At 46.4% G+C, this 72,089-nt stretch overlaps 2 long non-coding RNA genes across 4 annotated transcripts; both read left to right on the top strand.

Moving 5' to 3' along the window:
- The first annotated feature begins 20,271 nt into the window (after positions 1-20,271).
- LOC109498113 lies at positions 20,272-31,046 on the top strand. 3 transcript variants are annotated; one of them, XR_002741082.2, is made up of 5 exons: positions 20,272-20,370; positions 20,451-20,536; positions 28,014-28,576; positions 29,478-29,937; positions 30,647-31,046. It is a non-coding gene; the product is annotated as an uncharacterized LOC109498113 (long non-coding RNA). The 3 variants fall into 3 exon arrangements; XR_006595454.1 differs by having other exon boundaries at positions 20,296-20,536; positions 29,478-29,654; positions 29,738-29,937; XR_002741081.2 differs by having other exon boundaries at positions 20,296-20,536.
- A 4,333-nt stretch (positions 31,047-35,379) lies between these two features.
- Positions 35,380-56,099, top strand: LOC109498112. The gene is made up of 3 exons (XR_002154712.3): positions 35,380-35,795; positions 54,920-55,458; positions 55,980-56,099. It is a non-coding gene; the product is annotated as an uncharacterized LOC109498112 (long non-coding RNA).
- The last annotated feature ends 15,990 nt before the right edge of the window (positions 56,100-72,089 follow it).

Genomic DNA, 72,089 nt, shown 5'->3' with positions numbered 1-72,089 from the left:
AAGTTACCAATATCAGGAATGAAATTGGGGATCACTACAGACCCTGAAGACATCAAAAGGATAGTAAGGGAGCGTTACAACTCTACACACACACATTTATAACAACTTAGATAAAATGGAAAGATTCCTCAAACACCCCAATTCACCCGATATGAGGCAATTTGAATAGCCCTATAACTATGAAGGATATTGAGTTTGTAATGTAAACTCTTCCAAAATCTGTAGACCCAGATGGTTTCACTGGAGAATTCTACCAAATGTTAACAAACAAACAAACAAACACAAATTCCGCACAATCTCTTCTAGGAAACACCAGAGGGAAAAAACACTTCCCAACTCATTTTATGAAACCCATCTTATTCTGATACCCAAACTGGAAAAAGACATTATAGAAGTGAGGGAGAGAAAGAGAGAGAGAGAGAAAAGAAGAAGAAGGAGGAGGAGGAGGAGGGGGAGGAGGCAAAGAAGGCAACAGATAAAAACTTCAACAAAATACTAGTTTATAGAATTTATAATATATAAAAAGAATTATATATACCATGATCAAGTGGAATTTATTCCAAGGATGGAAGGCAGTGTTAACATTTGAAAATCAATTAATTTAATTCATCAAATTAACGGGCTGAAGAACAAAGCCTTTTGATACAAAAAAAGAATTTGACAAAATCCAACACCTATTCAGGATAAAAAATCCTTAGAAAACTAGAAATAAAGTGAAATTTCCTCAGCTTGATAAAGAATATCTAGCTGGTTGCCTGGGTGGCTCAGTCAGTTAAGTGTTCGACTTTGGTTCAGGTCATGATCTCTTGGTTGGTGGGTTTGAGCCCTGCATCCACCGAGCTCTGTGCTGAGAGCTCAGAGCCTGGAGCCTGCTTTGGATGCTGTGTCTCCCTCTTTCTCTGGCTCCCCCCACCCTCCGCTCTGTCTCTCTCTCAAAAATAAATAAACATTAAAAAAGCTTTTTTGTAGGGGCACCTGGACGGCTCAGTCGGTTGGGTGTCCGAGTTTGGCTCAGGTCATGATCTCGCAGTCCGTGAGTTGGAGCCCTGCATCGGGCTCTGTGCTACCAGCTCAGAGCCTGGAGTCTGCTTCGGATTCTGTCTCCTTTCTCTGCTCCTCCCTGCTCATACTCTGTCTCTGTCTCTCTCTCAAAAATAAATAAACATTAAAAAAAATTAAAAAAAATTTTTTAAATAAAAAAAAGAATATCTAGAAAAAACCTAGAGCTGATATTGTCAGTGGAGAAAGATTGTGTTTCTCCTAAGACCAAAAAGAAGGCAAGAATGCCCTCTCTCACCACTGCTATTTGAGATACTACTGGAACTTCTAAACAGTGCAACAAGGCAAATAAAGGAAATAAAAAGCATACAGATCAAAAAGGAAGAAAAAAATTATTGGCAGATGACATGATTGTCTCTATAGGAAATTCTAAGAAAACTTCAAGGAAACAAACAAACAAATAAACAAAAAACTCCTAAAACTAGGAGTTTGGCAAGGTTTCAGTTTATATGAATATACAAATATCAGTTGTATTTCTTTTTTTTTTTTAAGTTTTTTTTTTTTTCAACGTTTATTTATTTTTGGGACAGAGAGAGACAGAGCATGAACGGGGGAGGGGCAGAGGGAGAGGGAGACACAGAATCGGAAACAGGCTCCAGGCTCTGAGCTGTCAGCACAGAGCCCAACGCGGGGCTCGAACTCACGGACCGTGAGATCGTGACCTGGCTGAAGTCAGACGCTTAACCGACTGCGCCACCCAGGCGCCCCTGTATTTCTTTATCCTAGCAATAAACCTGTGAAAACCAAAATAAAAAATAATGACAGTACCAAATGCCTGCGAGGATGTGGAAAAGCTGGATCTTTCATACATTAAGAGTGTAATGTAAAATGGCAGAGCCTCTCTAGAAGCTTCTTTAGGCCAACGAGAGTATTACATTCAATTTGAACTACACACATGACATTCTTTATGAATATTTTAAGCCTTTTAAAATTAGTTAAGCCAAAGTTTAGTGCTTAAATGCCTAGATATGGAAATAAAGTTTAGTAGATAATTGCATCGTTTACTTTCAGTGGGAATTTAACTCAAATCATCCAGATATTTGACAAATATTTATGGAACTTCTTCTGTGTTTAGGCGTATTCTAGGTCCCGAAATTAAATGGTGAACAAATATATCCTAAGGCTTTTCACAAAGGCGACATTTGGGACAGCTGAGCCTAGCCTTGGAATAAGCATTAATTATAACCACTCAAATATCTTGAATTTGTACATTTATATCTATTTATATTTAACATATTTATATCTATTTATATTTATATCTATTTATATTTAACATGTTTGAAATTTAAACCGAGAGATGTTTTAAAAAAATTAATTCATTTAAGATGACCTGTTCCATGTTCGTATTACATAAATATTTTTACAAAAACTAAATATATTTTTCAAAACAGAAGTATTTAGTTGGAAGAATGGCATTGTTCTCCACTTTTTGCAATGTCTGGCTTAACAGAAGACAGATTCTCATATCTGATTTTATATTTTGTCTGTTGTGATATGTTGTTTGGTGGAAGTGAATAAAGAAAATCTGGGCTCACCTGGGTATTTAGTTGGAAAAGACAGGAGTATTTTATCAGCCTTTCACATAATTGTGGATAATATGCTCTGATTCTACATGAAAACTTGACCAGTGTCAGTGTGTTAAGATTAGCTGCAGTCTGGAAGCGGAAACCATATTAATGAGCTTTTTGTTTATTACAGTAAAACCCATTGGTCTTTCTTGCACTTTGAATAGATCTTTTAGTCACGCATGATTTCTAACTTCAAGTGTTGGCCATTTAGAAAACTACCAGTTCATGAGTCTAAAAATAATATCAAAAAATGATAATCACGCCATATAAATTTTGTTTATTTATTTATTTATTTATTTATTTATTTATTTATTTATTTTAGAGATAAAGAATGGGGGAGAAATCAGAGGGCAGAGAGGAGAGAGAGAGAGAGAGAGAGAGGGAGAGAGAATCCCAAGCAGGCTCCACACTCAGCATGGAGCCTGATGTAAGGCTCAATCCCACAACCCTGGAATCATGACCTGAGCTGAAATCAAGAGTAGGACCCTCAACCAACTGAGCCACCTAGGTGCCCTGATAATCACACCATATAAAAATCACATTTGCTAATATCGCCTCTGAGCTCATCAGAAAAGTTCTTAATTGCAGGCTGCCAAGCTTGTGGTCATGGGTACAAGCTTTGTAAACAGTCCAGTTTTTGCTTGAAATTTAAATTTTTATTATTGGCAACAAATGCTGTCAATAGTATTCCTTGAATTGACATGTTCATTCCGTGCATTTTCAAGAAAATGCCAAAGGCTCAGTGTGAACCATAGTTTGTTGGATATTCTTTCAGGTAAACTTGGTGTTTCTGAAAAAGTGGTTAGTTCAGCTTGTAACTCACACAATCTCACAAATGCTGTTTCCTTGGGACAACTGTCTTGCTTTGACAGGCAGCAGGAGTGACTGTTGTGCAATTCCCATTCAATCACAGAGTGTCAAAAAGAAGCATGTTCAGGGACATCTGCGTGATCAGTTGGTTAAGTGTCTGACTCTTGATCTCAGCTCTGGTCTTGATCCCAGGGTTTATTGTCTTTAAATTTTTAACATTTATTTATTTTTTATTTAGTTATCTTTTTCATTTTTTATGTTTTTTAAAAAAATAAAATTCATTGTCAAATTGGTTTCCATACAACACGCAGTGCTCATCCCAACATGTGACCTCCTCCGTGCCCATCAACATTTATTTATTTTCGAGCGAGACAGAATGCAAGCAGGGGAGGGGCAAAGAAAGAGGGAAACAAAGAATCTGAAGCAGGCTCCAGGCTCTGAGCTGTCCTCACAGAGCCTGACTCAGGGCTCAAACTCATGAACCGCGAAATCATGACCTGAACCAAAGTTGGATGCTTAATTGACTGAGCCACCAGGTGCCCAGGTGCCCCAGGGTTTATTTCTTTAAATACATAAATAAGTAAATAAATAAAATTTTAAAAAAGAAGCATGTTCAAGAACTCATATTCTATAGTTAATAATTTTTACTGAGTTAATGGGGACACTTTCAAGTGAACCTGTGCTTTCCTGCAAGTGCAAACGGAACAAGTGACTACAAGTGAAGAATAGAATAAGCTCTGGTATAGATGAACACAGCTGCTTTAATTTGTGCTAAGGCACCAGCAGTTTTAACTCCCCGCTTCTTTGCAATCCCATTTTAATATTATTACAAAAACTGCTTTGACCTCGAAGACTCCTCGAAAGAGTCATGGGGATCCTCATGGACCTGCAAACCACACTTTGATAACAGATGTTCTGGGGCAAAAGAGGAGCAGCGGATTGGGTAGATGTTAGGACATTTCCATCTTCATCTGGGCTATTCTTTCAAACCTGAATCAATTCACTGGAAAGCATACAGTGAAGGCCTAGGTGGCCAGTTGAGACACTGAAGAATGAGTGTCTGTACCTTCACAGAACTTACATGTTTAGGGAGGGAATCAAGGCCATATACAGAATGAGCAAATTGCAAAGACCCCAAGTTCCTGCCCTCTCCTTCAAAGCGTATTTCTTACATCACACAATGTACCGACTTACTTTCTTGCCTTATCGTCTTTGCCGATGCTACACGTGTCAAACATGGTCCTGTTAATGAGACCTTTTCTGATCCTGGCTCAGATTTCAAGGTCCGTTGGGGATCTCTGAAACTGCAGTGCCATGGTTTGAATCCTTTAGTACCGACTGACCTCAGCAACAGAGCCAACAAGCTCAAGTTCAGACAGTTACAAGCCTTGTCCGTGATCTGGAGGAAAACCTACCATGTTCCCATGAGCATTACCAGCCTGAAATAAGATACCAGAACTCTCAGGCATCAGCTTTATTTTTATTAACATAAAATAACAGAGTGTGCTTTTTCCTATGACTCTGATTTATTTTTGTTTGAGGCTAGGGATTATACCAACCTGCGTGTTTTTACCACAGTATAAATCGGTACAGTGTAAGCTAGTGGGTAAAAACGCAAGCCTGTCATCAGACTAGTTTGAGATCTGATTTAAGCTTCGTCTCACACCAGTTGTGAGCATTTGGACAAATTACCTAATCTTCTTGAGTCTCAGTTTTATTCATTGGTAAATGGGGATAATGATACTTGACCCCTAAATTTGTTATGATATAATTTGTTAAGTGATGTAATTCATGTAATATCGGGGAGCCTGGGTGGCTCCGTCGGTTGGGTGACCGACTTCGGCTCAGGTCATGATCTCACGGTTTGTGGGTTCGAGCCCCGCGTCGGGCTCTGTGCTGACAGCTCAGAGCCTGGAGCCTGCTTCTGATTCTGTGTCTCCCTCTCCTTCTGCCCCTCCCCTACTCATGCTCTGTTTCTCTCTGTCTCAGAAATAAATAAACATTTAAAAAATTAAAAAAAAATAATTCATTTAATATCATCACACACACCACTTCATGAGAGAGATTTTTCTGGCCCAGGTAGGAATTACTTTTAATCAATTATTATGATAGATGTAGCTCTCTACTCACCTTCTTCAGGTTTTGGACTTACACATGGACTTCCGTAATTAATATGTTCTCAACTCACTATTTGATGAATACCTGCCATGTACTCAGCTCTGTGCCAGGCATTTTGGGAAATCAAACAAATTAAACAGAGCTGTGATCTTAAAGAACAAGTATCTACCACAGGAGACAGAATGTATAGAGATGCCATGAAACCATTTATAGACTATTAAAAGTTGAAGAAGAGCTTAGAGGGCACCTATTACAACCTTCTTGCCAATGAAGAAAGTAATTGATTATGGAAGACAAATGAATAATAGACTGACACCAAGCTGGATGGATATCACCAGCAGAGTGCCAATAATAGCTAATATAACACTGGTTGAATCCTTATTATAAGTTGGGCATTGTGCTTAGTTTCTTTGCATGAATTATTTACTTAATCCTCGTACTAGTATCACTACTTTTCCAGAAGGAGAAACTGAAGCTCTGAGAAGTGAATACACATTGAGAACACGTATCGTAAAACAGAACAGCACTAGATAATATTGTCTGCTATTCAATGTTTTCTAAGATCATCTCATACTGGACATTAGTCTACCTACTCTTATGGGTTCATGCTCCTTTCCTACTCATCCTTGCTTCCTTCACTTATATTTTAAATATAATCCAATCAGAGATTTTCTTTTGCTGCCCCATTGGCTTTTTCACATGCCTCCATGTTTCTCTTAACTGACCTTCCTCATGATCTTAAGCTTTAATGTGGTGGTGGTGTCTTTGGTATTGTACCTGTTTCAAGTGCAAAAGTTACGTCCATTCATTGGTCACATTGTGACTCTTGGTGCACATGTGCAACCCTGAGAATGATGCCCGTTCCTCTTCCCAACATTTGCTCCTGAGGATTGCCTCACCTTCGTGTAACAGAGCATTTGTCACCTCCTTTTCTCCACAGAATAACATCTTAGAGTTTCCTGTAGGCATTTCTTTTCCTGCTCAAATTCCAGTTTGGATTTCAGTTGACAGGTTCGTAGGTCTCTTGACCAAAGCACTGGTACTAGAGAGGAAGAGGTCAGCAATGAAAAGAAAAGCACAATTGCACGGATACTTCGTATGAAAAATGCATCAGCAAAATCCTAGATAATTTTCATTGCTTGGGGGTTGGATAAAACCATCCTAGAGCATAGAAACTGAACAAATTAAGAATTTCAGGTAATGAGAATGTGACGTATGTGCTAATAAAAGCCATGCCCACCGATCTCTTGCCAGTGTGTTGGAACAAGGGTCTCCTCTTCTCTGAGAGGCTGTTTTCTTGCTGAGTTCATTTTGCCATTTAGTCTCTAATAAGTATCTTTGAGACAATTCTGATATTTAAAAAAAAAACCCACTTTGTTTCTTATCATACAGAGGAAGTAGAATGTCTACGTTTTCGCTTTCTCATAAGATCGGGAAAGGAAGGGTCTTAAAGAACCAACAAAGAACGTTTTTCTTCTTTTGCAAGTTATGCAGGAACATTTCTATGATAGTTGCGGTACTTATGTTAGCATCTGAAATCGTGATGCCAGTTCAGCAATGACTGCAATCCAGTGGGAATAGCGTGGAGTGTTGACCTTGGAGAAGAGCCAGAGTGAGGCATGGGTGGAAGAAAAGTACACCCAAATCCTTTGTACCTTCCCATGTGAATGTGGCAATGATGTGGCTTTGGGAACATTAAAGTAATTTATTGACATTGATGCTGGCTGTAGATATTGAAGAACAAAGTGAGAAAAACCCCCAAAGTTTGATTTAGTTTAATAAAAGTAAGGTTAATTTTACTTATATACACTCTTTACTTCTTATGTATCTACTTCAGGCAGAAGAGTAACAATCAGCACTAGACACATGTCCCGCTAATGCTTTTGTAATCTCATTTGACTACATTAGGAGGATGACCGCATGTTCTAGGTTTTCCAAGAGCGATTCAGTTCCAAATGTTTGGTCCGTTTGTCTCAAACAATAATTAAAACCTCTCATTGAAGAAGTTCTATAATTGGAGAAGTTCTCGAAGTAGTCCACAAAATCCAACACTAACCCCTAATATCACTGAATTACAGAGCTGGTTGCAAATCCATTATGGCGTCAGGAGGGCGAAGGCCGGTGTGAAGAAAGATAGTTTTCGTGCAAGACTGACCCTAAATGACATTGGAAACAGGGACTGTTTGGGTGTGTTCTCGGCATTTGAAGCCAGAGCTGTGGGTACCTTGCCCAGATCCCCTTTACTGGTCAGAGTGCCCACCCCACACTGCTATGAGCACTGGCTGCAGAAGGCTCACAGCTGCCCCCTTCTCCTGACAATTGCCCTTGGTCATTGGGAGCTGTCTGTTCCTGAAACACCTGGGAGATTTTGCCCTCCCTCAGGGTGGCCTTCCGCCAGTGACTGATTGATACTGAGTCCAAAGTCTGGGCTTCTTGCCACAGGGGCAACAACTCTGTGATGCCATTCATACTCCAGACAGTTCCATGGGATCAGAGGGTAGACGTCAGCTGAACCTGCAACTTACTGATCCCTCTCCTGCTTATCTTTTTCTTTACCTTACATCTTTTTTTTTTCTTTTCATGCCTATTTCTGGGTATTTTTCCCCCCTGGCCTCTCTTCTAATTTATTATTCTCTCCTCAGCTGTATCCAATTTGGCTGTTAAATTCAGTCATTAAATTCTAGCTATTGATTTTGGTTATTGTTGTGTTTTTTATTCTAGGATTTACCTTCATTCTCTTTTAATAGTTTCCATTTTTTCTGCTGAAATTCTCAATCCTGTTTTCATCCACAAGTACTAGGTTAGGTTATTTATTTACTTATTTATTTAGTAAAATTGTGTTAAAGTCCATGCCTGATAATGCTCAAATCTGGAGCCCCTATAGGCCTATTTCCATTATCTGTTGTTCCTCTTGGTTTCTGTTGTTTCTCATATACCTGGTAATTTTTTGCTTGTGTGCCAGATATTTGATTTGTAAAATTGTAAAAATAAGCCAAAGCCCAGGATGGTGCTACCTTTTTCCAGAGATTTTTTATTACCTTCTGTCAGGCATTTAAAAATCTGGGATGCTGGGGCGCCTGGGTGGCGCAGTCGGTTAAGTGTCCGACTTCAGCCAGGTCACGATCTCGTGGTCCGTGAGTTCAAGCCCCGCGTGGGGCTCTGGGCTGAAGGCTCAGGGCCTGGAGCTTGTTTCCGATTCTGTGTCTCCCTCTCTCTCTGCCCCTCCCCCGTTCATGCTCTGTCTCTCTCTGTCCCAAAAATAAATAAATGTTGAAAAAAAAATTAAAAATCTGGGATGCTTGTCCAATTTCAGGGTCTGAGATGGGTTGGAGTTATCTGATACCCTACAAGGGCCCGTCTACATTTGTTTCACCTTTATTCATAGGTTATAACCTAAAGTGAGGAGAATTCACCAGCAGCAATAACCCTCTTGCTGCCTGCCAAGCCCCAGACTCCAAGGACTATCCTCTTAACTTTGATGAGAGGCTGTTAAAATACCCATTCAGTTTCTCAGCTATCCCGTTAGGGATGGGTCAACAATATTAGGAAAACAGCAACTCCCAGACCTACCCTCTTGAGTTTCTTTTATTCCTGTCTTTCTGGCCCATAATTCTTTATTGTCTCGTTAGCTTCCCAATGCCTACAAATAGATGGTTTTTAATATTTTGTCCCTCCAAACTCCCCGGTAGGGAGAACAAGGTTGTGGTTCTGTTGACATATTCCAGAATCTCATTGTTGTAATATCTTCTCCAGAGCCATGGCTGGTTTGACTCAGTCATCTTTGATTGAACCACTGTGTCTGACTCTTTGACCGTATATGAGTGCGGCATGCAAAATTAGGTCTACACACAAGAGACTGTGAATCTGTGGGGATCGTGCCTGAACGAAATGAAAAGCTTCACAACTTACAACTTTCCCCCATTTCCTTAAGTTCTACATACATCTCATTTAAAAATTTTTTTTCAATTTTTTTTTTATTTTTTTTATTTTTTATTTATTTTGGGACAGAGAGAGACAGAGCATGAATGGGGGAGGGGCAGAGAGAGAGGGAGACACAGAATCAGAAACAGGCTCCAGGCTCTGAGCTGTCAGCACAGAGCCCGACACGGGGCTCGAACTCACGGACCGTGAGATCATGACCTGAGCCGAAGTCGGCCGCTCAACCGACTGCGCCACCCAGGCGCCCCTACATACATCTCATTTAATCACATGTGAATATGTAAAGTAACTTTTTATGCCAAGTAGTCTTTGTGGAGATTAGTCAGATAAAGATGAATGTCTTTATTTTAAATCAATCACTATTAATTTATACAAATATTTTTGGGCCTTATAAAAAATAAGCCAATTTAGCATGGTAATTTTGCACACTTTGGACTCTGCTAAATAGAAGAGCGTTAATTGTTAGCATACTTCCCGCTTTGCGGATGACGTAAGGGCAAGTTGGTTGTTGGCCTTCTTTAGGATTTATCTACCCACCTAATGAGTCCCATTAAACCACAAAAATATAAACACCGAAAACTCATTTTCCAACCGTTGTTCTCATAATCCCAGCACCCCATATCTTACATAAATAACTGGTGAAGGACATATCAGAACTTCTTCAAGACAGGTCTCCCTGAGATGATGGCTTGATCTTCCAAAGGCAGCCCTCTGCTCTTACCGCCCCTGTGGCTCAGGCAGACCTCGCCAACAGTGCCCAAAGCCTAGCAATGAAGTCCAGCTGATTTTTACTAGTTTTCCTTTACGAAGCTGGCTTCCAGCCTACATCTGGCCTCAGAATGAAGCCACTCCAGGTCCGCACACACTATTAAATCCAGAATCAAATCTCCCAGCGGCATCCATTGTGCCCGCTCCCGGGGCTCTGACTGTTGTCGGGTAGGAAATATACAAACAAATTGCCCTTCAGGGTGTCTTATTTCCAGGGATTATTTTTAGTTGAAATCAGCACCTCCCCCAATTTTTTACATCTCCAAGGCACTGATTTATCTTCTGTCGCTCTTTCCTGCCTCTCTCCGTTGCCACTTTTCAGGATTCACTGCCAAAGCAGCTGGTTTTCCACTCTCACTCATTTCTCAAGTGCAAGGAAGAGAGCAAATATTAGGTTTCACCTGGTTCCAAAGGAGGCCTCCAGGGGTCAGTTCCAAGCCCTGCTTCCTGTCTGTTGAAATGACCTACCAGTGGTAGAAGCTATATTTTCTAGTTTTATCACCATATCACTCCTTGGGCACCAGGTCAGTGCCTTTCTCTTGGTGCCATTTGTTCATGAAACACGTGCTCCGTTAAGAAGACTGGCCCTGCATTTGTCTCTTGATCTCCACTAGGCATCGGGGAAGCACACGTTTTCTCTCATTTTCCCCATGTCCCTGGGGTCCCGGGGCCACCCAGGAAACACAGTGTTTGGCTCATTGGCTGTGTAGCTATTCTCTTTGTTGCAGCTACTGGGAATAGAGCAGTTGATGTTTATATGATGATTTTGTATATATTTTGTATATATTACTCTGTAGATATAGCTTTATTAGAGTCTGACAAGTTCTGTGAAGTATGGGAATAAAAGCTTTTATAGATATGGGATCAGAGCTTTGGGTTTAGTAGTATATTAGTAATTAATGAATTAGTAACTGGGCTTGAGTCTAAGTATCTCAGGTCCATTCTTCAATTTCTTTCTAACCATTTATTTTCCTAGCAAAAGCTTTAAGGTGTGTGCCCTTTGGTCACCAAATGCTTTCAGAGGCCTCGGTTGTACTTTGCAAGCTGTCATTCGGAGCGAAGCGTACGTGTTGACACACGCATACCCAGGGTGACGTTGACAATCGGCCCAGGCCTGCGCCCAAACGCTTCTGCTCTTTCCCTGGCAGCAAATGGCAGTTTCCATCCAGCCCCGCATGCTCCTGTGGGCCCCAGGGCAGGAACGGTGGCTGGGGCCAACAGAGCCCATAGCCCCGAATGTGCTAGAGGACAAAAGCCACGCTCCTTCGTAAGGGAGCCGAGACTTGCGTGAACCAACCCCAGCCTCATCTCCAAAGTCACCGCCTGCCGTCTCCGGCCCCCATTTCCCTGCTCTGAAACACGCCTGGAGACACCTGCCATGTTCCTTTGTACCCCTGTTGTTGCACGTGTCGCCCCGCGGCCCATCATAGGATCTGCTCACAGTCCTTCCTTCCCTCCCTCGCCACCATCACCGGAGGAGTAGTGGACGCCCTCCCGGCCGATGTTAGATCCGGCCATAAGCCTCGCTCCCTCCAAGGGAGAGGGGATAGATTTTGGTGTGCCCATTCTTCTTACCCCTCTTGTGCCTTGCCTACCCGTCATGAGAAGAACATGCTGAGAAATGCTGGTGCCCACACCAGGAGATATGGGGAGCACAGCTGAATCTAGTCCAGAGCCAGGACCAGGTCCAGCTGATCTGAGCAAAGCCGCAGCCGTCCTATAGACTGGGAAGTGAGAAACGAGTGTTTGCTATCGTAAGCCACTGTGCTTGGGGTCATTTATGACTAGATTTATTGCATATTAAATATTAATTACTTATTTATTACTCTCCTCCCCACTTCCTATATGTGCATGTATGTGCGCGCACACACACACACACACACGCACTCAGGAAATTGTTTTCCCACCTGCGAAAGCTCCTACTCATTCTCCAAGACTCAATTCAAGGGGAGACCTACCTCGGGCAGAGTCTGCGTCTACACCTCCTGGTGCCCTGAGCAGACCTCCATTTGAGCACTTCCCACCTCACGCTCCCTGTCTCCCTGAGAGGAACAGCCTGGGGCCAAAAGGACAATGTGAACCAGAATTTTATGGGGATGAGGTGTGTGTGTGTCACCAGTAGCCAATCTTGTTGAGTTGAAGGAGCCGGGTCAGGCTGAGGAAGGGACAGAGCAGCTCCCCGGGAGGCTTGAAGTCAGTGGCCATCTGCTGAGGGAGAGGGGGTCAGGACACTTGTGCTGAGAAACATGGGCCTCCAGAAAAGTTTAACAGCCCCTTTGTTTCTATACCAAGGTGCCCCGCAGCCAGACTCGCCCAGCTGGCCTCTCCCGGTTTAAGGCATTCAAGGTGACCATCATTGAAATTCGATAAGACAAAGTAGGACAACTCCGACCATCTCAGGGAGATTTATTAATCCACATTGGTGAGTTGTCACCTTAGCCGGAATCGAATTATCAAGTGAACAAGGCCCTGGTGGATTGGCGATAGGAGGGTGCATCTGGAGGGGGCAAAATGGGACTGCGGGGGGGCCCAACGGGGCCTTTCACAAATCCAGGGGAGGACGAGAGCCCTCGGATCAATTGCTCTGCAGATGGGGCACCTCGACAGAAACTGCGGACAAAGAATTCTGCAAAGAAACTTGGCTGCGAGAGAGAGGGCCGGTACAGCCAGACCTTGGTTCCGCGTGTCCTGTTGTGGCAATCGGACACAAACAAGCAAGTTTCAAGTTTGTGAAAGCCCCCTTGCTTTGTTAACTTGGATTTCTAGATACTAACGCAGCAACGCAGTTTCGAACAGAGAAGTCTCCTGTTTGGGGACCTGAGATCTGACTTTGTGTCCATGCGTTTTCCTCTCTGAGCACTTTAGCTGTCCTTTGAAGGCGCAGGCCCTGGAGCCCTGGTCTCTCTACTACGAAGCTGGCAGCTGCCCACAGACTTGGCCGGGGACCGGGAGCGTGTGGGACGTGTGCCTGGGGCTCGCAGCCAGGTTTTGGGGCCCTGGCCGTGCTGCCTTCTATAACTGATCCCTGCCCTCTGTGGAATGCCGTGTGGGCTTGAGACAGTCCCCGGGGAATCGCTGCTGGCTGCTAGCAGCCAGTGTGGGCAGGCCCAGCGGGACGGCCACGCAGGCCCGGGCGCCCGACCGGACTGGCACCACTGGCTGCATGCTGGCTCCAGACAGGTCCCTCCCATCCTTCAGGGCCCCTCTCTCCCAAGCAGAGACTTTCTGCAATGGTGGGCTCTCAGGGGGCCTCCCCACCGTAGGCTGTACCGACCTGCTGGCTGGTCTGTAGGCACCTTGCCTCCCCCCAGACCCCTCTTCCTCCTCCCAGCATGCCCCATTTACACGCAGCCTCTCTGGGGCAGCTCTGCCTCACACCCCCCCCCCCCCAGACAAGGCTGTTGCCCCTTCCAGGCGCTACAGTGGATCGTATCCAGGGTCTTATGCTCTGAGCCGTCAGAGGAAATTCAGCTCCATCGGTAATCATTGCTCCTCCCTTGTACAATGGGGCTAAAAGTACTTCGTTCATAACTATTTTATAAAAGTTAAATGAGTTAACACAGGTACCATACTTAGAATAATGCTTGGCTCACAGCAAGGCCTAATGAAGGTTGTCTGCTCTTAATATTCCACTCTCGGTCGATGTTAAACTAATATATGAAAATCGAAGGAAAAGGAGCCCACGTTGGCTTTGTGTCTCGCGCAGATGTTTGGTTTCCTTCCTTCCATAGCTGCACCGAGCGGCCGTTCAAAATTCACTGAATGCAGATAAAGCACTGGTTTAAACATCACAGAACAAAAATTAGCATGCTAAGTCACACAACATTACTTGCTGGAAGATTCAGGCGCTCAAACCCCACACGTACCCGTTAAACTGTAGTTTGTCTTTAAATAAAAATCTTTACTGGGGCGCCTGGGTGGCTCATTCGGTTGAGCGTCTGACTTCGGCTCAGGTCATGGTCTCTCAGTTTGTGGGTTCGAGCCCTGCATCAGGCTTTGTGCTGAACTGTTGCTTAGAGCCTGGAACCCGCTTCAGATTCCGTGTCTCCTCTCTCTGCCCCTCCCCGCTCGCACTCTGTCCCACTCTGTCTCTCAAAAATAAATAAATGTAATAAAAAAAAATTTTTTTAATCTTTACTTATTGACTGACAATAAAGAACCGGCATTGGAAAAAATAGCAAGTTTGATGCCGGTCTGATAGCAAGTCAGAGAAAACGGTCCCTTGAGTATTCCTTGGGTTTGTTTTAACCAAATTAGTTTCCTTTTGGTGAGATCAGAGCTGCACATAAAACAATTTTTCTTTTAATGTTTTATTTTATTTTTTTGAAAGACAGAGGCAGAGCACAAGCAAGGGAGAGGCAGAGAGAGAGGGAGACACAGATTCTGAAGCAGGCTCCAGGCTCTGAGCTGTCAGCACAGGGCTTGAACCCACGAACGCAAGATCATGACCTAAGCTGAAGTCAGACACTCAACCGACTGAGCCACGCAGATGCCCCAAGCTGTACTTTTTTTTCAGTCACGTAGGGACACATTCTGACATTGTTGATTTTATATTCTCTGGGTTTCAGAGCTCTCAAGGGCTGTGGTCCTACACGGAGGGAAAGAACGGGCCAGCAGGGCATTAACATTGAGCTCTGATCCCACGCCAGCCACAGTGCTCTGGGTTTAAACGATCTCATTTGGAATGTGGGAGAAATGAGAAGGGAACTGTTAGAGGGGTGGCATGAAATTTCAGTATTTCAGCAGTCTGCAATGCAACAAACCGTGACCCCTTTGTCTCAGCCACCCCTTTGGGGGCTCATTCACGCCTCAGCCAGTCACAACACAGCCCAGTGTTTATGGGAGAAGAAGAGGGTGAAATTGATCTCCATGCCCCAAGCAGTTTATTATACTTGAGAGCAATGCTAGGGCGTGGTCACAGGTAGTGCAAGGGGCAACATAAGACACAGGAACTAAGACACTTCATGGTCCCAAAGTTTTGTTATAATTTCACTTTTGAAATCTAAGGATAAATTCTGAGGTTTGTATGCTAGTGTATCCTACATGGATATTTGTGTCTGCTGAATAGCCATTCACTACCAGAACTAAAGAGAAGGTTCTATTTTATTATAGTGGGCATATTGAATGTTTCTTATACTAGCTGCTAAAAAGGAATTTCTTTCTTAGTATTTTAGTTTTTGCTTTTCAACTTTAATAGGGAAAAAGTAGGGGCGCCTAGGTGGCTCGTTGGTTAAGCATTCAACTTCGGCTCAGGTCATGATCTCACGGTTTGTGGATTTGAGCCCCATTTCAGGCTCTGTGCTGACATCTTAGAGCCTGGAACCTGCTTCGGATTCTGTCCGCCTCTCTCCACCCCTCTCCTGCTCACCCTCTGTCTCTCTCTCTCAAAAATGAATAAACGTTTTAAAAAAATTAATAGGAAAAAAAAATTAATAGGGAAAAAGTAAAATGATGACAATAAATAGCACACAAAAGGAATAAGTGTACAAATTAGTTCATTTTAATTACTAAGAGTAGCAGATATATATATATATATATATACACACACATATACATATACACACACACACACACACACACACACACACACACACTTGGGGAACTGTATACTTGAGGTTCTATTAAACCATTGGAATGTTTGGCCAATTATATAATTGTGCATAAAAATTTTTAAATTGCATGAGAAATTGTGTCAATTTGATAGTCACCACAGGTGGTATTCAAACACAATTTTTTGACAGAATAGGTACAAAGTAGCCAAATCACATAGAACGCCTAAAATTCCACCTCTCCAGGGAAAGGCTTAGGGTAAAGTGATGCTAGCGTGCAATGCCCTTGCTGAAAAGGTGTTACCCAAATTCTATCAACCTGATGTAGATCTGCTGCTAATAGGCTGTATATTATACAAAATGGGCAGCCAGGTATTTTGCAAAGTCAGCTTTAAACAAACAAACAAACAAACACGTGGGGCGCCTGGGTGGCTCAGTCGGTTAAGCATCCGACTTCAGCTCAGGTGTGATCTTGTGGTCCGTGAGTTCGACCCGGCGTCGGGCTCCCTGCTGACAGCTCAGAGCCTGGAGCCTGTTTCAGATTCTGTGTCTCCCTCTTTCTCTGCCCCTCCCCCGTTCATGCTGTCTCTCTCTGTCTCAAAAAGAAATAAACGTTAAAAAAAATAATAATAAAAGAAAACAAAAACCCGCAAAGGTGGTTGCCTGGCTGGCTCAGCCGGTAGAGCATGGGACTCCTGATCTCTGGGTGGTGAGTTCAAGCCCTGCCTTGAGTGTAGAGCCTACTAAAAATAAATAAATAACATGAATAAAGCCACAGGAAAATCAACTCTGCCCTCTGGTGTACAAACAGGTCATTGCAACTTCTTTTTCCTTCCAGCAAAAAATAACACCCAATCGGGTTATTCTTCATTTACCAAGGATCATCAGGAGCTGATGGTATTCTAGTTGCGTGGTTTCACAAGATAACTGAAGCCTCTTACAGATTTTTTGAAAATTATCGATGGGAACGTTCCTAAAAGAATTACTCATTTAGTGCCTGCGGTGAACCCATTTGCCTCTTCCTTCGGTGACTCAGCTGGCTCATTATGAACGTTAATTACCTCACTGTCTGCAATTCGAAGATAATGTCAGGGTTTAATGCGCTTTGGCCCTACTCTAAGTGGGCCCATGGATAGTACTGCCCTCATTTGCAGCACGCTGTTTGAATTCCTACTCTGTGCATGTGCTGCTCTGCTCTGGAAGCTGGCCAGGCACCCGGAGCGGGGTGACCAGCGTCCTGGGTGCAGACACCTGAAGCCACGGGGCAGAGCAGGCCTGGACTGGAAACAGGTGGTCTCCAGATGTAGAAAGAAACCTGAAAAGTAGAGCAGAAAGTCCACAGGTCAGAACTGCAGGGAATCATCAGGGACCAGACACCACAGGAATAAAAGCAGAGAGAAGGTTGAAGGGAGATAGGAACTCTATCATAGCTGGAAGTACTGTAGCCCAGAAGAAAGTCTCCCTCTTTCTCGACAGTGGCTCCAGGTCACGTTTACCGGGCTCGGTCCAAATCTTCTCCCCTCCTTCGTCATCGCCACCACAGCGGCTCTCGAACTTCGTAGGAAGGATAACCAGCTAGGAGCAGCTTACAGATACACGCTCCCTGGCCAACCTTTCCTGGGATGGTGCGTCAGTAGGTCTGAGATGGGGCCTCTGAGTCTTCCTGGTTGTTTTTTTTTAAGTGTTTGTTTATTTTGAGAGAGAGGGAGAGTGCATGCGCGCGCGCGCGCACACACACACACACACACACACACACACACACACAGAGTGGGGGAGGGGCAGAGAGAGAGGGAGACACAGAATCCCAAGCAGGCTCCGTGCTCACAGCACAGGGCTGGACTCAAGGCTTGATCTCACAATCTGTGAGACCATGACCTGAACCGAGATCAAGAGTTGCTCTCTTTAACCAACCGAGCCACCCAGGTGCCCCGAATCTTCCTATGTTTAATAAAACCCACAGATGACCTTGATCCACATAGTACAGAGGCCCCAAGCCGAGAAACAAAATCACTTCCTAAAATCCTACACTCAAGGTTGTACCGAATTCTGCAAAACAGCGTGTTTTTGCCCATCTTAGCCATCCAGTCTGTAAACTTAATTTAATTTTTAAACCGTTTGAAGTTCCTTTAAAATCTATTTTACCATTGTATGGCATCTGACAGTGCAGAATGGTTTTTCCTAACATTTTTTTCCCACTATAAGTACATGTTTCATATAAAGAGGAAGAGAAATCAGTAGCTCTTTCCTCCTAAATTGCTTGTGAATCATTGATAGGATAGATCTCAAGGCAAATCACATTTCGAGTTTTTGATTCTTCAACTGAAGTTTTGCTGTAATTCTTTAAAATTGGTGGCTGCCGGTAGGGTGACCACACATTCCATTTTTACCCAGGGAGATCGTAGTTTACCCCTGTTGTCCTGGTATCCTGTGGAATTAAAGCCCCATTCACTCTCAGATAAATAGCAGCTTGGATGATAAATAATATGTTTACCTAGAATTAGTTGAATGGTATCAGCTCGCAACAAATGAACAAAGGGAAAAAAGGCAAACCAAAAAATAGACTCTTAACTCTAGAGAACAACCGGATGGTCACCAGAAGGGTTGTGGAGTGGTGGTGGGATGGGTGAAATCAGGGATGGGGATTAAGACTGCCCTTATCTTGATGAGCACTGAATAATGTATGCAGCTGTTGAATCACTATATCCTATACCTGAAACTATTATAACACTGTGTCTTAACGACGCTGGAATTTACAAAAACAGTATCAACTCACAAGCAAATAGCATTCTATTCTATTCTTGAGATTTGATGAAACCTTCACTTATCTTTTTTTTTTATTTTTAAAAAATGTTTATTTGTTTTTGAGAGAGAGAAAGAGCATGCAAACAGAGGAGGGGCAGAGAGAGAGGGAGACACAGAATCCGAAGCAGGTTCCAGGCTCCGAGCTGTCAGCAGAGAGCTCGATGCAGGGCTCAAACCCATGAACCGTGAGATCATGACCTGAGGTGAAGTCAAACGCTTAACCAACTAAGCCACCCAGGCTCTCCAAACCTTCACTTTTCTTGTCAAAAAATGCTCTTTTTTATTTAAAAATTTTAAATGTTTTCATTTATTTTTGAGGGGGAGAAAGAGTATAAGTGGGGGAAGGGCAGAGATGGAGGGAGACACAGTACCCATAGAAGGGTACAGGCTCTGAGCTGTCAACACAGAGCCTGACGCAGGGTTTGAACTCATGAACGGCAAGATCATGACCTGAGCCGAAGTGGGACCTTTTACCGACTGAGCCACCCAGGTGTCCCCAAAAATGCTCTGTTCTATTTAAGTGGAACATCTTTTTTTTTTTAATTTTTTTAACGTTTTATTTATTTTTGAGACAGAGAGAGACAGAGCATGAACGGGGGAGGGGCAGAGAGAGAGGGAGACACAGAATCAGAAGCAGGCTCCAGGCTCTGAGCCATCAGCCCAGAGCCTGACGGGGGGCTCGAACTCACGGACCGCGAGATCGTGACCTGAGCTGAAGTCAGACGCCCAACGACTGAGCCACCCAGGCACCCCTAAATGGAACATCTTAAAAATTGGGTAGGTTTTGTAAAAAAAAAAAAAGAAAGAAAGAAATCGATGCTTCTCTCTATGTGACTTTGGAAATAGCACTCTAAATGTCAAATTTTTGGAAAATTCCACTTTGGGCAGTTGTTACAGACAACCCATCCACTAGAACCCTCTGATTCTAGAAATAGAAAAGCTGGGTTTAACAGAAGTCAGTTTGAAAGCAATATTTGGGCATTGAGGAGGGCACTTGCTGGGGTGAGCACTGGGTGTTGCATGTAAGCGATGAACCATGGGAATCTACCCCCCAAACCAGGAGCACACTGTATACACTGTATGTTAGCCAATTTGACAATAAATTATATTAAAAATAAAAAATAATAAATCTAAAAAATAAAAAAACAGAAAAAGGAAAGCAATGCTTAACTACCAGGCAGCAAGAACTTGAGAAGCCACTACTCCAGGTGAAAGACGCGGACAGAAATGCAAGATTGCCATTGGGCTCTGCTTTCTCCCCTCAACACACCTGTCTGCCCACTCCCAGGGGCGGCTGGGAACCCTGTGGAGCCGGTGGGTGTGTCTGAACACAGGGAAGGTGAGAGTCAGCTCAGGATCCACCCAGGAGGGAAGCCAAATACACACTTCCGGGGCTCCGTGCGATACCCTTGAACGTTTACACCCTGGGAAACATCATGATCCTGAACTAGATCTGAGCTTTAGAGAACCCCAGATTTGAATCAAGTTAATCCCAGAGAGATAAAGTCATGTTCACTTACCCCAACTGCCTGCCAGAAGCAAAGGTAAGTTCTAGTTCAGTTTCGATAAGGTCATCCTGGAGTAGGCGGGGCCCTTAATCCAACGTGACTGGTTTCCTTTATAAAAAGAACTTTGGACTCAGTCAGGCACATGGGAGGACACCACGTGAGTGTGAAGGCAGAGATCAGGGTGATATCTACCAGCCAAGGCACGCCAAAAGCTTCCCAGCAAACCAGCAGGAGCTGGGGCACAGGCAGGTACAGATTCTCCCTTCCAGCCTCAGGAGGAACCAGCCCCCCCCTACACCCTGATCTCAGACTTCCACCTTCTCCAACAGGGAGATGATGCATTCCCGTTGTTGAAGGCCCCTAGCTTGTGTTTCTTCTTTCCAGCAGCCCTAACTAAGGAGTGGAGACGAGAAAGGTAAGGGCAAAAGCTATTAGCTCTTCTCGTCCCTTGCTCTGTGCACATTGCTGCAGGCTGGCATCAAAAACACGAGACAGCTCGTCAGGGCGGGCAAGGGCAAGGGGCGGTCTGTTGGGCTGAAAGCAGCAGTGTGACCTGTGGGATGGCCACGTGTTCCCGCCTCTCCATCTCCTGGCCGCACATTCGTCTCCGGGAGGCGTTCTTCAGACTTCCAAAAACCGGCCCAGAGGCATTTACCATAACTAGTGAGGTTTAGGTTTGGTAAGGGAGCATCTGGGTTAAGGAAATGGAGAGGCACCGAGGGAAGCCGCAGCCCCCAGGGGGAAGCGGGGGACGGGGGGTAGCACACCGTGGGAACCGCAGGTCAGTCCGAGGGCTTGGCCCTCCTGATCGCCTCCACCTCCTGCCGTTCCGGGTGCTAGTGATCAATGGCTTGCCTCTCAGCATCAAATTCACCCCTTTGGTGCCTACCCTGGGGCCGTGGGAAGAATCCCATTAAGCATCTCTCCTTGTGGTAAGCATGACATCAGTTTTCTCCCTATGGACTCTGGAGGGACAGCCCAGAGGAAGGGACTTCTCTTACTGGCCCCAGTGGCTGCGCTCATGGTCAGGGACAAGCCTGCGGGAACATCGGTGACGCTGTGTGCCGTCCACATGCCCAGAATGCCACCTTGCAGCCCCACCTGGCCTGCTGATCCCTTCCTTGTAGCTCCTGCAACACGATGCTGGGGGCTCTGACCCCCCACCCACAGCAGCACCTTCATGCCTGCAAGCCTGTGACTCTGCCCACAGGCTGTGATTCCCTGCTTGCCCAGGAACTGTGGACCAGCTCCTACCTGGGCAACCCTGTCAACTGCCCTGCCGTCCATACCTTCCCCATGGAGGTTCGTACCCCACCTGGGGTGGGGACCCCCATTCCAAGTCCGTCCTTCCTTGGGCACTCTCCTACAGCCCTGGGGAACCAATGAGAAAATTTTCTACACCTTATATTTACTTTCCAAAATCATAGCTTAACAATCCCTACAGGGGCGCCTGGGTGGCTTGGTCAGTTAAGTGTCCGACTTCGGCTCAGGTCATGATCTCACAGTCCGTGAGTTCGAGCCCCGTGTTGGGCTCTGTGCTGACAGCTCAGAGCCTGGAGCCTGTTTCAGATTCTGTGTTTCCCTCTCTCTCTGCTCCTCTCCTGTTCATGCTGTCTCTCTCTGTCTCAAAAATAAATAAACGTTAAAAAAAAAATTAAAAAAAAACAACAACCAATCCCTGCAATTACACATCCCCAGTTTTAAGTACCATGTGGTCGGTCCTGTGTCCTGAGTGGCTCCAGGATGATACACCCTGAAAAGCAGGTTTGGCCATATGCATATCCTTGCATGAAAGAACCAACACTCCAAGAAATCCACAGATCCGAGAAAAGCCACTCAGCTCTGGTCATTCTGCAATCCGAGATTCCCCTCAACTGCAGGTCGACCCCACAGAGGGCCCTGTGAGCCCTGTGGGGTTCAGAGCGCCTCACTGGGGTCCAAGTATGTGTATGTTACTCCCAGGGGGTGGCATCCTTTTCTATTGATTTGCATAATTAAATTGTATAATAGACGTGGGTTCCTCAAGAGTATGACTGGGCCCTGGGACACTAACACTGGCCCTTCAGGCAAAGCCGGAAGGAGAAGTGAGCTGGGTAACCCCGCAATCGTTTGTGTATTCATTCAAACACATTTATTAGGTAAAGTTTCCTTGTTTCTCCCCCCAAGTCAGTCGCAGAAGAGAAGCCTTGGAGGAAAGAATAAGGCACTTCTAACTCTTCACGGGAACACCCTGGCCACGCTCCTAGCTTCGCTCAGCCTGTTGGGTTTGGGGATTATCTGTCTGCTCAGCTGCTGTAATAAGAACACCACAGTCTGAGGGCTTAACCAACGAGCACTGGTTCGTCGTGGGTCACAGTCCTGGAGGCTGCGTGGTCCGAGATCGGGGAGCTGGCTGATCCAGTGTCCGGGGAGACCCGCCGCCCGATTGCTGACAGGTTCCCACAGCTGGGAGAGAAATCATTTCTCTTGAGTCTCTTCTTAGGAGAACGCTAATCCTATTCGTGGGGGCTCCCCCCTCATGACACAATCACCTCTCAAAGTCCCCGCCTCCTAATACTGTTACCTTTGGGGTTAGGTTTCAACACATGAATTTGGGAGGTGGATACATTCAGTCCAAAACAGGAGCGGTGGCTAATTTTATGTGTAGCTTGCTGAGGCGGTGGGGTCCCGTTGTTTGGTCAACCACTGATCTAGGTCTTGCTGTGGAGGTGTTTTGCAGACGTGGTTAACATCGACAATCAGTTGACTTTGAGTAAAGCAGATTACCCTCTATAACGGGGGGGCCTCATGTAATCAGGGGAAGGCCTTGAGGGCAAAACCTGAGGAGTGTTTTGGAGAGGGAATTCTGCCCCCAGACTATAACAGAAATACTGAGTAGGTTTCTAGCCTGCTGGCTTGCTCTCCAGATATCAGACTCGCCAGTCCCTGCAATTGCATGAGCCACTTTCCTTAAAATGAATCTCTATTTCTATGTTTCCTGTAGATTCTGTTTCTTGGGAGACCCCTGACTAATACAGTAGACAATGAGCATCTAAGAGATGGTCAGCCAGCCTGGGGGAGGGACCGAGGACATTTCTAGCAATGGAAGTGGTTTCGTGATTAAAACCATGGGCCTGACCAAATCTGGAGGAAGCTTCCAGGTCAATTCATCTGGAAAGCTTCTGAAGGATGAAGAGGAAATTGTGTCCAATGACAGGAGACAGAGGGGGCTCTTGGCAGTTTTGTGCTTCCCTGTAGAGAAACTCAACATGCCCAGAGTAGCCCATCTTGAGGGGGCTCTAGGCTGGAGAGACTCTAGGGCTTTGAGGGGACTGGGCGACGCTTGGTGAGCCCAGGGACTATAGTGCCATCTTGTCACTGGCCAGGGGGAGGCAGAGGGTTAGTGAATAAAAATAAATCTCTGGGCGCCTCTGAGGTCTTGAACTCCAAAGGAAAAAAAAAAAATGACTAAGCCCTTGCTTCTGGTACAGGTTTACAAGTGTTATGTCACAGGACTTGAAAGCTATAGAGAAATTATATTTAACACCTTACGCCAGAACTTTAAAGCTTGGGTCAGCAGACCGTGGCTCATGGGCCAAATCTGGCGAGCCTCTTGTTTATGTATGTATGTCCTGCAAAGGGGGGGGGGTTCCATTTGTAAAGATTTGGTGAAAGAAACAAAGGAAGAGTCCTTTTTATAAATATTCTAGGAAGTTCAATTACCAGTGTTCGTAGTTTTACTGGAACACACTTTTTTCTTTTATATATTATTGCCTTTGGCTGGTTTTGCGCTACATGACAAAACCGAGTTATTGGACAGAGACCGCATGGCATACAAAGCCGACGTACTTATTATCTGGTCCCTTATAGAGAGAAGCTTGCTGACTCCTGCTTTAAACCATCGCAAAACATTGAGTCTCTCTAGCAGGGTTGTAATCAGTGTGCTATGTCATAGCTTCATAGTGTGATGAAGTACCTACATGCATAAACATATAAATAAGTAAATAGGTAAACACACACACACACACACACACAGATATATGTAAAATCTTAGATGTTTTCATTTCCATTCAGGAAAATTCCAAGAAAAACTTTAAAGAAACAATAGAAACATATTTTCATTAAAAAAAAAAATGTCTTCCTGACTCAAAGTGGAACATGCCAGAAAACGGGGGCACATCCTAAACTCCATATTGAAGGGTCGCCAGGTGCTTTGAGCTCATCACCACGTGGCAACTCAATGATGTTGCAGAGGGGCAGACGGCACCTGAGGACTGGTTTTATAGGTAGCAAAACCAAGGTCAAAATCAAGGCACATCCTCGCCTGTCAGGGGCACAGAACGTGGGACTGACAGAGTCTCTCTTTCCTGAGAGGTCACCTTGCACTCTCCAATGACTTCACAAGTGCAGGTTTATCTAAAATCATTCCACCATGGGGAGATCATGTTCTTGGCACTTCCAAATGCAACATTCTCCTTAGTAGTTGCAAATTTCAGGGGTCTGCCCAAGTGGAATTCATAAGGGAAAGGGAGCAGTGAGCATAATTCGTCTTCTTTTTCGGGTTCTGGCCTTGTTTCTTTTGTCTTTGGGCTGGGAGTCTAGAGCCATAATTTTGTAATGAATCTCCAGTTGGCTGAGTAGATTCATCCCATGCAGTTGGAAGACAACATTCAATGTAGGCGGGGTAAATCCAGGGTATGGAGGAGCTTTAGAAATCCTTAGTATCACGTGGGAAAAGACTTCAGTTGGACAGAACAAGACCATAGTGTATGTAATGATGCCTATTGAAGCCCCAACATTTCAGTACTTGGCTTCTCAGGGTCTGTCTGTATCTTGGTCTCTGAGGCACTTCTTCCTGCCCAGGACAGATTCTGTGCACAGAATCCAAGCACAATATGCAACAAGGGAAAGAATTGGATTGATTTTCCAATGCTGGATCAGTTTTAAAAAGTAGATCTTTTTCATAAAATGGAAGTAATTAAGAGAAAATATTAGCTTATTCGATTTATCTTGGTCATATACTTTTAATTTTCTTTGTATATATATTCTGATTTACTATTATTTTTTTAATGTTTTTTTTTAATGTTTATTCTTGAGAGAGAGAGAGAGAGAGAGAGAGAGAAAGAGAGACAGTGTGAACAGGGGACAGGCAGAGAGAGAGAGGGAGACACAGAATCTGAAGCAGGCTTCAGGCTCTGAGCTGTCAGCACAGAGCCTGACGCGGGGTTCAAACTCACAGACTGCGAGTTTCTGACCTGAGCTGACGTCGGGGGCTTAACCATCCGAGCCACCCAGCCGCCCCTATATATTCTGATTTAAAACAACATTAACGATAATGTCATCCTAGGAAATAAGCTTAACAGAAAAAGAGCCAATGCAGAGGTTTGCCTATTGATCTAATGAGCTGGTAATGACCCTCAACAATGACCCCTAGGATATGCTGTGCTTTCCAGTATAATAACGCTTAATTATGTAGACTGAATGAGTGGAACGATTCTCAAGCTCTTCCTGTTTTCATGCTAGTCAAAGTCACTTTCATGCAATGATCTAGTCTAGTTCTGATGACATCCTCCCTTCTCCTTGAGTGGCAGTTAATGCAGGGTCTACTGCACCTTGGCCCCGATGGCCTCAGTTAATATTTGATTACTGAATGAATGGATAAGTTGATCAATAAACTAATCCAGATGTCAGGGCTCTGGCTTCAGCTGGAAGAGAGCAGAAGGGGCAGTCTTTGAAATTGGCCACGTGTCAGCAGGCTGGCAGGGGTCCAGGTAATTGTCCTGGCTTGGCCTCGTGGAGATTGTTCCAATGACACGCTTCCACAGCGTGATGAGAACTGAGGTGGAGGAGAAGTCATGTCTTTAATGCACACCTGGAGACCCCGGGTTGGGAGTAGGAACAGCCAGCAGAGCAAGTAGCGTGTGCCTTCACTTCTGGAGCTCTGCTGTATCCTGGGCCAGTCACTGTTGCTTTTGGTTTGTTTGCTTTGATTCTCTTGCAACTGCATCCCTGCCTCGGGACCAGGGAAGACATTTGTCAGAGCGGGCTGGGTGTTGCTAAATGTCCTCCCCAGCATATGCGGCCGCCGAGCCTCGGAAGGGTGTCTGTCAAGAAACTTCTCAGCCTCCATGGCAGAAAGTAAGTAAAAAGAGTCCTTTCCAGGCACCTGAGTGTCTCTGTCAGTTAAGCATCTGACTCTTGATTTTGGCTCAGGTCATAATCTCGTGGTTCACGAGTTCGAGCCCCACATCGGGCTCCGCACTGATGGCGTGGAGCCTGCTTGGGATTCTCTCTCCCTCTCTCTCTGCCTCTCCCCCCGTCACTCTCTTTCTCTCAAAACAAATAAGCTTAAAAAACGTTCTCAATAATAATAAAAAAGAGTCCTTGGGATGTAGAAATCACCTAAAACAAAATTTATGAGAGCCAGAGGACATTGTTAGAATTTCCTCTGTGGCTGAATACTTAGGGAAGAAGAGCCATCTAGTCACATGCCATTCTTGGTGGTGGGATGTGCCTCAGGCTGCATCGCTGATTTCCCACCTCACCATCCACACGGGTGTGCAGGCTGGAAACCTCCCCTCATCATCACATCCCACCCAACACCAGTTCCTTTCTAACTCCGAAGTATCTGTTGGTCCACGTTCTCCTCTCCATCCATCTGAAGAGTTTGGAGCTTAGCCATTCAGTGGCCAAGCACTAGCCCTGTGACTCAAGTTTTGTGACTTTGAAACAGGGCTGAAATCGTTTCTGCCCTTCCTACTTCACTGATACATGATGAGGCCCTACCAAGACACTTTGAAAAGCATGATGGAAAACAGGGACAGAGTTACATACTATAAGTGTACCATCAGGTAAGAAATTTTCCTTTACCGTGACATGACTTGCTTCCAGGTTATTCTATGTCACTTAAAGTTGTTGGAAGCACAGACCTGTAAACTCTGCCCTTGAAATCTTAGCTCATTCAGTCATCATGCCCACAAATGAGCCAGATGCAATCACAGTTGACACATGAGAAGGTGTGTCCCCTGGAGGTCGGGTAACCCAGCACCCAGCTGGGAAGCCTGGCTTCAGGGATCCAAGATGGCGTGAGCCAGAAGTCTTCTGTTCCTGTGTGGTCAGCATGGGAAGGAGGTCCTGAGGAAGTGCCTTGAGCAGAGCTGGGCAGGGAGTAGACACTTGGTACCTATTGTTTGTTATAACTTCTAAACAATATGGATACATATGGGTGTAATTGACCAGTAGAGAAATACACCTCATCTCAGATGCGTTCAGAAGCCTCTGGCGATTCAAGACATCCAACTAAATGGAGCCCCCTTGAGAGCAATGGGTGGGCTGCAGCTGGGACCACAGAGCCCCCCTTGCATTTTATGAGGTGGCAGTCTTTTCTCCTCCTCAGCTGCTAGGAAAGTCACTGAAGCTAGTGCTTGATCAGCAAGACACTGCTTGCTGGGGACACTGAAGATTCTCACTTCGCTTAGCGTCTCAGTTGTGCTCTTTTAGCCACACATATTACACTTCCTCTTCTATGTAAGTTTTCACTGCTAAATGAGACAGTAACTCCTCATGAGTTGGGACATTTTATTTTTAGTATGTCTGAAGTGAGACACTACTTATAATGTTAGACTAATTTTTTAGTCTGATTATACTAATTATATTATTTAATTATATTATACTATATTATAATATACTATATATTATATACTATATATTATATACTATATATTATATAGTATATTATAATATACTATTATATAGTATAGTAATATATATATAGTAATATACATATTATATATAGTATATATATAGTATATATATAGAATATATATAGTATTATAATATATAATATTATATTATACTTTATATAATATTATATTATATTAATTATACTAATTTTTTTATTATCTCTTTTAAAGCTTCTTTTATTGAGCATCTGAGAACATTCTCGATAGGCACCTCTCAGCCTTCATCCTGGAAGAAACACGCATGTCTTTCAGCGAATGGACGGTGGCACCAGACAGAACGGAGTCGGAATCCTGCTTTGGTGACTGCTTCTGCGCGATGAGCATTTGAGCCGCCCAGGTGACCTCACGGAGCTCTGTCTTGGGACGCCCAGTGTCTGCTTCATAGCCTGACCGGGAGGGTGAGGATCGTCTATGTGAATCACCGGATAGCACTGCCCCTGCATCAGAATGCACTTGACATGATACCACCATTCCCTTTCCTTAGCTCTCTGCCTCTTCCTATTTTGCGTTTCTTGTTATTCCTGCGGTCTCCCCAGGTAGGAACTAATCACATGTTGAGGCATCCGGAGACTGTTGTCCTGAACTCGCCGCATCTCATGAAACACTCGGAGTATGTTTCTCCCTCCTTTTTTTTCATGCTTCAGTTGGGTTTCTGGCAGACTCACAGCAGCCTTCAGCCAGGAGGCCGATTCCCCGCGTTGACGTGGGCGCCATCTCCTGGTCATCTGAGGAAGGTACACACACATTTTATCGGGGCTTTCTAAACCACGAGGGAATGTTAAATTCAAGCAGTGTTACTACACCCGTTAAAGAGAAATAGGCAGAGTAGCAACTCAAATAGTTCTCAAGTCTTTTGTATCTTGGCATCTTTTTTTTTTTTTTAAGTTTATTTATTTTGAGAGAGAGAGATAGTGCACAAGCAGAGAGAAGGAGAGGCAGAGTCCCAAGCAGGCTTCCTGTCATCAGGACCGAGCCCTGAGCGGGGTGGAGCTCACCAATAGTGAGATCATGACCTGGGCGGAGATCAAGAGTCGGACACGTAATTGAAAGAGTCACCCAGGTGCCCCTCTTGGCATCTTCGTTTAAACTTATGGTAATACCATGGAGGAGAGATGAAATTATATAATTTTTTCTCTATCTAGCAAGATGACTTTTATCCGAAGCGTCGAGTTTTTTTTATTAAATTTTTTTTTTCATGTTTATTTATTTTTGAGAGACAGAGAGAGATAGAGCGTGAGCAGGGGAGGGGCAGAGAGAGAGGGAGACACAGAATCCTCAGCAGGCTCCAGGCTCTGAGCACAGAGCCCGACATGGGGCTCGAACCCAGGAACTGTGAGATCATGACCTGAAGTCAGACGCTCAACAGACTGAGCCACGCAGGCGCCCTGAGCTTAAAAAAAAAAAAAGAAAAGCGGTTAAAATGTTGCAGAAAACAGCAAATGATGATTTAATTGGGAGTCTGAAAGTACTATGAATGTTCTGGATCAGATGAGCATATTAGTGATGCTGAATGAGGTTTATTTCTCAATCCTCGCCCCCACCTCCCTGCAAGCAAAGTCAAACCATTCATAGATGCTGGTGGGCTTTCTTGTCAGTAATGATGTTGCCTAAACAATGCATTTCTTCATGAACCAGGTGGTATGTGTGAGGGAAACGCATGCACCGGGCACCCTCTTGGATGCCACCGCCTTCTCTCTTGAGGACAAAGCCCTTCCAACAAAGCAACATGTAGATGCTTGGGAACCACGGAGCAGACCCTTTTCCCTGCAAAGCACCATGGAGAATCCTTTCCAAGAGGAAGGGACGACTGCGGTGAGAGCAGACAAACAGGGCAAGGGTGCATGCAGAGAGGAACTGCCTCTGACCGGCCCCACTTGTCTTGCCTTCTCTCTTAGTTTCCGTTCTAGACATTGAAAGCAAGAGTCAGCAGATGCCTGCCCGGCTGGCCACCTCCTCTGTAGATAAAGCTGTATTCACACACGACAGCCACAGCTATCTGTCTGCATGTGGTGTCCTGCGATGCCGTCCCAAGTGACATCATCACACTCCGCGATTGTTTTGGCAGGGGACGGGAAGCCGGGTACCGCCCCTGGAGGTAGAAGCCCCTCTCCTGCTGCCAGGGTGGAGGCGATCTTGGGAACTACACGGCCAAGAAGTATGGGCCTGGGGCCGCTGGTGAAATCAGGCGGTCAGGAGCGGGTGGGACACAGGCGGGGGCGTTGAGAAATTCCCTATGATCTTATCTACATGCAGCACACTGTGTGCAACTCTCCCCTCCGTCCACCCCCGGGCCTTGCTCTCCGCAGCTTGTTAGGGCTGCACTGTGCAGCTGTATTTGTCTCTTCGACTGTGGCCAAGTTGAGGTTATTTGGGTACCTGAGTCCCTTCTTCTTCAGTGTCCCTTGAAGTCAGCAGGCCACATGGCACCGTGGTGCACGCACAGCTTCCTGATATAGAGAACAGGAAGACGTTTGCTCCTTTATACGCAAATAATAAGGGCCTACCATCGCCTCACTCATTAGCAGAAAGCTACTGATGGAGAAGTATTGCCATCCGAGCCTCAAACGTTTGGTAAAATGTTCTCGACGTTTAGCTGTTTTATTCTGTGTCGCTCCTCCAGCCACTTAACTTCATTCAGTTTGATGTAAATGTACGTTCCAGCAATACGTCATCTTAGTTCTTACACCGTGAACTAGAAGGGACAAAGCAAGGCTTTCTACGGGCAGCTGCAACTGCATTTTTGCTTATGTGTTTGTTTAATGGCTGAGGCCAGTTTTTGATTATGCTTAATTTTTTTTTCCTAGGATAAAATCCTTACCTCCGAGACTGTGCCCCCTCCGGCTATAGATCAGCGCATCCACACCCTGGGGTCAGTTCTTATCTATTCACATGGAAACTTCGCTTTGCTTCTCCAGCCCGGGGCCTGTCTTCTGAGCTCCAGAACCATCCAAACATTAGACTGCCTACTCAGCGTCACCTCTGGAATTTTGCAAACTCGACATACTTAAAACCATTTTCATGGTTTTTTTCCCTTCCTTTCGTGCCCCCCGCCAGCCCCCTTCTCATGCCTTGCACACTAAACCCGTGTTCCCTATTTCACCAGGAAGTGGCACAAGCCAAGAAACCGAGTAGGCTTCCCCACGCTGTCTTACAGCCACATGTTCTTTTTATTATTATTATTATTAAATATAATTTATTGTCAAATTGGTTGTCATACAACACCCAGTGCTCATCCCAACAGGTGCCCTCCTCGATGCCCATCACCCACTTTCCCCTCTCCCCCACCCCGCATCAACCCTCAGTTTGTTCTCGGTATTTAAGAGTCTCTTATGGTCCGCCTCCTTCCCTGTCTGCAACTTTTTATTTTCCCCCTTCCCCTCCCCCATACAGCCACGTGTGTTCAATTTGTGTACGATTCCCTGTTCCTTTTATTTTTTATTTTTTAAGTTTATTTATTTATTTTGAGAGAGAGACAGCATGACTGGGGGGAGGGCCAGAGAGAGAGGGAGAGAGAGAGAATCCCAAGCGGGCTCCGCACTGTCAGTGCAGAGTCCCATGTGGGAGTCAAACCCACCAACCATGAGATCACAATCTGAGCCAAAATCAAGAGTTAGACACTTAACTGACTGAGCCACCCAGGCGCCCCGTATCCATTGATTTTAATTCACAGTTGACTTTTTTCCTCTCCATCTTCATGACCATCACCCTAGTCCTATCATTTCCTATTTTCTAAATATTATTTTATTTTATTTACTTTTTTATTTTTTAGAGAAAGAGAGAGTGATAGAAGGAAGGGCAGAGGGGGAGACAGAGAGAGAAGGGGAGAGAGAGAGAGAGAGAGAGAGAGAGAGAGAGAGAATCCCAAGTAGGCTTCATGCCCAGCACAGAGCCCCATGCGGGGCTTGATCTCACAACTCTGGGATCATGACCAGAGTCAAATAATCTATAATTACTCAGTTGGTACTCAATCAACTGAGCCACTGAGGTGCCCCTTAAATATAATTCAAATTTTAGCACATATTTTAATTGGTAATACAAAGATATAAAACCCCAAATCAGAACGTATAGAACAGTATGCACTGAAAAATCTCCTTCCTGCCAGTCCCCTAGCCAACCTGTTACTGCCCCCCATGCAACTCATGCTACCCAGTCCCTGCGTGTCCTTTGACACAGTGTAAAATATCCAATTACTCTACTATGTGTCTTGGTTTATTTTAATTAAAGAATTTATCTTAGTGCTCATTCCACAAAGAGTTTCTTTATTCTTTAAACAGTTTTCTGTCATCCTATTAAAAAACAAACTGTAATTTAACTAGACTGTTATTGGTAGGCATTCAGGTCATTGTCAATTTTCCCATATCTATAAAGTAAATTCCTAGAAGTGAAGTTACTAGATTAACTAAGAGCAAAGCCACCATTATTTCTCCTGGAAACAAGAGCTTCCTAGCTGGTGTTCCCTCATCTACTCCTGACCTCCTGTGATCTTTGCTATACTCTGTAGCCAGAGTAATCATTTTTTCCATAGGGGTGTCCATTGTTCCAGGATCACTTTTGAAAAAAACCTCTTTTCCCTCATTCAATTGCCTTACACTGTTGTCTAAAACCTATTAGCTGTACCTCTCTCTGTATTGATCTCTCTACAAATCTCAATTTCAGCCTCTGAACTCTATTTTGATACATTGACCTATGCGTCTGTCCATACATATATTTCACAGTCTTTTTTTTTTTTAATTTTTTTTAACGTTTATTTATTTTTGAGACAGAGAGAGACAGAGCATGAACGGGGGAGGGTCAGAGAGAGGGAGACACAGAATCCGAAAGCTGTCAGCCCAGAGCCCGACACGGGGCTCGAACTCACGGACCGCGAGACCGTGACCTGAGCCGAAGTCGGCTGCTCAGCCGACTGAGCCACCCAGGCGCCCCTTCACAGTCTTGATTACTAAAGCTCTTGCAAGTATTTTGTATTTCAATATAATTTTAGAATTAGCTTGTCAATTTCTATTTAAAAAAAAAAAAAAAAAACCCGCTGGGGATGTTCATTGGGACCAGCGTGGGATCAATATAGATCGATTTGATAATTTGGGGAAAAATCAACTTGGGGAGAATTATATCTTGATAATATGAAGTTCTCCAGCCTATGACATAATAGATCTCTGTTTTTAAGTAGGTCTTCTTCTTCTTCTTCTTCTTCTTCTTCTTCTTTAATGTTTATTCATTTTTTAGAGACAGAGAAAGACAGAGCATGAGCAGGGAAGGGGCAGAGAGCGAGGGAGACACAGAATCCGAAGCAGGCTCCAGGCTCTGAGCTGACAGCACAGAGCCCGATGCGGGACTCAAACTCACGGACTGTGAGATCATGACCTGAGCCGAAGTCCGACACTCAAGCAGCTGAGCCACCCAGGCGCCCCTTAAGTAGGTCTTCTTTAGCTTCTTGCATCGATATTTTGTATTTTGTAGGGCATTGAAGCAGCGATACCCCAGCAGCAACTAATAAATCATTAATAACTAATACATACAGAAGGATTCCGAGAAATAGAAAATCAATTACCAGAATCCCACGGTAATAATTGCTTGCAGGCAAGATCCCCAGTGAATGCTACATTAGTGCGCCAAATTTTAAGGAGAAGCAGGATTTGGCATAGCTGTTAAGTACGGCTCCCCAAACATTTATAAATAACTGTGGCTAATCGTATTTAATTACTATACTTCACAAATTCTTTGATACTCCTGCCTCCATTATGTGGATCTTAACTCTCGTCACCTTCAGTGTGGTCAGGACCTATTCGCGTGTAAATAAGGGTATGAAAAAAGAAATAGTAGTTTTACAGTGGGGAAACCTGGCACGCACCACCTTAGCCGCATGGTCAAGGCGTCACTGGTAACAAGATGTTTTGCCATCGCATATGCCCAATATTATGCCTTGGGTCCTGGAACAGAAAAAGCGAGGAGGACAAAAACGGGGGAGTCCAGATGAAGTCGACCATTCAATATCAGGATTGTGCCGACGTAAGTTTCTTAGATTTGAAACTTGTACCATGATTAGTCAAGGTGTTAACACTGGGGAAAGCTAAGTGAAGGAGATACAGGCATTTTTCGTATTATCTTTGCAATTCTAGGTCTATAATTATTTCAAAACAGAAAGTTAAAAAATCAGGCAATAATTATGGAGCCGAGGGACATCCATATGTTGGAGTGAACTGCATAGGGATTGGAAAATACCTATATTTGAAAGGTCATGAAATTAAATAACAAGGATGAAGATTGTAAATAGACAAGTAGAAACCATAAAAAAAAAGAATCAAATAGAAATACTTGAACTAAAAGGGACAATAACTGAAATGAAAAACGCAATGGATATATTTAACAAAGGATCAAATTTGTGTACAATGGTTCAGAAGAGAGAAAAAGGGATTTAAAAAAAATAGAAAAGAAATGAAAGATGTCAGACACAGTAAAAAAGAAAAAAAAAACCTTAGTGTATGTGAAATTATATAAAAACAGCCCCCTCCTCACTTCTCCATAGCACCCCTTTCTTATCCCACTCACAGAGAGACTCTATCTTTCGTCACTCTCAATTAGAGGAACAATTATGAATTTAAACATTTAATGATAACTAATATTAATACTATTAATTAATACTAATTAATGACACCCAAAGATTATTTAAGTATGGATAATACATGCATACAAACAGATAACGTTTCTTTAAAATGTGTTATATATGGGGGTGCCTGGCTGGCTCAGTTGGTAGAGCATGCGACTCCTGATCTCAGGGTCATGAGTTCGCACCCCCTGTGGGGTGTAGAGATTACTAAAACAAAAATAAATACACTTTAAAAAAAGCATTTAAAATGTGCTATATATCCTGGACAATTTTGCTGGGTGCTTAACCTATGAAAGTAATAGCTAGCAATTACACAGCCCTTACCATGCGCCAGGCCCTGAAGGCAAAGTGCCTTAACTCCAGCACAGCCTCAAGACTAGCCCCGCCTCCTCCGAAGCTCAGCAGGGGCCTGCGCAGTGAGATCTGGGTCAACCGGAAGTCATGGGCAGGAGGTTATTCTTAATGTTCTCACTTTTCAGAAGGAAGACTTTAAAGTCCTAACCCCTTCAGTCATTCACTGAAGGAAACGCCAGGAAGTGTTGGAGCTGAGGTCCCAGCCCCAGCAGCCTGCCCCCAAGCCTGGGCTCTCAGGTCCTTCTGCAGGCAAGGTAGCCCTGCCTGACTTGAGGCTTGGAAGCGAGGAGCTGAGGCTGGTCTAAGTTCCTGGCCATCCCTGTTGATCTTAAAAGAAAGGATATAGCACATTCTCTAAGGTCTCCCTGTGGGCTTGGAACAGCCATAAAGAAGGCCGACAGGAGAGTCTAGACAACAGCTCACATCACGGAAGAAATGAAAGTTTGGGGAACCACAGCAGCAAAGGGCAAGGTAAAGGGCCTAGACCATCGAGAACCATCCCTGGGGAGGAGAAGGAAATGAAGGAATTCATGTTCCTTGGTGGAAAGACTTGAGGACTTGATAAGATCAAAGCCTTAGACAATGAGCACTGATAAAATAAAAAGGGGGGTTCAAAGCACGCTCAGGGCTGGGCGTGCAATGTACAGATTCTTTCACCTGCCACACGGAAGAACGTGCATCGGGTTTTCCTATTTTCCAGGTCACTAGTAACAAATTCTCCTTCAGCCCTTGCTACCTTCAGCCCGTTGATCTAATTTTCTCCTAACAACAGAAAGGCTCCTTCACTGTGAGATAGAAAACAGCACAACCTTCCTGCACGCTGGATGTCTCACAGTGCCGATCTCTCAGAAGTCCTGGGACGTGACGATGCCATGTTGTGCTCTCCTTAACGCATTGTTGAATCAAATGTGCTACAGTTATGAAGTCATTTGACTTTCTTGAGCTATACGCTTTAGAAGTGACGACGACTCTGACGGGCTCCGGCTTTTGGGCAGGTAAGATTCGACTGTCTGCGTTTTCTAGGCAAGCCTGCCGGAATGCAGAGAGGTCGATAACTTGCTGGTGTTTCAGAGCTGTTGATCGAGCCCAGACAGGCACTGCTCAGCTTGTCTTCCTACCTGAGGAAGGAAGACAGACCAGGGTGGTCCCGCTGGAAAGCTGGCAGTCAAGACCTTCAGAGTGGCCGGGAGATGCTAGGGCAGAAGCCTCCAAACTTTAAGTGTGCCCAAGAATTTCCAGGGGAGCTTGCTAAAGTACAGAACCTCACCACCCCCCCCACCCAGGGGAGCTCCCTCCTAAAACTCTGATGCAATTATTCTGGAGAGGGCCCAGGTGATTTTGACAAGACTGGGGCCACAGTAAAGGCAGCCCAGAGGAGAACAAATGTCAGAGGTAGAGACCCATGGAGTTCTTGTGATGTCCTTTGAACCTCGGTAGCAGGAACGACAAATCTGTTCCTTAACACGTCTTTGATTTGCAACAGAAACAGTACTGCTCTAGTGAGGCCTGTCCAAGCAGCTTCAAGAGCAGCTGGCATGGACAGAAAGGGAGCTGGAACGGGTTGAGAAAGAGCGGGATGGATGCCCCTGGGCACCTGAAAGCTGGCAGCCTCTTGTGGGATCGCAGGGCACACCCTTTGGCCATGCCCGGAACCCTGGGGGCCCCTGCAGGAAGGCAGTGAGTTCTTGGGTGCACAGAGAAGGAAAGAATAGGGAGTTTGAGTCATTCATGCATCCACATAGCAATTGTGCATCCAGAGCTGGCAGGCATTCAGAAATTGGGCTGAACTTGGGCCCCCTGCCCCCACAGGACTCCCCTTCCTGTGCTGACTCCTAGTTATTCTAAAGCTTCAACTTTTAAAGGACCGAATACTCTCTTCTGATGAACGTCGACCCATTTTCTACCGCAAATAGGCTGTTGGGAGTGATCACTTGAACGAATTTTCATACGTGGGAGCTTAGAGCAGGCTGGTGACATAATTTGTGGGACCTGGTGCAAAATGAAAATATGGGGCCCCTTGTTCACATGGGTGTCGATGGCACTAAAATATAAAGCTTTTTCTTTTCCCCTATGGTCCCTTTCCTCAACTTATCACGGCACTGTTTGCTATATAATGTCTATCCTCTTGGGGCATTCTGAGCATGCGATCCTCCCTGACTGCATTGGTTACCTGCCTGTGAAGACAGTCACCATGATTTGTGCAGTACAGGAAAAATAGAAAAGTAGAAACTCACTGCTTCCAGCCGATCAGACCAAAATTCGTGATGACCGTCAACCGCATAATTCGAATACAGTAAAATCAATGTTGGTTAGATGTCAGGGTGATGGTAACTCGTCGGGTCAATTATTTACCAATTCCGTTTATGATATAAAATTTGCTCAAGGCATTTTCTAAAATGAGACAAAGTAAGCAAAAAATGTAAATATATCCCATTATTATTCCTTTCTTGCATAATTGCACTGTATGATCAGTGTCTTACAAAGCAAGATGATACAGCTTATTACAAAAAATAATAAGGGCTTTATCATTGCCTTTTCTCTGGTCTGAATTTTTAAAGCTTACTTTAAAAATTAAAACTTACTTTAAAACAGATTTCTACTGAATTGCTGAAAATGATGTAGTCTTCTAAAGGAAAACGTGAACACGCTTGAGCAGCAGAACACAAATGACAAAAATGTAAGTTGCAGGTTTTTAGAGGGTCATCTTGGTTCTAGGAAAAAATAAGAACTTTTTTATGAGGCAAAATCACTTCTGTTAATGAAGGCAAAAAAAAAAAAAAATCCTTACCCATTGACATTTATCGGGGCCGCAGGAAAATTCTCATTTCCCCCTGTTAAACGCCATTGACAGAACATTAACAAAAGGAGAAAAGCATGTCTGTGAGGATTATGTGGGAATTTCCACCAGCTATTATCGAGAATTGCCCTGATCAACTGCAAAAACTGCTTTCAAAGGAGAACAAAATACCTTTCAGGGATTTAGCTAACCACACCAGAATTTGGAATGCCCTAACTTTGTTGAGGTGAACTGAGGGCTTTTTCTTTCTAACCAGAACAAGCAATTCACATCAAGGACCACTCAGGAAAATATATATTAAGGAGCTGGGTTTGTCACATGTCTAAAAGGCGACGGTGTTTTAGCTTCCTGCCAAAGCTGTGCTTTTGTCAAACACGGCTAGAAAGGGGTGCGTGCCACTTTTTTTCCTATCTGTTGTTTTCTCTCCCACTTTGCTCCACACTTGTCACACAGCACTTTAATGTGCCTGTGGCTTACAGCCGAAATATACCAGGAAGGTGGTTTTTAATGCTCTGGATCCTGGGAAATCTTGGTTAAAACCCAGATGAATTAGGAAGATGGGGAAAGGTGTCCTCAGGTTTAACACAGCTCTGTACTGTCATCCAATAAACTTGCTCAGGTAAGATACCCATGTCTGTCCACCTGGTCTCTAGCCGGTCCAACTGCTGCTGCTGGGAAGTCCTTCCCCCTGTGTTCGTCCCAGGCAGGTGGAAGCCGCTCTTCTGGTCATGGGTGGGGTCCTGAGGGAGAGGATCCAGGGATTCATTTGTGCTGGTCCTTTGTGAGTATCTTCAGTCAGAATGAATACAGTTGTGTCCTGTAAAATTAGGTTTCATTCTGCAAGGCAGTAAGGATTTCAAAAGACATAGCTGGTGTGTCTGTTAGAATAGTCACACGCAGAGGCAACTGGGTGGCTCAGTCGGCTGAGCGGCCAACTCTTGATTTCAGCTCACGTTATGATCCCAGGGTCGTGGGATCGAGCCCCACGTTGGACTCTGTGCTAGGCATGGAGCCTGCATAAGCTTCTCTCTCCACCTCTCTCAGCCCCTCACCCCGGCTCATGTTCTCGCTCTCTCTTTCTCTCTCTCTCTCCGAAATAAACTTAAAAAGAAAAAGAAAAATCACACCTATAGTTTAGAGTGGTATTGAGAGAAACATAAACAGTTTTAACCTCTTAATCTCACTAAGATTTCTTCCTTTTTAAATTTATTTTTTTATCTTTTTATGTATTTTTTAAATTTATTTTTGAGAGAGAGAGAGAGAGAGCAAGTGTGAGCAGGGGAGGGGCGGGGCGGACAAAGGATCTGAAGCAGGCCCTGTGCTGACAGCAGAGAGCCTGATGCAGAGTTCGAACTCACAAACCATGAGATCATCATCTGAGCTGAAGTCGGATGCTTAACCGACTGAGCCACTCAGTTGCCCCTGTCCCTTCAGAAAACCAAAAATGTATATGGAACCGTAGGGAATAGACAACAAAACCAGGCAAGGATACCCCTATTTTAGGCTGTTACAGTACTGTAAAGGAGATAATACCTGAAGGTAAATAAAAATGATAAAACAGTGGAAAAAGTCATAAAGCAGATAGTGTGAGGTATTGCTGGTATTTAGAAAAGAGAGAGGTTGTTTCTTTCTATGGTGATTCAGAAGGGCTTCACAGGGGAGCTAGAATTTAAGCTGGGTCTAAAAGATGGCAATGTCTGTAGGGTATTTTCTGACACCACATGCATGGTGTGTTTCCAAAATGGTGAGCTTCCATACCCTCTCTAGTCATACCACCCTCCCAGCACCTCCACCTGTTCAAGCCAGAGGATTCTTGAACCCTGTTGTTTAGGGGGTTTTATGGAGGTTCCATTACAAAGGCACAACTGATTAGATCATTGGTTGTGACTGAAACTGTCCAGCCCTTGTCCCCTCCCTAGTGGTCAGGGGGTGGACCTAAAGTTTCCAACTGTCTGATCACAAGGTAGATTTCTTTGGCAGACCCTCCCTCCACGAGTCACTTGATTAACGCAAACTCAGGTGGGACTTGCTCTGAATAACAAAGAACTCTCCCCTCGCTCTTAGCACTCTGGAAATCCCAAGGGTTTCACGGCCCTCTATGCCAGGAACTGGGGACAAAGACCAAATAAGTATTTGCCATGATACTGTGGACTGATTTAGACACATCAGTGTGGAAAAGTAAGAACAAGGCAGAACAAGAACAAGGCAAAAGAAGCTGAGAGGTATTTAAATCGTAAATAATTTAAATACCTGGCTAGAGGTGTGTCACCGAAGTTGTTGAGCCAGGAAGTGACTTGATGTTTCAATGGTTGGGAACATTATTCTGCAAGAGGGTGCGAGGTGGGTGAAGGTGGACAGGACGTGGAGGAGGAAGACCAGCTGGCGGCTGGAAGGGGGGAGGTGTATCAGAAATGTCTAGGTAAGAAACAGTGAAGCTCTGAACTAGTATAGAGGTGATGGAAATGGAGAGGGCCAGGCAGTAGTTGGGTTTGGTCAACAAGAAAGGTGGCAACTTTAGAATCCCATCTGATGATGCAGATTTTTTTTTTTTTTTTTTTTTTTTTGCTGGTGCAGGTTAGAGTCCTGCCCCATGCAGGGGCATGGTACAAGGGAAAGAGGCTTCCCAGGGGGAATTTCCATCCATGTGCATTTGTTTTCCAAGCTCTTCGCAATTCCGCCTTTTCTAGCTATGTGGCATTTTACGGAATTACGAGCGATCGCTCTAGTTTTGCATCTTCATCAATCTGTGGACAGGGCCGTTGGCCTGATCTGCTGTTGGAGCTGGAAAGTTTGGAGATGTATGCAGTGCCAGTTGCTAGAGCCCCTCATCCGGGAACGTGTTGGGTATGCGTGACTTGGTACTTTGAAATGACGGAAGAGAGGAGCTCTTCAGACCAAAAGTTTCTTGCCTGGTTTTCCATGGAAGAAGACTCTGCACGTACGTTTCCTGCCTCTACTTCAGGCTCTTACTGAGATCTGAGCTTCTGAAAATGACCGTAGAGGGGAGCAGATTTTGCCACCCCCAAATCTGTCTTTGGCATAAGGATTATTTTGAGCTAAAGGCAATCAAAACCCCACAGATTCAGGAGAATCTCTTCATCACCCCCTCAACTGCCTAAATTTACACTGGAAAAGGGGCCTGTATTAGAAGGAGAGGTATTGCCATGGGACACCTTTTTATCTAAGAAACTTATCTGCCTAACAAGGCAACCTTTGTTTTCTAAACATCTCCTCTGCCTTCCTGTGAGTGGCCTTTCTTCCCTTTGTATCTCTAGACCCCCCTACCCCTTTCCTTAGCCTCAATTGCCTGGCTGCCTTTGGGTCTCATAGTTTATGGGGCTCCTGTATGTATGAAATGCATTTATTTTTGTCCTGTTAACCTTTATTATGTCAGCTTAATAATTAGTAGCCAGAGAACCTGCAAGGGAAGAAAGGAAACATTTTTCTTCCCTACAGACCTAATATTAGTGTTTTCCCAAATGTGTTCTAAAGATGGGAAATACTTTTCTGAGTTGAATACGCTTGAACAATGCTGGGTTGGACAACATAGACAGGTTGCTTTGCTGCAGGACTTCTCAGCCTTCAGCACATCAGTGTGCTTTGTAAAGCTCTAAGGGTGCTACAGTATGTCACCCTTCCCAAATTTAGTTGGTTAAAACCCACTTTTCATGCGTTATATCTTAGTCTAGTGTCCTTAGAAAGGACATATCCATGATGCTCATTGACCTAGGGGTCCCCAGGCTGGATGACCCGAGAGACCTATACACCTGGAACCTATAAAACAAGCCACCTCCTGAGTTCAGGGCTGAGGTGCTAAGACAGACCATCCTGTGACTCTGGGCCTACAGCAGCCTGCACTATTTCCCTTCCCATGCATGGTGCTCTGTGTGGTTCAGTCCCCAGCCCTTGGCTGAGCATGCTCATTGCAATGGGACCCCAGGAAGGGGGAGGGTGCAGAGGGGAACTCGGCACTGTCTTAGAGTCCAGAGACCTGAATTAGCAGCACTGAGGTGCCTTTCACCGGCTTTCGGACCTTGGGCAAATTGTCTAATCTTTTTGAGTCCCCTCTGAAAGACGGAGGTAATAATCCACTGTATCATCTAATAGTTACTGATCATTTTCTGTATGCCAGGCAGTGTTCTAGATACAGGGATACAGTATTTGCTCCATCCAGGGATGTTAAACACTATAACACTGAGGCTCTAGTTCAGGCTCCACGGTCCTGGTTATTATTATAAAGGAATCACGAACAAGTTCTTCACAATTTGCTCGCACGGTGACATTAATTGTTCAAGCCAGAAAACCAACAGTTTGGGGCGGAATGAAAGCCTGTGATGCTGGGCTCACAGAGTGAACACACCGTCCGTTGATGTATTTCATCCACGCGACAGTGCCTCAAGCCCTCTCTGTTCTGTGCTGGGCAAACTAAGGCTCAGAAACACAGTATGACTTGCCCAAGGATGTAGGAAGTTTGAACGACATATTAATAAGCTTGATCTATTAAATCATGTTTATTTTTACCGACTATACCACCTATATCAGGAAACAGGAAGCAGATGGCGTACTCAAAATAGAGTATTCCAAAGAGATTTCTTTACACAGAGACTACTGATGGAGATGTGGATGAGCCTCATATTGACTGGGAGCGGCCAAGCTGTTAGCTTCCTGAAGGAGGTGAGTGTGGCTGCCTGAGGCCAGCAGGAGGGCTGCACAGAGCAGCCGCCTGCAGAGAGGGGACACAGCCATGTCCAGGTGTCCCTGTGGGGAGGGACAACTCCCCTGCCATGGTCCTTTTACCGCCTTCTCTCACTCCATCCCAGTCCTACCAGACCATCCCAAGCGGAAGCCAGGAGTCACGGGCACCCTTGATATAGTTCAAGTAGGTCAGCCTCAGGCACAGGGCAGGATGGGGAAGGGTGGCAAGTGGATCTGAAGACTGAGGAGTTAAAATGAGCTCAGACCCAGATGGTGAAAACGTGCCTGGCATTGCATTAGTCTGGGATAAGAGATACGGACCAGCCAGCAGAGAAGCTGCCTGTGTTCCTTCCAAGAACATGCTGATGGAAGTTGTGACATGGCAGGGCGCTCTGTGCAGCGGCCTTGCTCTCTCAGATCACAGACTGTCTCTCCGAAGCTTGAGCACTGAGAGGTGGCATCCCACTCTTGGACATACATCATTGACGCTCCCTCCATTTCCGCCCCAGGGCCAGAGTTTCAGATGAGGGTACTCTAGACACGAATTCCACATCATCTTTCGTGATTTCTAAAAAACACAGGACCCTGGATTCTGCAGCCCAGGCCTGAGGCCAGCCCACTGGCATTCAGCCCCTCTTTGCCCTGAGTTGATAAAAGCACCACTACGTGTAAATTTCACCTTGCCTCCACGGTCCCCCCAAATACCGGGCGACTTTCCCTTCTCTCTTCTTGGTGATGCCCCCGGTTCCGGGGGCCTTTCCCTCCTGGCAAGGAGCCAACAGACCTGTCTTTATCAGATTCCATGTTTGCCCTGGGGCTTGGAGGTGGGCAAGTACGCACGAAGAAATCTGGCTCATCCTCCCTCCCGCTACAGTGTAATGTGATGGCCAGTTTTCCCCATTTCTCTCAAGCTTTCAGGAAACAGCCTGGGTGCCATCCTTGCAGGTGAGCTGCTTTCACTGCGGAGTGTTCGGCGGGTTTCTCTTTTCTGTTAGAATTTTTTGTTTCTGTGAACTCACTCAAGTTTGCGATTTTGTTCTTCCCCATCTTGCTTTGTATCCTGTGAGGACTTTCAGGTTGATGTTGGATTCTCCTGCCTCTCTGTATTCCAGGATGGACTTTCAGCCCTTCTAGAGCAGGAACTGGATGTGGAGAGATGGGGACAGGGCTGCACCAGGAACCCCTGGGGCATAGGAGGGCTTGATGCCTCACTGACCAGTTTGAGAGATTGCTTGGATTTTCTGGATGCCTCTGAGGGAGCTCTCCCTTGGTTTCCTGATTCAGAAATTGAACAGCAGCCCCCTCCGCACACTTTCCTCAGCAAAAACCTGATTGGAGGCACCGGTCCCTTGGGCTCAAACATTGCTACTCCAGATTGAGACCAGCCTGCACCAAATGTCTTTGGCTCACAACTGAATTAGCAGGGGTCTCCCCACTCGTGAGGTCTAGGGGTCACTGGGCCTCTAGGAGATTGCCGGTCCCTTCCCCTCCTGCTCCTCACTGTGTCAGGAAGAGCATTTGAACCCCACTTGGGGGTCACTGTGGGGTTAAAGTTGGTGTTCTACAGTCTGCAGAGACCCCCTTCTTCCCTCATTCCCCACCCACAGCCCAACTGGGGAGGATTGTGCCGCCATCATGATCCAAACCCAGCCTTCGTGTTTCCTTATAAATTTGGCACAATCCTAACCCATAAATTCTCAAAGGGGGGGACCCTCACATTCAGATCCACCCCATTCGGAAATAAGTAGCACCATATTAGGCATAGTTACTGTGCTATGAAGGTTCAAGCCCAGCTCATGGTACAAACTGGCAAAGTTCAGCCATCAGTTCGGGTATAATGGGGATAGAATGTCCCTCTGTGCCCCCTGACTCCCACCCCCAGAAGAGTTGTAGGGCCACACAGACCCCGAGAATGAGGGGTGGAGCTTCCTCGGAGTGGCCTGCATGTGTGGGATGGGAAGCTCCCCACACAGCTCCGTACATTTTCTGTTTGGAAGGAGAGCTCCCAATGTGCTCCATAAAGTTCTTTAATTCTCCCAGGCTGTAGGCGCCTGAGCAGATAGCAGAGAATGACATTCGATTTTTATCCAGTTATTTATTTTTTTCACAAATTTTGGTAAGATTCACCTTACATAAAATGTGCCGTCTTAGTGATTTTCAAGTGTGCCGTTCAAGTAAATACATTCACATTGTTGGGCAACCATCACCACCATGGATCTCCAGCACTTTCTCCTCTTCCCAGACTACAACTCATCCCCGTTAAACACTAAGCCCCATTCTTTCCCTCACCCCAGCACCTGAGGCCCACTTCTGCTTTCTGTGACTGTGAACTTGACTACCCTAGGAATCTCATGCAAAGTAGAATCACACAACATTTGTCCTTTTGTGTCTGACCTGTTTTAGCATAATGTGCTCAAAATCCATGTTGTAGCAGGGGTCAGAATTTCCTTCCTTTTTAAGGCTGAATGCTATTCTGTGACATGTATATACCACAATTTGTTTATCTGTCATTCATCTAATAATGAATGGCAGGCATTGAGTCCAAGAGTTTCCACCTCTTGGCTGTTGTGAATAAGGCTGCATAAATGTGCGTGTTGAGTATCTCCTTGGCAGTTGGCTTTTTCATGCCTGCCGATCAAAGCACATCTCTTGGTATCTGTTGATCAGAATGGATCTGAATGGGGAGCTCATGAATCTGCAAACAGAAAGGAACTTACCTGGTAACACAGGAGCCACAGAGCAGTGAGTGGGAGAGGTCTTCAGGCCTCAACTCACTCAGGTCTGATGATACAAGTTTGTGGAGAGGTTTCAGCTGTATGGCTCTAGCGATAACTAGACAAGTAAGCTCTTCTCCCATGGAGAACACAAAGTACGCTCATTCTAGAGAGCTTGGCCAGACCTGAGGTCTGCAGGTGAAAGTGCTCTCTGGGCGCCTTGGTGGCTCAGTCAGTTGAGTGTCCGACTTTGGCTCAGGTCATGATCTCGCAGTTTGTGGGCTCGAGCCCTGCATTGGGCTCTGTGCTGACAGCTTGGAGCCTGGAGCCTGCTTCGGATTCTGTGTCTCCCTCTCTCTCTGCCCCTCCCACACTTGCTCTCTCTCTCTCTCTCTCTCTCTCAGAAATAAATAAAAAGATTTTTTTAGAAAGTGCTCTCGATCTGCCCAAGTGCCCTTTGCCAGAAAGTGGAATGAAGTGATCCTTGCTCTATTCTCATATCTGTCTCCTCACCAGGAACGTTGCAGGAAGTCCTGCATTGCTGGTAGAATCCTCTGATGCAATTTCTCAGGGGCTCAACCCTCATTCATGAGCCCTCAGCGACAGCCTGTACAATGTCCCATTGATTAGAACCAGTTTCTACCAGTCCCTAGATGTTTGGGCTGTCAAGAAGGCTTACGGTCTCCCTGCAAAGGACCCATTTTTCTCCCTTAGTGACTGTTCCCAGATCCCAGCCGTAGGGTGCTGCCAATCTGCGGTCCCCACCTCTACCAGCCTGGGGGAGCAGGGCAGGACTGGGGACCCTGGGCACACCACCCCCCTGTGGGCCCTACTGGGCCTACACAGCCCAGTGGTAGGTGGTGAGCAATTTGATCTTAGTCTGGTGGGCGGAAACTCAGTGCCTCCATTGCCAATACCCCCATCTGATGAAGCGGCCATCAAGCCCTGTCCCCGTTGAAACCTGGTCCGTGACAAAGCTGTCTTAGGGGAAGAATGCCATCTTTTCCTCACGCACATTGTGCAGGCCAAGCTTTCTGGGCTTGAGATGGGGACAGAAATACTGAATACCTGCTATGGTGGTGGTCTGGGGCCCATTGGTAATCACACACTTGTGCCTCTTATGGGCCGTCTGGAGCCTCTGTGGGGTGGGCACCCCGTGCAACAGTGGACAGCACAGTGTCAGTGGAAGCCAGGGACACAGAGGACATGCTGTGCCGTGCCCAGCTCCAGGTTCTTGGGCAATATCAACAATGCCCCAGCCCCTGAGGTGCAGAGAGAGAGACCAGAAAAAGGAAACCAACTGGAAGTCGAGGGTGTCCCTCCCATGTCCGGGCACAGGCCACAGGGAGGGTGCCACAGAGGATGGCCATAACCCATAACCCATTTTACAGATGTGGAAACAGAGGTCGCTTGACTCCCCCAAGATCACACGGCCAGTGAGAGGCAGAGCCCGAGCTGAAACCCTGGTGTGTCGGCTGCTGAAGTCCACCCTCTAGAAATACAGATGTCAAAGAAAGGGAGGGGCAGCGGAAGCAGCTCTTCTCGGTTGGCAGCGACCACCTCGCTAGGCTTCGGGGTGGGAAACACGTGGCAAAACATCAAGGGCAGCTACATCCCAGCGCCCTGCTAGCTGGAGGACGCCACCCCCCCTTCACTCCGTGTCCCCTCGCCGGTACCTTGAGCTGCGCCGATTTGCCCACACTGCATCTCCGACTACACCTGCCTGAGTGGCGGGATGGCAGATGTCTTCCCGAGAGCGTGGCTGTCAGTGCGAAGTCGTTCCGCCGAAAGTCAGTATTAGAACTCGTGTCTGCTCACCACGATAAACGATAATCATTCCCCGGATCGCCTGCATTGCTTCTTCCCGCATCGCAGCCCTGGGTAGCATCGTGATGGAAATCCGCAGCGTAGGAGTCATCTTATTTTCCCTGTCAGATAGCTCTGCCCTTATTTTGAGCAATTGAGGACGAAATGAAGCCAATTGTGAGAAAATGATCCGTCAAGGGAGACGGAAATGGGGCAGCTCCCGCCGCTGCGTGTGGCTCACAGGCGACACCCAGGAGTTCAGAAGCCCACCCCAGTTTAGCAGGGGCGGGGGGTCTTCCAGGCCCGTTATCTCAGAAGCAGGTCACGTAGCAGGAGGTGTGGAGAGATCGGGGAAATCCTGGCTGCTCTGCTCAGTTGTATCACTTCGGGCTCCGTGTTGACCTCTCTGAATGTTGGCTCGCTCATCTGTAAGATCAGGAGCACGGTTCCTGCCTCGCGGGGTTGTTTGTGAGCATTTAGGGGGATAGGGACTCCGTGGCCCCTGGGACAGCGCCTGGCATCTCGCGGCGTGCCTCGTGGCCCTGCCGCTGGATGTTCCCAGCCCTTTCCTGTGCTCAGATGCTATTTCCCCATCAGGTGCGTCCACTCCTTTATTCTGGCTGCCTGACAGCTGACGCTCCCTCTGGTGACAGACACAACATCTGAGAGTGCTCTGGAGGGATATAAAGGGAACTGGAATTCATTCAAGCATTTCTAGTGCTTCTGGGCTGGGAACTGACTTGAATCGTCTTTTTGATCCGGTCCCCACCCTGCTGGAGCCCAGCCGACAGGTGTTAGCCTGCTGGCTCAGAGGCCGGGCCCTGTAGGGAAGACTCCTTTCTCCCTGCTACACAACCCTAGTCCCCATCACTTACCAGCCGATGTCAGGGAAGCAACCTCTGTCAGTAGTGAGCAAACACTACCTTCACAGGGTACCTACTGAGCATCATCCTTGCCCGGGCAGGTTTGGACTCAGTGGGCGCTCAGGCCATGAGAACAAGACAACAGGGCCATTGCTCATAAACGCAACAATTCCTTTCATGATGTCCTTATTGTCCAGACCTCAGGAAAGGCACCCGTGTGCCATACTGCTCACTGGGAGTCTTGTCCGAGGGTAGCCGTATCCATCAGGGCGCTGCCGTTTTAAAGGAACTGATGACCCTGTATCTGAACCTCTGCCTGGGAAACCAATTTGCTGAAGGCTTCTCGTTGTCTTAAGTGGTTTCTAAGAATATTTGTTACGTGGTCGTGAAAATATACAACACAGGGCACGTGGAATGCAATTACCTGGTGCCTGGGTCCCTCTCCAGGACCATCTGATTTAATCGGTCTCTATTGGCTTCAGCCCTGGGAGCTTTACATGCTCCCCAAGGTTTCCAAAGTGAAGGCCAAGCTCAGAACCAGTGCATTAGATAGACCTCAGTGGAAATCCCTAGTCATTGACAGGTTGTGCAATCTTGGTAGCCGCTGACCTTCTCTGAGCTTGAATTCCTCCTTTGTGAAAGAATGGCTATCGTGTTGATCCCGGAGCCTTGTCTTGAGGATAGAATAAGACAGGGGGCACCTGAGTGGCTCAGTCGGTTGAGCGGTCACCTCTTGGTTTCGGCTCAGGTCACGATTTCACGGCTCGTGCGTTCAAGCCCCACATCGGGCTCTGACCGTGCGGAGCCTGCTTGGGATTCTCTCTCTCTCCCTCCCTCTCTCTCTGCCCCTCCCACACACGCACTCTCTCTCTCGAAATAAATAAATAACTAACTTAAAAAAATAAGCATAAGACAGGATATATGAAGTGACATAGCAGGTGTGCCTGCAGAACTAGGGTCTCCCCACAGGCACCTGGGTGAATAACAGGTCTTCAGGAAGATGTGTGCCCTCGGGAGAGCCCTCAGTATATTGGAGTGGAGCCCCTAGGTGCGGCCATGTCCTATGGCTCCCCCCCTCCCCTCCCGCCTACTGCTAACTGCCCCACCTCCGGAGCACGCCATGAATTCAGTACCACCCCACCACTGGCTGGTAAAAGAGGAAATATTTTGAAGAACCAACTTTGTTATTTCCAAACACCTCAGGTACCTAGGTCTCTGGTTCTTCACCTCTTCGGCATCACAGACCTTCCATATTCTGAGGATCTTCCCCCAAAGTGCACTTAGGTACATCCAAAGCAGTTTGAATGGGTATCGAGCCACTGAGCCCATCACTGAGCCCGTGTTGAAAGCACCAGATCTGAGTGAACCCAATGCCGTGCTCACGTTTGGGAAAAGGAATCACAAAGCCGTGTTTCATTCCTGGTCAGATGCAAGGCGGTGGTGGAGTCGGGAAGAAAATCCAGGTTCCCTATCCTGTTTCGCTGGTACCGAAGACTCATTTTACCGCGTCCTTCGTAAAGGAGGAGACGCAAAAGGGCTTAGAGTCCATTGTACTTGATCTATACATGAATGAGAGGTACAAGAAAAATGTTTATTAGGAGGGTCCCCAACTCCAGTGAGGTGCCCTCCCAAAATGCCCCCAGAGGGTGCTCGGCTTGCCCCACCACAGCAATGAACTCTCCGGGGGGCATTTGCCTGGTCGCTTGTCTGTCTCCCTCTGAGGGCCAGGGACACATCTGTCCTATTCATTATGGTGGCCCCGGCACCTGGCCTAGGTTAGGCAATCGATAAACATTGATGGAACGGATGAGTGAATCACTCTAAGAACAAACCCACTAGAACAGTTAAAATACGTAAGCATGATGAATTGAACTAAGCGTTCAATGCGGTCTCTGCACAAAACCCTTCGAATTTTTATTGCGAGTGTTTAAATATTCAGTTATGTTGCCCTCATTTGTGTCTTTTCTGTTTCCCACTGCCCCCACCCCCACCCCCCCTGGGTCTTTTATCCCTTAGTATGAAGTGGGAGCCTGAGTATTCGATACTGCCAATAACAACCTGCCAATTCTGATCCCAGGGACTCAAGCAACAGTATTAAAAGGCATCTGGAATATTTTAAAAACACTGTCCCCTCCCAGGGAGCATTAAATGCTATCATCAGGCTGGCACTAGGTACAGAAGAGCTTGCCTTTATGCTCTCTTGATGAGACGCCGTCATGAATATTAATTCTCTATCCTTAGAATAAACGACGCCCTGTGGGCTCTGTCCCCAACCACCGAGAGATGAATATGGAAACCAGCGGCCGCAGTGGGGACCGGGCGTGCAGGCAGGGGAGGGGAGTCTTTGAGACAGAGTCGAGGAAACACCAGGCTCTGGGAGGTGATTTCACAGCTCGGAGATGAGAATCGTGGCAAGGGAACCTAAGAAACTAGAAGCAAAAGCAAAACAACCATTTGCAGAGAAGTCTTTGAGCTCTAAATACCTTGCTGCCACCTCAGCCTCTCACAGAATAGATTTCTGCCCCTTGGAGAAACTGTTTGCTGTGGACTGACCTACTTTTCACATGAAAGATACATGCACTGAAGTATTCTCTCTTAGCTGGATGGGTTTTTTTTTTTTTTTTTTTTTTTTTTTTTTTAAGCCCTTCTTTTTCTGACTCCGACATAGCTATACTGCGGGATAGGACTCATTAATTAATAAGAATGCTCTATGCCGGGGCTGTTCTACAGAACTTTCTGTGCCATCCAGTACGAAAGCCACTGGCCGCGGGGGTCCCCTGAACACTTGAAATATGGCTACTGGCATGACTGAGGAACTGAATGTTAAGTTTTGTTGAATTTTCATTAATTTAAGCTTAGTCACTTGTAGCTAGGAGCCATAGACCAGACCAACACAGTGGATCAAGAGAGTTCCTAGTTACATTGTCAAAGTGGGAAAAAAGAAAAAAAGCAAACTGCGGTGTTATACATTTGAGGCAATCCCCGTTTTGAAAATACACTCACCGCAAACAAAACACTACGCTTACATTTGTGCATATAGATGCTTTCAAATGCATCAAAAACAAATGGCTGGAATTATACCCAACGGACCCTGGAGTAATTACCTCTGGGGAGAAGGCACGAGAAGAGATCAATGAGGTCTGTTGCTTTATCAGCTTTGTTGGAATTTTTAAAAATGAAAATGTATTCATGTGTGATCTACGTGTATAATGCAATATGAAAAGAGAACACTTCAAAAATTGTTTCCTTGCCTGATATACCCGGGGTTATTTTCAGTCTGGTTACCGTGATGAATCCACCTGAGTCCGGTAGCCGAGACCAAAGAAGCCAGAGAACAGGTAGGTGAGTTGTCAGATGCTCTTTCTAGGGAGCCCAGAGATCCTTTGTAGCGGGTTGCGGGGAGGAATCCAAAATGCCTAAGTGCACGCACCCATCCATGGGTGGCAAGTACCACGGAATACTCTGTTCTCAACCTCAACCGTGTGGATATTTGAATCCAGAATGTTGGACTCCATCCCAGAGATTAGAGGTCAGTCTGTCTGGAATGAGCACAGGGCAGTGGACGTTTTAGAAAGCTGCTTGGGTGATTTTTGTTGTGTGCCACAGTTGAGAATGTCTGGGCTGAGGACAGCCCTTAGAGGAAAATGCAGGAAGCAGGAAGCAGCACAGGGGGGTCAGGGCCCCACGGGAGGAGCCGTGGCCCTTTGGCGAGGGGAAGGACACGAGGGCGCTTGCTCAGCTTGGCATCCTCGGGCAAAGGAACATGGCTTCTGAACTCTCGAAGGCCAGGGTTGGGTTCCAGTCTCTACGTGGGTCATGTCTCCCCTACAATGGCTTGAGATCACTGATGGCATCTCCATACAGTGACTGGGGACCTCCAGCCCCCATCCCTGACTCCAGACTCAGGTTTCTAACTCCCTACACATGGTTCCTGCCTGGACACCTCATCAACCCGCTTCAGAGCATGGCCACACAGGGACCTCTCCTCTTCCCCCAGGCTCCCCGATTCCAGAAAACAGCTGCACCACGGGCTCCAGCAGAAGGGGTCTCTGTCTAACCTCACCCTGCCTCCGCAGTGTCCCTCTGGTCCAGGTCTCTGTGCCACCTATGAACATTCCACCAGCTCCCCTCTGATGCTCGTCCTCCAGCTTACACTTTCCGCCCCATGGAGGAGGCTCCAAACCACAGCAGGAAGGAACGTGTCCGCACAGCCCTCCCTGCCCACCACTCCATGCCCAAAGCCTCCCCAGCAGCACCCCCCCCACGCCCCTGTGAACAGCATCCTTATCCTTCCGTCCCTTTCAGACTCATCTCCCGCTAGCTGACCTCCTTCCTTCTCAGACCCAGTCACATGGGTGTCCCTGAACACTTGAAGATTCCCTGCCTTAGCGCATGTGCACTAGTCCCTCCCTTGCGCCCCTCACCTGGGTCTCTTCTCCAATGTCCTGCTTGGGAGGGCTTTCCTGGCCTCTCAGATCTCAGTCAAGAAACCACCTCCCTCCCCTACCGGGGTCCCTCTCCAGTCCCTTACCTGGACTTACCTTTCTACGTGGTACTGAGAACAGCCCAGAATGACTGCTTGCTCTTGTTTGCCTCCTCCTCCGTCCTCCACTGAGAAGTAAGTGCCTGGAGGGCGGGGACTGCCTGGTTGCACACAGCTGTCCTGCCACGTCCTAGAACAGGGTCCCACGAACCGTGGCAGGGCAGGTGCTCGGTGTTCCTTGACCAAGTGAGTCTTCGTTATCAGCCGCTGACTGCACACGGCTGTGTATTTGCTCATGTTTTCTTAAGCTATAAAATGCAAAATAACTTATACCGCAAAGTAGGAAAAATGTAAAATGTACCATTTTAACCAGTTTTAAGTGTATTGTTCAATGGCATTGACATTGACATTGCTGCGCAACCATGACCACCATCCATCCCCAGAACTTGCCCATCTTTCCAAATGGAAACTATACCTATAAAGCAAAAGCTTCTTCCTCCTCCTGCCCCCAGCCCCTGGCAACCACCATTCCATTTTCTGAATCTATGAGGTTGACTACGTTCCCTCGTATAAACGGAATCACATAATATTTCTCTTTCTGTGTCTGGCTGATTTCACCTAGTGTAACATCCTCAAATGTCAGCATTTCTTTCCTTTTAAAACTGAGTCATACCCCATCGTGTGTATGTACCACATTTTGTTTATCCATTCATTCATCGATGGACATTAAAGTTGTGGTCATTTAACTTTTTGGGGTGGGAGGAGGCAGAGGGAGGGGGAGAGAGAGAATCTTAAGCAGACTCCATACCCAGCGCAGAGAGTGACATGGGGTTCCATCTCATGAACCCGTGAGATCATGACCTGAGCTGAAATTAAGAGTAGGATGCTTAACCGACCGAGCCACCCTGGGGCCCTCATTTAACTTTTTAATAGAACCTTGTAGCAAGAGTGCTTGCCAAATGTGAGGTGTGAGGAGCAAAAGTATGCCATCTGATCCAGTATAATCGATGGTCCAGGAAGCCAGCAAAGCAGGATATTCCCAGGACTCCCAGAGTAGCCCTTTGGGGCAGCAGTGGCTAGACCCGAGTGGCCCGGGGGGTGCACATGCCCAAAATGATCTATCTCAACATCAACATTACACTTAGTAATTACTCATGATAACTTCTTTTTTTTTTTTTTAAGGCTTTATTTATTTATTTTTGAGAGAGACAGAGATAGTGTAAATGGGGGAGGGGCAGAGAGAGAGAGAGAGAGAGAGAGAGGAGAGAGAGAATCCCAAGCAGGCTCCACGCTGCCAGCACAGAGCTCAATGCAAGGCTCAAACCCATGAAACTGTGAGGTCATGACCTGAGCTGAAACCAAGAATCAGACACTTAACTGACTGAGCTGCCCAGGCCCCCCCCACTCACAATAACTTCTAGTTACTACCACAGAACTGTGAGAAGCTGGAGATTTCAAGGGACAGGGAAAATTCCTGGCCATTGTGTGCTTTGGTTTGGGGCTGAGGTGCTCCTGGTAGCCTTGACAGGCCTTTTTGGCTGTACTTGTTGGTCCCCTGGCTTCCTCCTCACACCAGCCCTCTGGCCTGTCCAGATTCCCTGTGAGGCCGACTCCAACCAAAGAGGGGGGTTGGAGTTCCCCACCATTCCCTCTCCCCAGCTCACCTCCCCGTCCTGCCCATCAGAACCCAAGAGCCAATTGAAGGAACAAGCCCGCCATTTTTTTTTTTTCTCTGAAACTTGAAGTCCCAGGAAAGAAAGCAAAGTCTGGTCAAATTTGATTGTGTTGCAGATGAAGAAAGTTGTGGCCGTGCCTCCAAGAATGAGCTGAGGGTGCAGGTAGGCGTGTGAGGAGGCTGGGCTGATTGGGGTGGAGGAGCATGGTGGGAGATAGCAAGGGGAAGCTGGGGAAGGAGGGAGACAGTTGATGAGGGAGCTGGAAGAGCCAGGAGGGGGAATGCGGGTTTTTCTAGAAGGAGGCCCATCTCAGGCAGGGGTTAGGAGTAAGGAAAGGCAAATGTTGTATCCAGCCTAGAATCCTTTTGAGCATCCCTTAAGTCATTCCAACCACATGCTCTTCTCCTCAAAACCAGGTCTGTGGGCCAGTGCCGGTGGCGAGGGATCTGTTTCCAGTCCACAGTGAGGGAAGCACGGGAGTGAAGAGGAAAGAGGGGACAAACTGGGAGCAGCTGACAGGCCAAGGCATCCAAGCACATGGCCAGTAGCCTTAGCCAGTCAGAGGGTCTGAGATCAGGGGCTGTTTACCTGGTGCTGAGCCTGGCAGGGGGGTGGGTAGGGAAGGGTAAACGGGTCACGAGGCGAACACAGGCTGGGTTCTACCAAGCCCAGTGGGGGGCCCTGTCAATCCTGGAAGGGTGGATGATACCAGTCCTTCACCATGCATGGCTTGAGGACACTGTCCTGGAGCGCCAGCCCCTGGCCCAGCATGCCAGCCTCTCCTGGAGCCTCCACACACAGCCTGTTCTCAGGTTGAACACCCAGTGAGGTGGCTGGCCTGCTTTTAGGGGCAAAGGCGCACACATCTCCCCTCCCTAAACACTCCCCACTCCAATGGTGAGATACTTTCCTGTGAATGATGCTTGGGGACCTAGGCCGTCTGAGGAAACAGAAGAGAGAGGTCAACCTTCTCTCCCACTCAAGAGTGTGTTGTTCTCTTGCAATGGAATGGTGGGCGAGGTGCCCCATTGCTCTGTCCCTTTCATTTATTTACATTTTGCTTTTCTCCCTCTCTCTACCTACAGTTGAAATCTCACAAGTTAAGCGTCTGCGTGATTTTGCTCCACGGTAGGAGTTACGGAAGTAAAAACTGTGTGTCCACCACGAACCAGGCCCCGGGATCATAATTTTCCATGGATTTTGTCATCGACTCTTCACCTCAGCTCAAGGAGGAGGATGCTATTATCGTATCAGTTTGCACTTGGGGCTATTGGCGAGAGTTGTCTTAACTCTTCCTATCCCTTGTGTTATGAGTTGAATTACTCACTTCCTGCCCCTGCAAATGCTGTGTTGAAATCCTAACCCTCAGTACCTCAGAAAGTGACCTCATTTGGAAAGAGAGTCTTTATAGATGTAACACACTAAGAGGAGGTCATTAGGGTCGGCCTTGACCAATATGACTGGTGTCCTGACAGGAAGGGGACATTCAGACACAGATGCACACAGGGATGACCACGAAGGAACACAGGGGAAAGCCACGCTAAGACAGAGGATTGAACTGTTGCATGTACAAAGGAAGGAATGCACAAAAGTATGGCAGCCACCCACCAGAAACAAGAAAGAGGTAAAGAAGGATGCTTGCTTATAGGTTTTAGAAGGAATATGGCCCTGCCAACACCTGACATCAGACTTGTAGTCTCCAGAACTGAGAAGACAATCATTTCTGTTGTTTGAAGCCACCCAGGTTTTGGTATGTTGTTACAGCAGCTGTAACAAATGATCACCTGGATCCAGCCAGGCCTGAAGCCACGGCTATTTTAGTCACACAAGCCCCAAACTCTTCTTTTCTTTCTCTTGAGCCGATATCCCCCACTTGTAACCAGAGAGTGACTGTGTCAAATGGTCCATGTTGTCACTGCAGCTTTGTGCTTGGTATCTGACCTGTTGGCCATCTTTTCTCACCTCTGCCTGTGAGATCACCCCCCCCCACCCCCCATCCCCTGCCCCAGTGCCTTAGCATGGGGAGGGCTGCAGGAAGTTTGTGCTGCTGAGTCACGAAGTGAAATGACTGTTTAGGAATATTGCAAAAATAATAGCCTCTTAGAACAGTTTGATGTCTTTTTGTTTACATGTTTCCCCAAGCAGGGTAATGAGGTTGGCGTCTCCGTGTGGCCCGTGGTTTACTCAGCACGACCAGGGAAGAAAGGCCCCTCTGGGCTTCAACACCTTTCAGGGGGAAATTCATGCTGTTCCTCTGGGCTAAGGCTTCACGTGAGTACAGAAAATGGCATGGGGGAGGTGATCAGAAGCCCTTTTGCCAATCAGTCTTTCCAGACCTCACTCCCAGAGTGGCAATTAGGTCTGCTACGAGAAGGAAACAGGTTATCTTAGTAGGTGGGTAACCCTTGATCCTACCGGAAAAAGAATTAGCTCATTGGGACTACGCATTTTAAATTAAAAATTGGCATTTTTGTAAAGAGTGTATAATTTTAATATTCTATTCTGTGCCCTCAACACAATTGAAATGACACACCAAGCATGCACTCAATTTTGTTCTTAAAAGAAAAAACCAATCTTGTGTCTCACTGGAATTCAGCATGTTTTTGAACCGACAATGTTAAGAGACAGCGTTTCTGAAATTTAAAGTAGAACTTGCAAGAGTGAGAAGCTTATTTAACTTCATTGAACTCTTACTGAGTATCTTCTGATGGATATGGACTGGACAGAGAATGGAAAACCAAATAATCTATGACTCTTGCCCCTGAAAAGCTGTCAGTCCATGACAAGTATGATAAGGGCTTGAATTTTGGAAAGAAATTTTGGAATGCTTTGGGATGTAAGAAACAAACAAACTAACAAAAATCTGACTCAAGTGACCTAAAAACTCACATGACTTAAGGTAGTTTTGCTTCCAGTTTAAGCTGGATCCAGGGCCTCAAATGCTCCGGCCAGGATTCAGTTTCTATCTTTTCTCTATCTTTTCTTTTCTTTTATTATTTTTTTAAAGATGAAATTTATTGTCAAATTGGTTTCCATACAACACCCAGTGCTCATCCCAACAGGTGCCCTCCTCAATACCCATCACCCACCCTCGCCTCCCTCCCACCCCCCATCAACCCTCAGTTTGTTCTCAGTTTTTAAGAGTCTCTTTCCTCTATCTTTTCGTGTCTTCCCCATTCTTAGCAGCTCCTCTCCACTCCTCTTGCCCCAGCCCGTACTTTCAGCCCCTCTACTATTCTGCTCCCTGGGGATCAGGAAGAGGTACGAGAAGATGATGCATTGAAGTTTGAAGGCAGAATTTGCACTGGATTGACAATAAGCAAAGCACATTCCAGCAGAGAATATCTTGAAAGGCATGGTCTGGGAGCTTCACATAGTTTCGGGCTGCCGGAAGAGAGAGTTCATTTCAGGGAATGTGAGTTACACTGGGCGCCGAGGGGCCAATGATCTCTGCCCTGAGCCCATTGGAGGAGGTAGCAATTTATTCTGAATGTCCTGGGGAAGGATTCTAAGCTGGGTGTGCCATGATAAGATCTGCACTTTAAAAAGAAAACTGAAAAGCCTGACTCAAACCAGTCTAAACAATCAGGAAGTTTATTATCTTATGTAACTGAGTTCAGAGGGAGGGTGGGTCCAGGCTTGGCCTGATCGGCACTCAAAGAGGTCCTCAAGTACGTGATTCTTGTGTTTCTCTGCTCTGCCACCCTCAATGTGAGCTTTAACCCAAGTCTGGCTCCGCTCGGGGTCACAGAATGGCTGCCTGTGGCCGGCAGGGCCATATTCAGTGTCCTATGTGCATCCAATAGTGGGGGTCAGGGGAAGGGGGGACAGTGAGGGGAAGAGCGGGGAGAGACAGGGAGACAGAGATAAGAGAAGCCAGAGAGGGAAGGGGAGGGGGTGGGAGGAGAGAGAGGGAGAAAGGAGGCTAGAGGAGGAGACGGAGGGGGCAGAGGGGGAGAGAGGGTGCGAAAGAGGGAGAGAAATTATCTGCAGACTCTTAACTTCTTCCCAAATGGATTGACCAGGAATTGGGCACTGAGTATGGACACTGGGAAACCAACCATCCACATAGCATGTCCCCAGTCCTTTAACTCACACCCAGGAGTCCACTGTGTTTTGGAATTTAGAATTCTTGGATTTGGGGAACGGTGCCTGTGACTCTACACCCTTCCCTCCCCACCTGCCTCCGGGGACTCTGAGGGAGTGGCCCATACTCAAACAGCCCTACAGGAGGTGCCTAGATCCTCGTGCCCCAGGGATAATCCCCTAAACACCGTTTAGGGCAGCTTTGCGGCCGGTGAGTCACAAGCTTGTGGTGTGCCTCCTTTCTGGGTGTAGGAGTGTAGGGAGGAGGGTAGGGTAGCCGGGGGGCTCAGAGAGGCTGCTTCTGAAGCCATTTCTTGGTGATGCAGGATGAGGGGAAGGGGGGCGGTGGCCGTGGGAATGGAGAGCTCAGTGGACGCGGGATATTCAGGGGAGATGATGATAAGGCAAACGTGAAGACCAGATCACCTGGAAAAATAGCAGAGTCCTTCTTCTGCCACTAGAGGTCGTGAAGAATTGAGACTAAGTTCATAGATGGCTGAAGTGTTTGCAGGTCATTTGTGTGCAATCATCTTCAGGACAAAGAGCCGGAACTTATGTTGGTGGCTATGTCTCAGACACGAAACCGTAAGCTGTATATTTCCCTCAACATCCGTGGAAGTGTATTTACGCTGTGTCTCATAAATGCATATGTGCAGTCTTAACTTAAGCGTTGAGATACATTAGCATCCTGCACTCAGGTGGGCCTTGCCTGGGAAGGCCCCTCTAGGGCTCCCCCTTCGCCATAGTCTGTGGGTACAGGGGAGCGGCACCTTCCGTTGCCAACAGGGCAAGCGAGAAGAGGTAAAAGACAGGGCAGGTTATTTAGATGAAAGTGTGGGATTCGGGTCACAATTAGTGGCACCAGAGGATTCCCTGAGGTCCCTTCTTTAGCCCGCCATAAAGAATTCCTTACCTGCCAGCGCAGAATGGAGACAGAGGGCCAGGGCCCTATGGTCTAGGGCCGAGGGCTGGGTGTGGGGTGGGGTGGGACAAGAGGAAGCAATGGAAGCCATGTGAGGTGTGGAGGAAGTGCATCAGCCAGGACAGGAGGTTTTAATTGCCATTACTTGAACCACGCGTGTGTAATCCCTGTCAGAATGTTCCAGAAACACTTGAGCCGGGGGTCAGTTTTGGTTGCCGGACCATGGTTCTCACCACGGTGAGGACAGTGACAAGGGACCACCACCAGGGAGGGAGCATCAAAGTCAGAAGGGTGCAGGTCCTCCGTCCAGACTGAAGACTTTCTGAGGTATGTGGAGGGGGGAAACAGAGCCTAACAGAGTGGGGTGGCCTTCCGGAGGCCAGAGAGCCCTGTGGGGGCAGAACTGGCACGAGATCTGGTTCCCTGGCAGGAGGCCCAGGCTCTCACCCCTGTTTGACCCGGAAGGCAGGGCTGCAAGCCTGGTTAGTTGGAAGGACGAGCCAGAAGCAAGTGCTTCTTGCTGTTTCCACCCACATCCGAGCTGGCCTTGGCCCCTTCCAGGGTTCTGGGGCCTCCTGCCCTGATTTAAAACTCCTCTTCCCAGGGTTTCCACAGATCCTGACTTAACACCCTTCTGTTTTTTTTTTTTTTTTAAGATTTTTTTTTGTAATCTCTTTTTATTTTTGAGAGAGACAGAGATAGAGCGCAAGCAGGGGAGGGGCAGAGAGAGAGGGAGCCACAGAATCCAAAGCAGGCTCCAGGCTCCGAGCTGTCAGCACAGAGCCCGACGCGGGGCTTGAACTCGCGGACTGAGAGATCATGACCTGAGCCGAAGTCGGATGCTCAACTGACTGAGCCACCCAGGCTCCCCAACAGCCTTCTGGTTTTTTTTTTTTTTAAGATTTTTTTTTTAATCTTTATTTATTTTTGAGAGAGATAGAGACAGAGCAAGAGCGGGGGGAGGGGCAGAGAGAGAGGGAGTCACAGAATCCAAAGCAGGCTCCAGGCTCCGAGCTGTCAGCCCAGAGCCCGACGCGGGGCTCGAACTCACGGACTGAGAGATCATGACCTGAGCCCAAGCCGGATGCTTAACCGACTGAGCCACCCAGGCGCCCCAACACCCTTCTGTTTATGGCCTCAGGCTGCTTTCTCTTTGGCTGGTCTGGAGACCCGGCTCCACACAGACACCTCACCCCAACTGCAGACACAGGTGAGAGCGACCTCCATCCTCCACCGCATGCCCGCCTGGGTCCCGGTGTGAACGTGGGCCTCCTACCACACCTGCCAGCAGCCCTCAGGGGCCACCTGTCCGGATTCCTGTTGTGTGCTGCTGACAGATGTAGGCCACGTTCCTCTCTGCCCCAGCTCGGGTGGACTGCCTCCCGCCACGCCCCTCATCCCATATGGTGGTGGCTCTCGGGGTCACGGTGGGAGCTAATGTACTCACCCCGATGAGCCCCAGATTTTCCCTTTTACAGTGAGAATCACCCCAGCCCACAAAAACAGGCAGTTTGAAAAGCGCACACGTGACTGTGATCTAGCCAAGAGAATTAAACTGGAAAAAACCTGTTCGTGTACAAGGAGCATGGTGAGGTCCATTGGTAATAAACTAATAAAACATTCTGTAAATATTCCAGACCACGAGGTGGTCTGCGGCCGCTCACAGGAAGCTACGGGACCGGTAGATTTAATACACGGTCCCATTACGCCCAGAACACATTTTCCGGGTGGGAAGGAGCCCACAGAAAGATGGGGTGACGCCGTGCCCTCAGACAAATGCTCATCTGTCAGGGATGGCAGGCCCATTCGAGGCAAGATGTGATCATCGTAAACCCTTTATTATCATCTAACAAAAGGGTACAGATAAATTAGTTTGGGTATCAAAGTCGTTTTTCGGTTGTTGCTGCATTCAGCATTTTACTAACCGGTATATTTAAACGCTCTGCATGTGTAGTGATGTGTAGTGAATAGAACGGTTTCGATGCTGGGATTTATCCGCCAATGTGGGAGGAAGAAAAGAAATGTGGGTTAGAAAAAAAAAATCCCCTAAGATCCATGTCAGGATTGTTTTTTTTTTTTTTTTCCTCCCCTGTACTATTTTTTTTTGCAGTAAAAGATTGTTCATCCCTCACTCTGATCTGGAGCTACAGAGCTAGGGAGGATTTTCAAGGTAATTTGGAGCCGAGGACAGAAAAAGAAAAGACACTCTATCAGTCACTTGGATCTCCGGATAGTCATTTTTTATCCCATGCATTGTTGAATCTGCTTGTTCCTCTTGAAGCCTTTGGATGATTCCTGCAGACTCGGCTCCCTATTCTGGTCTGCAAGTGGTGACTTTGTGTCTGCATACGGCATTTCGCCCTCTTGCCTGGGATCCCGCCGCCTCCAGCAGAGAGAACTTCGGACCCTGTCTGCGAAGAGCAGGCCCCTCCGTGTGCGAGGTCCGTGCCAGTCACGTACACAGCACGCCCCACTCAGGTTATTTTCACTTTGGGGCAAAGCTTGCCTCTATGAGACCCCAGAAACACTTCTTCCTGGGCCCCCTCCCTTCTTTCTCTGACCCTTCCTTCTCTAGAGCACAGTCAAGCGGACAAGCCCAGTTTGCATCCGTGAGAGGGGTTGCAAATGTCGACCAACTTTGCTAGCACGATTTCAGCGTGTTCCTTTAGTAAAAGGCCTGGTCTCCTTTAGAGGTGAGGGTGCCGAGGGCGAACCTTATGGAAAATGCAGAAAACAGCACCCTGTCCCCCCCCGACGTGGCGGCAGGGAAGCCACAGAGAGTGGACAGGTGAAGTCTGTCTCCTGTGCCCCATCGCTTCCTAGGTTTCAGCATCCCCCGGTGCAAACACAAGGACCCACGTGTGCACACAAGCCGGAAAGCTGACCACAGCGTGAGCCGGTGTTTCCCAAAAAGTATGCAGCAGCACCCCTGGAGGGTTTGTTAAAGCCCAGGTGGCTGGGCCCCACCCCGTTTCGGATTCCATACGTCTGGGACGTGGCTCAGGCACCTGCATTGCCAGCACACCACCCAGGGATGCTGGTGCTGCAGATCCAGGGACCTCACCTGGGGAACCACTGAGACAACCAGTGATGCCAAAAGTCAGGTGAGCTAAGTGCCAGGATGTTTGACCTGTACATTTGCACCTGCTCGCCACGGCTTCTCTCCCACTTGCCTGATCGTCTACCTGGATTCTCCTCTGTCGTGTACTCAGGGGTCTAAGGTTTACCCTACTTGCAAGCTAACCAGTTAGCCTATCACAGATTCGCAGGTGCTGGCAGAGGACGTGAGATGCCTGGGTCAGAGACAAAGGACAGATCAGAGCTTACAGCCAGCCAGAGCAGCAGCCCGAGTATCAGAGTTTACACCGGTTCCTCCAGCACCAACTCCCACAGGAGGGCCAGGTGACACACTGGCCCTGCGGTGGGCTGTGGTACAAGAAAGGCACCCCGTGCTTAGGGGGAACCTGAATCTTTTGTAATGGACAGTAAAGCTTACCTGACTTTTGCCCTGGAGGGAGACATTTCTTTATTCTACTGACAGTAAAGCACCTTTGCTCCAGGGGTAGAAATATCGGTAGCCCCGATATTTCAAGGCTGTTTGCTACACAAATGTTCTGAAAAATATAGTCTGGAATGAAGGCTTTGTGCACCTCTTCTCTCGGGATGTGCAGAAACCTGAAAGACCCGTGGAGGATCGTCTCCAAACACGCTTGTCCTCCTTCTCGTTGGAAATTGCCAGAATGTAAGTGTAGTAGTCTCTTGGGGTTCCCATAACAAAATATCACGAGCTTGGTGGCTTAAAACAGCAGAATTTAATTTTCTTGCGCTTTTGGTGGCCAGAAGTCTGAAATTAAGGTGTTGGCAAGGCCATGTTCCCTCTGAAGCTTGTAGGGAGGACCCTTCCTTGCCTCTTCGAACTTGTGAGAGCTCCAGGTGTTCCTAGGCTCGTAGATATAGCACTCGAGCCTCTGCTTACATTTCCACATGGTGTCCTCTCTGTGTTGTGTCTTCACACGGATTGTCTTCTTATGAGGACACCAGTCATATTGGATGAGGAGCCCACGCTACTCTAGTGTGACTTCATCTTCACTAACTACATCTCCAATGACTCTGCTCCCAAACAAAGTCATATTCGCAGGGACTGGGAGTTCGAACTTCAACATACCATTTTGTGAAGGGGACACAGTTCAACTCATAACACGTGACAAGTGGGACTTGAGGTTGCTAATCAAACTGACCCTAAAATAAGCAGATTACCTGATGTAATCATAGACGTCCCTAGAAGTGGAAGAGGCAAGCAAAATAGTGCATCAGACTGATGAGATTTGGGAGGGACTAAACCCTCCACTGCCAGCTCTGAAGATGGGGGGACCGTCAGCCAAAGAATGCGGGAAGCCTCTAGAAGCTGGAAGTAGACCAGGAGTCAGATGCTCCCTGGGAGCCCCCAGAAAGGAGCTCAGCCCTGCCGACACCTTGGTTTTTAACCCAGTGAGGACTTCTAACCTACAGAAATATCAGACAATAAACGTGCACTGTTTCCATGCACCAAGTTGGTGGCAATTTGTGAGAGCAGCATGGGAAATGCTAGAGCCATCAATCGCAATACAGTTGGGATACCACAAGTTCATTGCCCCAGCTAGTTCCTTTATTGTCCTCTATGCCACAAATTTCATGTGAACGTTGCCGTTCCGAATCCCATGACTGTTGCGTGTATAACTATTTCTGAATCTCAGAAAGAAGGAATTTTGCTCAGAGGGCCAATTTCTCTCTCCACCCGTCTTTCTCCCTTATTTAGAGTCTTGACCATCACGGCACCACTCCCAGGTGACTGAAATCGCAACGCCGCTTTACATTGGGCTTTGCTTTGTTTTTCAATTAAAATCTTTTGTTGGTAGAAGATAGGAGTGCTTGCTTGTTTAATGTGTGTGTATCGAGCCTGATGACTCCCTGTTTGTCTAACAGGAGCTCAGGAAATCAATCAATATTTGTGATGAAACAACACCTCCTCCTCCGTGTGCACAATGGCTCGGAAGGTTTGAGTTGTTTAGATTGCCGCTACTCGGGCCACTTGTTTTCTACGTCCTTCGCGCTTTGGGGGAAGGGACCGGATCTTATTCACCTTTGCATTCTCTACAGCGTGGAGCTCATACATCTTAGACTCTCGCTAAATAATGCTAAATGATCGAAGATGGGGATGGTTGTTTTCTGGAGATGTTTTCTCGTGTTTTGGCAGCCTTAATTTCCTGTATCTCTTTATTGTTTTCTGTTCTCCTGGCATCCCTCCAGTGGCCACCTCATCTTTCTGTAACCAAGCTTCCTGAGACAGAACAGAGCACTCCAGGTATGGTCTCATTGGAGTCTCTGAGCCGTGAGGTAATGCTCGTCTTCATAATGCTACCTTGTTCTTGCCTGGCACCTTACAAATACATTCACTGCTGGTGAAGAGCGTGAGCTCACACACACACACACACACACACACACACACACACACATTCACTCACTTCCAAGAGCGGAGCGCAAGTAGGTTATCCACCCCTTCAGAAAACAGACAACTGCCAGCCAGGTCCCTCCACGTTTCATCGAGGGATCCACTTGACAAAGGGAATAACATTTTACCTTGAAATTTTAGAACGCCTGTCATCTCGGGTCTCAAAGTACCGGTGGAAACTTAAGTTTGCCTTTGTAACATCGCCATGGGAACAGCACCCTGGCTTTTGAAGGTGACCCATTACTTAGCTTCAGGGTGAGGTGGGAGGCTTTTGGGAAAAGTCCACCCGGAGGGGTGGGGCTTCTGAAAGAGGATCCAGAGTGACATCAGTGAAAGAGGGTTCGGGAACGTGGCCGCCAGGGAGGGCACAATTGAAGCGCAATCTATTTGTTTTTTTTAATTTTTTTTTCAACGTTTATTTATTTTTGGGACAGAGAGAGACAGAGCATGAATGGGCGAGGGGCAGAGAGAGAGGGAGACACAGAATCGGAAACAGGCTCCAGGCTCTGAGCCATCAGCCCAGAGCCTGACGCGGGGCTCGAACTCACGGAACGCCAGATCGTGACCTGGCTGAAGTCGGACGCTTAACCGACTGCGCCACCCAGGCGCCCCAGAAGCGCAATCTATTTGAAGGAGAATGTGATTTTTCTAAAAGAACCAGGCAATTACGGGCAAATATCAGATAATGAGAGTATTCTGACCTCTGAGGAGGTTTGGAGTCAGTTGTAGCTCACCTCTTAACACTATCCAAAAATGTGTGGTCGAACGGCCTCCGGGTTCCGAAAAGAGAACGAGGGTTTGGATTTGCACAGAAGTTCCCACCCGAAAGCCGAGGTGTCTGAGTTCAGCCTGGCATGGAGGACACTAATCTGCGAAGGTGGGAATGTTGTGAAAAAATTCCTGACATAAATTATAGCAGAAAACCTGAATTTATGCCGTCTTTCATCAGGCTGCCTTCCTGCTGGCTAATGCTTCCAATATGCTCCCAGGGTCCTGATACATCTAAAAACACCAGTTTCAGGGCTTTCTTTCTTTCTTTCTTTCTTTCTTTCTTTCTTTCTTTCTTTCTTTCTTTTGTCTTGCTAACATGTGCATATGCCCTTTAACTCACCAAAGTTTTTGAAAGAGGTGTTTATTAAGATAAAAGAAAGTTCACTGACAGGACACAGCAATATGCCCATCAATGCAGGCCAAGTTCATCCACCATATGCTGGGGCAACATTCAGTCCAAAAATGGTTCAGGCCAGACCAGTGAGTCCTTTGGTTTTGGACGTTCAAGGAACTGGCATCATGGCCAGATGAAAACATAATTTGCAGCCTCTTCTGAGCGTTACAGTCTGACGTGGTCATGAAGAACACCAAGAACATTAGGACTGGTTCAACGTAATGGATCGTACCAGTGCCATACAGAACCATATTGGAACATGATGCTCAAGGAAAAATCAGTCATACTGATCTTGTCTTTATTTAAAATTGTGATGTTTTGCTCATGGTGGACTTTGGGCATTAATTCTGATTTATTAAAAGGTTGCACTAAATACTATTTGCCTTGACGTCTGAGTTTTTTGGCGTCCCCTTAAGTTTTGCTGCAAAGGCAAATGAGACACCTTAGTCTTAGCGGGGGCGGGGGGGGGGTGGAGATAAGCATTAGCTCCACCCCCTTCTGAAGCCCCACTGAGATAACTGTAATGAGTCTTTAAAAGTCACAAACCCACAAAGGCAAAGAGAATTAGAGAAGACCTTGGAAGGTCGAATCGGATGGAGAAGTGGTACTTGACCTAGCAGACTGGAGAAAAGGACACCCCTCACTGGGAGTGGCAAATGCTGAGAAACAACCTTGTTTCTATGACGAGACTCACTTCCTCCCACACACTAACTCTTCAAAGTTGGTGGAAGTAAGTGCTACTGAGACTGTGATTGAAAGAGCCTTCTTTAAGGGGTGGCTAGATTCAGCAGCAACCTGGAGGTTTACTTTCTGGAGAGAATAAACTGAGGCTGTCTGATCTGGGAGCACCAGGTGCAGCTAAAATAAGGATAGCTTATTGGGATGCATAAGATGGGAGCATAAGAGGTAGTTTGCAAGTAAATGTTCAAAATTCCAGTCTCCTTCCCATTTTAGGGTGGAGACCCTGGAAGCCAGCCATATACCCTTCAGGCACAAGATTGGAAGTGTCCTTTCTTGGGGAGCCTCACCGGCAGATGAGGACTGACCCCAGGAGCTCCCAAGAACCTGGCCCAGCCTGATCATCCTGTAGTAAAGACCATGGGCCACAACCCCCAAAAGGCTTCCAGTCAGCCCTTAGTGGCTCCTTCTTACACACTGACCACCAAGGATCATCAGGCAAGATGCCCAGGGTGAAGTATATCTCAGCAATAACAAAGAGCGAAGCAACAGGAAAAAGTGCACCTTGTAGAAGCAAGAGACCACGCAGACAGAAGAAGAGAACAGAATAACCTCTGAGAGGTAAGAAAAGATACTGCATCCATAAAACAAGAATAGTATCTTATATAAAAGGAATACACAGGGTACAAAAGAAACCCGAGAAAATAAAAATATGATAGCTGAAATTTAAAACCCGGTAGGAAAGCTGAAAGGTAGTGTTGAAATATTCCATAAAGTAGCATAAAAAGATTAAAAAAAAATTAAAGACAGGGAAAAATAAGAAAATTAGGGAATCAATCCAGGTAACAGGAATCCAATTAGTAAATTATAGGAGTGGAAACAGGAGGAAGTGGGAAGGAAATTATTTAAGAAATAATAGAGGAACATTTCCTAATGGCAAAGGACGCTATTTTCTAGAATGAAAAAAGCCCACCATGTACCCTGTTCAAAGTATGAAAATGATGCATGCCAACCAACCCATGTCACTGAAGAATTTCAGGATGCTGGGGACAAAGAGAAGACTCAAAGCACTGACAGTGACAAGCAAGTGGTTCACAGATAAAAAAAAAATCAAGAATCAGAATGACATTATATTTAAAAAGACAATAAAAGGAACTATTTTGGAAAAAAACAGAAAGAATCAGAATGACGTTAATCAGAGTTCTTTGTATCAACCCATCAATCCCAGAAGCTAGAAGACACGGCTACGACACTTTCCAAATTCCAGGAAGAACTTAATTCTATCCTAGAATTCTATCCCCGGCCGGAAAATCCACTAAGTGTGAGGGTAAGACAAAGACCTGTTAGGACGTGCAAGATGTCAAGAAATTCACCTCAGGAAGAAATTACTCAGGAAGCTGCTACAGGATGTACTCTATAAAACCACAGAAGAGGAAGACTCAGAATATAAAAAACAAAGGATATGGCAGAGACATTTCTTCCGGAAAAATGACCTGATAGATGCCCTCACATGTTTGAGTATACACAAGGATAGTGTTTGGGTGTATAGTGGTAATAAATACACAGGGAGTTAAGAGCACACACACGCACACACGTGCACACACACACACACACACACACCCCGTACAATGATAAGCTCTAGGGAAAACACTATTGCACAAGAAAGAAAAAGTAACAGTATAGTGTGACTCAGCTGCAAATAGCATTTGCAAGCATAATTATGTAAACACAAGACTGCTCCAACCAAGCTACATCGTAACTGCATTGATATTCAGAGGATGGAAAGTCAAGAAATGCATGTGGATGAAGTAGGGTGCAATGACTATGGGGTGAATGAGGACAGTCTTGTCATTTGTCCATAAAGGGAGGTTCACAGATACGACCTAAAACGGAAGACTCCAGGAAGAGGAACAGGAGCATGTTATTCACAGATAGGAAAGGAAGCACCCAAGAAATGTGCTAAACTCGTGGCCAGTGGGTTGCCTCTGGGAGAGCGAAACACGCTAAGGAGGTTCTGCTGTTTTTCATAAAAAAGCCTTGTGGAACAATCTGACTTTAAGATATGTGCATATATAATTTTGATAGGAGAAAACCCCACAAATGAGGAAAGGAGGGAGAACTTTGATCTTTGAAGAGCAGTTCACAGAGACACAGTGAGGACTGGGAGAGAGAGCAGGTGATTCAGATGTGAGCGATTTCACGGGTGCGGTGGCAGAGGGTGGACCCATGATGTCAACCACACCTTCTTCTTCTGAGTCAGAGTACTCGACACCCACTCTGGGAACCAAGAGCTCTCCAATCGCCCTGCTGCTGTATTGCTGTGAAAACATGGAAAGTATTGGAGTATGTTTCCAGGGTAGGACGTATGGATGATAATTTGAATTAATGATTAAAGATTCCAGTGCAAGCCTGGGTAGCATGAGAATTAATTATAGATTTGATTAAAGAGATTCAGGTTCATTAAAAGTGAAGTGTTCTTGTATTCCTCAGAATTGTTGATCTCCGTAAAATGAAGTCCGCGATTCTTGAGTGGGTCTTGCCCAAGGTCCCCGAGCTAAAGCTAAAACACATTAAGGACCCCCTTTCCCTGTCCTGCATGCCCCTGTCATAGGAGTCATGCCTCACACGCTGCTGGTGGATCTCTTTAATCCTTACCATTTTCCCCTCGGGCCTACTGCTCGCCCTGGATGCTTGAATTTGTAATTAAGCTGGAGTTGATGCTGTCTCTGTAGTTACGTAGTTTCTAAGATTGAAATAGTTTTTCTGCTCCCATTTGGATGGTCTTTCTAACAAGGCCAGAGATAAAGCTCTCTGAAAAATGGAGGTACAGGGGCACCCGGGTGGCTCAGTTGGTCGAGTGTCCGACATCAGCTCCGTTCATGATCTCGAAGTTCGTGAGTTCGAGCCCCGTGTGGGGGTGGCAGCTGTCAGCCTGTCAGTGCAGAGCCTGCTTCGGATCCTCTGTTCCCCTCTCTCTGTCCCTCCCCAGCTTGTGCTGTCCCAGAAATAAATAAATATTTTTTTTTTAAATGGAAGTACAAAAGGGTGCTTACTTTGAGAAGAATTGAAATAGGTAAACGTCAATGGCGGTATTATCAGAAACAAGAGTTCTGGGACAAAGCTAAGTCTTATATTGTGCTGGGTATTTCCATTTGCCCATCATTCCCTCATTTTCTGCTTTTCCCTGCCCTGTGTGATCCAGGACTCTAACTTGTATTGGTACCTTCTCTCGGCTTCTTGGTCTTTTGACTTCCGGTTGGGTGCTTGGGTTCAGCAGGGGAAGCCCAATCTGGGCGGCTGCAGGCCTCAGCGGCTGCTGCATTTGCTCTGGCTCTGAGCTCTCTCTGGGCTCTACTGCAGGGCACCCTCCCTCTGTCCCTTCAGGTCCAAGGATGGTGACAGCTCCCATGGACACCAGACACCATAGTTTTCATGGTTCCATGATGGTTTTCATGGTTCCGTGAAAGCCATCCACACTCTGAGTAGGTGGTTGATTAAACTCAATTCAACTAGACTTTCTCATGGTGCCATCTATTTTCTGCCAAGACCCTGACTGATCAGAGTGTGGTTTTCAGCCATGTCCTCTGTGTGTCTCCCAGTCTCCCCCAATAACTAACGAGTTCCCGAGGGCAACGGCTCTCATTCATCTTTGTTTCCCCAATGTGTAATACATGGCCTTTTGTATTGTAGGCATTCAATATATGTTTGGCAAATGAAACAATGTACCCATTAGGGAATTCCTCTATTTGGGCTTTTTTTTAATGGAAAATTTAACAGTATTGGTTTTTCCAATCCATGAGCATGGAGTATCTTTCTGTTTGTGTCGGCTTCAATTTCTTATTTCAGTGTTCTATAGTTTTCAGAGTACAGGTCTTTTGCCTCCTTGGTTAAATCTACTCCTAGGCATTTTACTATTTTTGGTGCAATTGTAAATGGGATCGTTTTCTCAAATTCTCTCTCTGCTACTTTATTATAAGTATACAGAACGGCCACCGATTTCTGTATATTCATTTTGTATCCTGCAACTTCTCTGAATTCACATATCAGTTCCAGGAGTTTTTTGGTTGAGTCTTCAGGGTTTCCTATATATTGTACCATGTCATCTGCAAGGAATGCGAGTTTTACTTCCTTAATGTGATGTTCTATTTCAGAGAAAAGGTTGAGGTTATTTAACATATCTAGACCAGGAAACAAGAGTGGAGGTTGTGCATTTAGGAAGGAAGCATTTACTGCTGTCCATGGTTTACAGCCATTAAATGTCTGGGCCAAGCCTCCCTGCCTAACCCTGCACAAATGTTAAGATAATAGGCCTATAAAACCTTCTTCACAAGCTGTTTCATTTGAAGGTATTGAATAAAGGTATAAAACAGAAACTCATATGCACAAAACATTCAATGGCTTTGGACACCATATCTACCATTTCAGATGCATTCAGCCACGAATAGAATATTCCATTTCGAGGGCCTAAAATATAAAGTTCATTATTATCTCACATAACAAAAATCTAGAGGCTCCAGGTCCTTCTCTGACACCTCATAAGGCTGGCTTTTGTCTTTTCTACCCCTTGCCCTTCCAAAGCCACAAGATGGCAGCCCCTTCCCAGGCACTATCTTCCCACGAGTCCAACAAAGGCAGACGAAGAAATTCTTTTCACTTGCTTTGTTTCCTTAGTGAGGCGTTTAGCAGGTGCACGCTCTTGTCCATTGGCCTTAGTGGGCTCTCAGACCCATGACCTAGCTGCAAGAGAGGCTGGGGAACGAATGTCTGGTGTTTCCAGCCACTGCAGTGGGAGGCGGTCTCTGCTAGTAAGAAATAAGAGGCAGAGGAGAAGCTGTTGGATAACCAACCAATAGTGTCAGCAGCGTAACTCAGAGAAGCAGAAAAGGAGAGATGCCAAAATCGTGGAGGGTTCTGTATACTTTATTTATTTATTTACTTAAATATTTTTTTAATGTTTATTCACTTTTTGAGAGACAGAGACAGAGTGTGAGCAGGGCAGGGGGAGAGAGAGAGGGAGACACAGAATATGAAGCAGGCTTCAGGCTCTGAGCTGTCAGCACAGAGCCCAATGCAGGGCTCAAACTCACAAACCATGAGATCATGACCTGAGCCGAAGTCAGATGCTTAACCGACTGAGCCACCCAGGCGCCCCCAGGGTTCTGTATACATTTAATTGAGAAGACTATTTTATACATAAATGATTTCCACTCTTTATGTAGGTTGACTTATTTGACTAGAGAAACTCAGGGGGCAGAAATAGTGATGTTGTAGGGGCGCCTGGGTGGCTCAGTCAGTTAAGCTTCCGACTTCAGCTCAGGTCATGATCTGGCCATCTGTGAGTTCGAGCCCCACGTTGGGCTCTGTGCTGACAGCTCCGAGCCTGGAGCCTGATTCAAATTCGATGCTGCCCCTCCCCTGCTTGCGCTCTGTTTCTGTCTCTGAAAAATGAATAAAAGTTAAAAAAAAAAAAAAAAGAAATGGTGATGATGTCAGTCTGTCTCTTCTGTGACATGAACCTGACATTAATGTTTATAAGGGCATTACTCAATCTGCACATGAGAGCTGTCACAAGTGCTGAGCACACACACACCCCTTTGTACTGGATTCTCCTTATTCCCTGTTATATTTTCGTGGTTCATTAAATTTACTTGCATTTTTTAATAATGACAGCAGAAATCCTGCTGTAGGTCTTCTTTTGCCATAGAATTGCCTGGGCAATAAAAGTTGTCTCGGGTTAAAGCTTACGGTAAAATAGATGAGGTGCTATTATTCTTTCTCAATGAAAGAAAAAAAATGAACTTTTTTCATTGCTTGAAAGAGGACAGAACAAATATTTATCGAGTTCCCTCTGTATGCTATACATTTTTGCGTGTAACCTCATGGACCCTCAGAACAATTGTGTGTGTGTGTGTGTGT

This window comes from Felis catus, chromosome A3 (genome assembly GCF_018350175.1).
Source record: "Felis catus isolate Fca126 chromosome A3, F.catus_Fca126_mat1.0, whole genome shotgun sequence".
Classification (NCBI taxonomy): domain Eukaryota; kingdom Metazoa; phylum Chordata; class Mammalia; order Carnivora; family Felidae; genus Felis; species Felis catus.
The sequence above is the reverse complement of the archived record's forward strand: the minus strand, read 5'-3'. Positions and strand labels throughout refer to the sequence as shown.